Source organism: Copidosoma floridanum, unplaced genomic scaffold (genome assembly GCF_036245765.1).
Source record: "Copidosoma floridanum isolate Cflo_tuat_1 unplaced genomic scaffold, Cflo_Japanese_pri ptg000007l, whole genome shotgun sequence".
NCBI classification, from domain to species: Eukaryota; Metazoa; Arthropoda; class Insecta; order Hymenoptera; family Encyrtidae; genus Copidosoma; species Copidosoma floridanum.
The window spans coordinates 14,422,069-14,493,975 of NW_028321884.1; the positions used below are offsets into that span (position 1 = coordinate 14,422,069).

At 32.8% G+C, this 71,907-nt stretch overlaps 2 protein-coding genes and 2 long non-coding RNA genes across 6 annotated transcripts; 1 reads left to right on the forward strand and 3 right to left on the reverse strand.

Moving 5' to 3' along the window:
* Positions 1–11,681: 11,681 nt before the first annotated feature.
* On the reverse strand, positions 11,682–13,727 carry A4 (apolipophorin-III-like protein). The gene is made up of 2 exons (XM_014358043.2): positions 13,325–13,727; positions 11,682–12,245 (listed from the first exon to the last, which is right to left on the reverse strand). The coding sequence occupies exons 1-2, from the start codon at positions 13,604–13,606 to the stop codon at positions 11,922–11,924; spliced, it is 606 nt and encodes a 201-aa protein (XP_014213529.1). The 5' UTR covers positions 13,607–13,727; the 3' UTR covers positions 11,682–11,921.
* A 4,987-nt stretch (positions 13,728–18,714) lies between these two features.
* LOC149375426 (uncharacterized) lies at positions 18,715–19,332 on the reverse strand. 2 transcript variants are annotated; one of them, XR_016292853.1, is made up of 4 exons: positions 19,247–19,332; positions 19,089–19,166; positions 18,932–19,021; positions 18,715–18,829 (listed from the first exon to the last, which is right to left on the reverse strand). It is a non-coding gene; the product is annotated as an uncharacterized LOC149375426 (long non-coding RNA). The 2 variants fall into 2 exon arrangements; XR_016292852.1 differs by having other exon boundaries at positions 18,715–19,021.
* Positions 19,333–22,699: 3,367 nt separating this feature from the next.
* Positions 22,700–27,243, reverse strand: LOC149375427 (uncharacterized). Of its 2 annotated transcripts, none has more exons than XR_016292832.1 (2): positions 27,048–27,243; positions 22,700–23,356 (listed from the first exon to the last, which is right to left on the reverse strand). It is a non-coding gene; the product is annotated as an uncharacterized LOC149375427 (long non-coding RNA). The 2 variants fall into 2 exon arrangements; XR_016292831.1 differs by having other exon boundaries at positions 22,700–23,359; positions 27,048–27,235.
* Positions 27,244–61,548: 34,305 nt separating this feature from the next.
* On the forward strand, positions 61,549–62,395 carry LOC149375428 (uncharacterized). The gene is made up of 3 exons (XM_089589104.1): positions 61,549–61,635; positions 61,779–62,143; positions 62,230–62,395. The coding sequence occupies exons 1-3, from the start codon at positions 61,549–61,551 to the stop codon at positions 62,393–62,395; spliced, it is 618 nt and encodes a 205-aa protein (XP_089445230.1).
* Positions 62,396–71,907: the final 9,512 nt, after the last annotated feature.

Sequence of the window (71,907 nt, forward strand, 5' to 3'; positions counted from 1 at the left end):
AATAATATATTACAATAAACTTAGAAGATTACAATAATTTAACAATGTAAAATAAATTTGCCATTACACACAATTCAATGCCAATTTGATGTTTTGTTTTATTTTATAACTTTTTTGTATGTAAATATAAATAGTATCGTATTACCCATATGGAATATTAAAAATACACCTTTGGAAGTCCTGTCAGCCAGACCAGTGATTGCAATACCTGTAGTGAAAATATTTCTGAGGAGAAAAAAATTAGTGATACAGTTCCGATGAGCAATATTACAACATCAGAGTGCCGTACGATTAAAGCTGTCGATAGAAATTTTTATTACTTCAGAAATTTTAATTTTTTCTTTTTGTGCAAGACTTCAAGAATAAATAGAACAAACGTCACAGCAGACCCAACCACGAAAAATAACGATAATCTAAATGTAAATAAAACATTGTTATCCTTTGAATACAGTATGTTATTACCGACATGCTTCCCATGTAGATTTGATAAAACGATGTGTTCGAAATTAGTGGAATTTCCGGTCAAGTACTTGAGGACACCGTACTCTTTTTTATTATACTTTTCTCTAAATATTTTGCGATAGTGGTGGAATTGGATGTGCATCTCGCAATAATAATAAATACCGGACTCAAATATTTTACGCAATATTACGTTGAACCGATTGACATAAGGCGATTTCGTGGAAAGCACGTGGGTGTACAATTCATTACTGGCATCAAACTCCTCGGGAATGACGTCCATCCTGGAATTCGAATGGTTTCCGTTGTAAAGGTTTGACATTAATTTTCCATAATACAAATGATCAATGAACAAATTTGTTTTCCAAGTGAACACTAACATATGGTACGGCTCTATAACAGTCCTGTTATGAGTAATAATTTTAGTTTTGATTAAAAGAGGTGCGTATACTTTCGGAAGATGTATCTTGAAACGGGACAATTTCCTACCAGTATCGTAATCCGTTTGAAAATTCATGCTCGAGTTCAAAATATCATTGATGTTCTTGAAATTATGGAATTTCCTGAATTTGTAACTCATGTCGAACATTTGTTGTACAACTTCCAAAGTACATGTCACTGATACGCACACCAACACCACAAACGCAATTCTGTTCAAGTTACCACACGGTGGGGTAATTTCGCTTTGCCCTAGTAAAATGAGCGTTACGTTGTAGAGTCTCCAAAATTCGCTGTCCATATAGCATGAATTTCTTGTAAAACAATATCAAAACAACAAATGAGATGTTCAGCAGAAACAAAAATAGTAACTTCCAAAATCTCGAAGTAAGACTTATGCTTGACAACGAAACACTGCTTTGCGCTCAAAATGTAGAAGTCCATTTCCGCGAAATGAACCGATAACTTGTTATAATGCGTTGGAATCGTGCTGAAATGTATACCAGACGTTGCGAACCGTGGGACTCTTCCGCTTACATTATTGACCGAAAAATTCATTCTTTTTTACCGATTATTGCAAATTTCGCACCGTAAATGCCGAATTCGTAATCTTTGGTCGATGAAGTCATGTTAACGTCTGGCGTCCAAAATTCACCTTTCATGTAATGAATAAGTAGTGCATATCCGTGCAGGTCATGCAATTTTTCAGAAAAAAACTTTATGTTTCTGGTGGCAGGCTGATGAGAGTAAGCACCATTGAAAGGGTTGTACTCGTGCACTGTGACCATAGAGTCATCAATACTAAATTGTCCAATCACCAGTTTACGTTGAATTTGTTGCTCATAAATGAATTCAATAAAAGTCAAGTAGAGAAAATGTTGACCCCATAACCATTTTAACAGGTCAGTTGTCTCGTTGTATGGTTTACTACTTACAGTCACGTAAAAACAATGTGGCCGGGATCGGTCGTTGATGTGTGACGTGGCAAAAGGAATGACTTCGTTAACTTTTTGTACGAAGCTACGATCGTCGCGATGAATGTCTATTAAAATTATCATTAAAATATTTCGCGGTGGTGTTCTTGCCACCTTTTCCCGTTTTTTTGCCAAAGTCTCGTTCGAAAATTGCTTATTTGTATCAGCAAAGGTAACGGGAAATTATCTCTACCGTTACAGGACAATACTCGTCGAGCTTAGAATCAAATAAGATGACACGTTGAACCTGCATTTCGTTCTTCATCTAATGCACCAGGTCTTCTATAACGTTTTTTTTGTGTAAACACGTTAGATGGTGCACAGTTAGAAACAAAAAAATATTATTTATCATGAGTCGTTTCACATCCATGTTATCCAGCATGTATGTTTCATTTGTAGTAATACAAACTGCAAAAAAGAGTGTTTGAGAAAAACTTGAAAGTAGTGCTTGTTAATACTTGATGCTATAGTTATTATTTTCATAGATGAAAAGTAATGTAACGTTCACTAAAAATTCAAATTTTTATGAGTCACCTTGAGTTACTTCACCACAACTCAATATTAACTTGTTCTGATGAGCTATGGAAACTTGCAAGTTGCTGGTTATTGGATAATTGAAATGTAAAATTAAGTTGTATAGATTATTTTAATGGATTGCTCTATCTTGAATTTGTATGGGCTCTGGTAATTATTTCAGCTGTGAGTCGCAATCACTTATAAACATTAATCATTTTCTTTTAAAGCAACATATTTTACTACGTATTAATAATAATATTCATTGAGTAATACAACTTTGTAATTATACGTTGTGGCCTATAATTAATGTGATTTAACAGAATATCACAGTTTCTGCGTATTACACGTATATTGAAGTAGTAGTTGTCCATTTGAAAATAGAAAAGCGGCAAAAGTTTTGAATAAATAATAATCCAATACATATCTGCAACTTCTATTAAGTATTTTTAATAATAGTTTAAAACACGAGCACTCGACTTCAGGTAGGAAATATACGTAAGTTATGACAAACGTCCAAAAAACGTTGAATCCATGATATAATCCGAAAGTGGGGGTATTTTATTGTACTAATTAAATAAAACAGGTAAATAAGTGATAATTTTTTTTCATTAGAAAATGACCTGTTTACTAGAGAAATATTTTATGTTTTTCGGTTAGTACAGGCCACGTGCATGACCGGTGCTGGCCTCATTTTACCCCCGAAGCCCATGGCCCGTGTTATATCTTCTGGAAGAAAAGTAGTTCAAGTGGCCATCACTGGCAAACCGACTCCCAGAGCTCATGATTTTTTGATGTTGAGCACAGCGATAACTATCATCAGCTAAACGAGCTAACGGTAATTTTTGGTCTACAAGATAACAAGCACCAACTACGCTAGTGATGTCACGGACGCGATACGTATAACAATACTTACTAGAAATCAGTTAATTATTCGTCAGTTGTTCCTTAGTCTTTCACCAACTATAACACTTGCGCTGTTATACACACGAATTTTTACTAAAATGTCTTCCAACGACACGTCTGAAGAGTCGAGGCAGTTGTTCATTACATTGAGCGATGATTGTAACCTGTCAAAAGTGAATGCTGAGGTATGGCCATTAGCAATGGCACATAAATATTTTATTTTTTTTAGATTTATTTGAAAATCAATAAAGTGGCGTTTTTCTAGGACGTCGATCGAAGGGAAATAAATTGCGCGAAATTTGACCGAGATACGATCACCGCCACCTTAAGTATATGGGTTCTTTGTATTTGTCTTTTTTGATTTTATTTTCTCAACATTTGATTTTTCTTGTGTTCAATGCTAAAAAAATCCGTGTATACTACATTTCTTGTTTTGTCAACAATTTTTATAATAAAATAGGTGTCGCTTTACAAAAACTGCGATGCTTTCACGCCCTAAATGAAATTTTTTTTAATTGCTTAGAATTTTTTAATTGTTTTTTCCAAGTTATATAAGGTCCAAACTAATTGGAAACTTGTGGGCCTAACTCTATCATCATTTGTTAAAAACCTATGTTAATTTATATGAATTTTTTTAAAAACTCAAAAAGAGCGCTACGGTACTGACACATCTGTAACGGTACTTTTTGGCGATTGTGAAGCTCTAAAATGGAATTTTTACAAAAAATTTCGTTTGCCACATCTGCACCCTATACCCTATTACACACTATAGTTATTTATCGATAATTTTAAATACCTCCGAGATTAGGGGCGTTAGTAAAAAAATTGACAGTGTTTTCGTACAATCTAGAACACAAAACGATGAATTCCAATGGAATTTCCAAGTGTCTGAAAATTAATCACTTGGCCAAATTACATCACTTGTGGCGCGAAATTTAAAAGTGTCAAAAGTAGGCTTCACAAATGACATATCCCTAACTTGAAAACAAAATTTTTTTTTCAGTTCCAAGCTATGAGATAATGTGCTCAACACCTCAAACTTTTCGATAGTACATCATAAAAAAATTAAAAAATCAACGTTTAGGCACCACAACCCGCCAAAAATTAAACTTTTAAATGCCTCGCGTTATGGTAATGACAATTTGGCCTGTTTTTTTCAACCTTACGGCTACGCAAAAAAGTTTTTCGACTCGATATCAAAAATGCATTTAGGGAAAATTGGCTTACACCAATGAAAATTTCTATATGTCAGGTGTCTTGTACTGTCCAATGTGTATAAATAAAGCTTGTTTGATTGAAAAAAAAAAAAAACATGTTAATTAAGTTTAACTTTTAGATCAGTGGTAGATCCATTTTGGTCAAGGGCATGAAGAAAACTGAACGAGATGAGCATGGAAACGGCCCCTTACATACCATCGTGCAATATGACATCCCAGATCAGTGTGATTTGGATAGAATTAAGTCAAGGCTTAACTCTGACAATGTCCTGTACATCCGTTTTCCTCTAAAAATTAAGTCAGTCGTCGATGTAACCAAAATTGAAAATATTGAATGATTCACGGGTGTAGTCGACAAAAAAATGTATCAAGAAAAAATATAGCATGGCGTCATTTCATTATTTAATCTATTTCATTCACAAATAATTAACTAAAATTACAATTTAAACGTTTCATAATGTAAGTTAATTAATTAAGGTCCTCTTTTCTGTCTAAGTGATTGATGTCACAATTAAATCTCAGAAATCGCTGTAAAATATATTTAAAAAAAAGTTAAGTAACACAGTTATACACTTGTCGATTTTTTATCCACTACTGACAAGTATAATGTTTCTTCATTATACTCTCAACACAGATATTTATTTATTGTTTGAGAGTCCACTACAGAAATGCCCATAGAACATACGCACAGAGCGTGAATAAATTTATTCGAGCTATTAAGTTCTGCGATTATTCTTTCCACTTCTACTTCAGCTTTTTGGTGACATTTTATGTTTTGTTAGACTGATAATTTGCTATTCTTAGTGTTTTCTTTTTGTTGCAAGGGCACTGAGTACGTAAAGTAAGTAAGAGGGTGTACAATGTATTTGTAATTAAGGGTCATGTCTGCATTTTATACCTATATTTTTCTGCGTTTGTGAGCTCCCGTTTTTTTAGTGAATTAAAAAAGAATAACGCTAAAATTATAAAGAGACACCCTTGTTAGTCGCATATTACCCTATCAAAATTGACGATGTGCTTACAATTGACAGTAGACAGTACAACAGTACTTTTTTATGGTTTCAAATTGATAAGGCGTAAAAATTTTAACAGATCCATTTCTATTTTCTCATTTCAAATGTGTGCAAAAAAATTTTTTTATTTTAAGTCTTTATTTTTCTTAATCTTGAATAAATTATAAAATTTACTCAACATATTTCAAAATAATGAATAACGTGTGTAGACCTTATACATATAGAAATCCAGAAAAAAATTTTGTTTTCATTGAAACAGAAATTTTTTTCCTAAGACTTATCTTCATAAAATGTAAGTTGAATGGTAAGTCAATGTAAGTTGTGAAAAATACTTTGCCTTAATACATCGTAGGAAGATATTTAAAAAAGACAATCAAAGATTTTAATAAAAGCTTGACTTTTATTATTAGAACTTCGGTAAAAGTGCCTCGTATCAACCGTTACATGCATCCAAAACTCGAGCTTGCGTAAAGTGCTTCATTTACCTTTTTTTAGACATAGACCCCGTACAACTTTCTAGAACATGGATATGATGAAAAAGGTAAAATTACTTTCGACAAACTATTTTCTAATTTTGACTGTTATTTAGCTAGTAATTTTCCTCTAACACGTAGTGGAGACTTACTTGAGTACAGAAAATAGATTACAAAAATGAAACTTCGAAAAGTAACAGGCACCATAGGCTCAAAAATTTATTGAATATTATAAATTTTAGATATTTCGACCACTCAATTATTGTACTTTCGCGTGCTAAGTTTCAAAATATAAATCAAATCATTTCTCAAATTCTTAAGTTTCTCTTTTCAAACAAACCATACGACATTTTATAGTATGTAGTAGTCCATTTTTATGTATCATTCAAATATAATTTGACCAGCATAAGGAAGTGCGCTTGCATGATATATGTACAATATATATATACAGGCAAGTACATATACGCAATGATACATACATAATCCCAAGTGTTTTGACAATCGGATTGCGGAAGGAGAGAAAAATAAAAACGAAAGCAAACATATACTTGCTGTACGAGAACGAAAGTAAAACTTCCGAGATACGATGACAATATTAGCGCGAAAATCGGCGCGGACAATTCGTAACGAGCGCCCGTCGTCATTTCCAGGTACACCTGCTCGTACAATACTTGCCTTCGCCGAACTGCGATCGAGTGAAAGATGCGGCTCGTATGTTTCTGGGGCATCGTTTTTCTGGCTTCCCTGTTCTGCCGATGCGTGAGTAAAACACATATTCTAAGCAACAAACGTGCTCTATACTGTCACTTGGTACGTATTCCCTATGACCTTTATTAACTATCATATATACAGACGTAATTATGGCACAGATACGGTAGCATGACAAGGACGGTCATTAAGTTGTTTCATGGGGTCTGGTTTTATTGTTCGTTGCAAGTGTGTACCTATACATTGACGACGCGAATGATCAAATCGCAGGAAGTAATTAAATTTGTGACGGATCGTTATCTTTTAATTTTTCCTTGTGCTTCACTTTTTTTGTACCTTTGTGTTGGGCCGATTCAAGTGCAGCCATATATCAGTCATGAAATTTTGACTGACCGCAAAATAAGATAGCAGGGCGCTAAGAACAATAGCTTGCATGATAATCGAAAATTGGCAAAAAAAAAAAAAAGTCTATAGAAAACAGCAATGTACTTTTTTGGCACAACTTTCGAACTAAAGGTATAAATATACTAGTGTTTGAAGTTCAGAATCGCGGCATACACACAATGTAATTAGTATATCCTGGCTAATTTATTTTTATCAAACCTATAAAATGTGTGTGGGTTTAAATAAGTGTGAAAAACTACAGGTAGCAACTTTTGGGCTGGTGATTTTTAGTCGGGTACACTTTTTAAACAACAGATGTCTCCAAATATTTTTTAACTATTGTTTTTATTATTATTATCATTATCATCATTATTTTTATTATTATTATTTTTATTATTATTATTATTATTATTATTATTATTATTATTACACTTAATCCATTAGATATGGTTTTTTCGTCAAATAATGAAAATATTAAATTTTTAAAAAATTATACATAATAACATTCACTGATGCACTTAACTACCTTAACTTCCTTTAATTGTATATCAATACGTTTTCATACAAAATTTTATGCTCTTCCAGATTTTCCATTGTAAAATATCCTACAATAACGATTATACACGTACGATTATTTCTGTTATATTTCTTATTATTTATCTCTCACTGGATATAAAAGAAAAATAAGACTTTCAATGCGTTTTTGATAAGAATCAAACTTTTATTGAAAATTTTCAAAAATTTTTTGCGAAGCGGTCGTACAAATTATTTATAAAAAAGACACAATATAAGGTGAATTTTGGTCGCAGAATTTAAGAAAATATCCATACACTACCCAGCACAAACTCTTTTATTTTTATGTAAATTAACAATCTTGAGATTTAAAAAATTTTATAGAAACACACTTATACACCAGCACTTACCAGTATCCAAATTTTTTGTAGAAAACTAAGATCTTTTAAATTTTTAACCATAAAATAAACCAGTGCCAGAAATCAAATTTTTTACAGCAGTGACATTTCAATACAATTTTTTAAGATGGAAAATAAAGAAAAAAGTCTGCATGTGAGAGTACATAATTATGTAGGTGTATAAATGGAATAATTATCATCTCAGGATTGTTTCAATCGATTTTCATCCATCTAGGATTGTTTTTAGTGCATTTAGACATCTGCCATTGCTGAAATCATATTTTTAATTTTATAAATGTGTTTTTTGATAACTTTTTATTATATTGGTATTAAAAATCTACGTTTTATAAAAAAAAGTTTCCTTTACTTATTATTATTTCATAATTTTGTAGTAAAAAAATAAAAAGTATTAAAATTTTTCTATAAAAATAAAAAAATAAAAACGATCATATAAATTGTATTAATCCACTATATAGTATTTCACTATAATGTAAAAGTACATTACTACGAAGTTAACTGCCTTTGGCTGTCTTTGATGTGTGCCAGAAGTATGCTGACGGGAATGAATTCTTTTAACTGGGAGAAGACCTTACCTTTTTTACCAGAGAGTGATTTTACAACTGATTCATAAAATTGAAGGAAGTAAGATAAAAATATAGAAAAGAATGTGGGCGTTTAAACCGTTAAATTTTAATGAGACGTTTCAGATAATAAAAGAAAAAAAAATTTGAAAAGCAACGAATAATTTTTACATCTTCATTGTTAATGTAGTCTCACATGTAATATTTTTTTGGGGGGGGGGGGGTAAAACGGTAAAACAGTGTCCCAACAGGTATCCCAAGTCAGTGTCAAGGATCGGGATATCAATATGCAGGATAGATTTATCTGTCGGAATGATTCGCGAGTATGCGCTAAATGACTTAGCACCACCAAAAAAAGTATATTCATATTTTTAAAACAGCCATGACCAAACTCGTCAGATTGTAAAATGTACTGACAGACGGTTACTTTTAGTGTATTGGTTTTGGTTAATTTCATATTTTGATCAAGCTTTTTCTTTAGCGGCAGTAGTTGACTGACAAATTCTACACTGCGCAGAATCAAGTGTTTGGTAAAAATTTTAGGGTAGAAAATAATTTTAGAAAAAAATTAAGCGAACGTTAAGAAAACTAAATATTGAATCGCACTGGCAGTTACAGTCTTTGTTTTGATTTTAAGTTAGTGCATGATTGCTATTAAAGCAAAATATAAATAAGAGATAATACATCGTATTTAAAATATTGTTTGTGGACATAAATAAAGCAACTATACATAATAACAGGATATACTTTTAGCGTGTAATCGAGAATAATATACCAACATCATTGTACGCCTTTACACGACATAGATGATTCTCTTTTAAATAAGCATTAAGTTAAAAAAAAACAAATTCGATGTTTTACGTTTTATGCTGGATATTCCTTGAATTGTCCAAGTGCTTGACGAGTGTTATATAATATATCAAAGGTTAGCAAGAAGGAAGAGTAGTTTGAAAATTTATAGGAAAAAAGTGCCATCTCGAAAACGTAAATTAATAAATTTTTCAAATTCCAGATAATGATGTCACAACTGCTGTAATGTTTAAGGTATTACAAATATCAAAGACACAATGGATAGTTTTTTAAATTATTATTTTGCTCTTGATACGTACAAAATAACCCAGAAAGTTTTGAGTTTTATTATTTAGTCTTGCCATTTTTAAAGTAGCTGGTGTCCTCAAGTGTTTCCATAATCTGATAAATTTAACTTTTAACTATCAATTTTTTTCTATAATTTTCACAGTTTAGTATTGAAATATCCTAAACAACTTTCAGAATAGATTTTATACTTGTAGTTTTACATTTTATCAGTAAGTGTATATAGAACACCCACCTGATGTTATAAATAACTTTAGTAAAATAATGTGATAAAATTGATGCAATAAAATTGTAAATAATATTAAAATTAGTATTGATTTTATCCATTAACTAGTGTGTCAATGAAATCCTTTTGTAAATAGATTAAACATGTTGCAGTAGCACATTTTTCTACGTGACAGTTTTGCAAAAAATTTTAGTAGCGTGTGTATAACGTAGCGTTGGACAAGTGACTCGATATTCATAACGTTCGTAGAAAAAGTAATTTATCTTTTTTTTTTTCACACCAACTGTTCTTCAAACTGAAACGGCAATATTTTTCATAATCATCCTATTTTTTCTTGACGATGCCGAGATGGCACTTTATTTTCACGCCCCGTTTTTACATAATTTTATCCTCCAGCTCTGGTTCCGCTTCGAAGTGCACAACCATCACGTAACACGTACTTCCAATCCTCGTGTCTGTGCCTAGAAAAAAAAGACACATACTCATCCCATTCGCTAGTGCTGCAAAAGAAAAGACGATTTTACCCGTACGCCTTCAATATTACTGGTTCAATGACCTGCGCTCTACACACACTCCGAAATGTGATTTACAGACGTCAGCCGCTCCGCGGATCCGTTCAAAGGCCCCGAGGCGGTCCACTGACTTCGCCCTGGACCAGCAGCCTTGGCCATCGAAGACACTGGGCTCGCTCGCGAGGATCGCCTCGGTTGTTTATCAGCTGGTCTTACCGTTTCTCCAGGGACTGAGGATCCCCTACGCCGCTCGGAACTACCGAAGTCACGTGCTGTTCGAGTGACCATTTGTTTTTTGTTTTTTTCAACGTCCATGTTGCTGATGCTTTCGATTAAACATTTTTCCTTCGTGTACGTCAAACATTTTCAAAATGAAATTTGAGTGACGTTTTTTTTTTTTTTTTTTTTTTTTGAACTTTGCGTTCTTTCGTTGAACCTTCGAAAATAAATGTGATTCTACGGCCAAAAATAAAAACACGAAAATTATTTATTATACAAAAATATAAAAGCATAAAAAGCAAGGACTCATCATAGTATTGTTACGGCTCGAGAGAGTCTTCCAGAAACCTTGAGTCGTACAAGCGGGAGAGATACCGTTACGCTTTTTGCTGAAAAAAAAGGCACGATTTGCTGAGTAATAATCAATGATTGAGCGCCCGTCGAAAATATGTTACGCATTTTTTTTCACCCCGAAGCCTCGCTCGGCACAAGAGACTTTGTAAACAACGTCGTTACGTCTGGCGAGTCCGGTGTCAATAAGTTATCGCCTCTTGGCGGTTGCGCGGCCAGAGGAGCGATGTTTACGCTTTTCGCGCGTGTCCCGTTTCCATAAGTATAACTTTGAAGTATCGTGATTTAAATTTCCGTTAATTTTTGGAATTTCATTCGAAACACCTAACCGCCTAACCTTCCATTTTTCTGCAACTGGCGCTCCAACTGCGGTAATCGAGAAAAAACACTCTAGGAACGTCTTGACCCCTCCATTGTATTTTTTTATTTTTTTTTTTTATTGGGGTGGTATCTTCCAACCTCTACGCGATTGATAAACACATTCTGCATGGAAAATAATAAATAGATTAAACATTTTTCCCCCATTTTTAGCGAGTGAAACAAAGCAACGGACATGCCGTACCGGTAATTATATTTATGTTCGTGTTGTTTCAAAATGTATATCGATTATGCATTTGTAAAATAACCAAAGAAAAAAAAAAAAAAAAAAAAAAACGACGCGCTCGAGGATGGGTGTGTGCGAGAAAAAACAAGCCAGCAAATGTATCAAAACAAGATCTTGCGATCATTTTTTATTATCGTTATTAATTATTGGTTGGAATGATATTCCGTTGTCTTTGGGTTCTCCTACACTCATGTGAGCGCCAAACAAGGACGCGTGTAAGTATTATTATTATTATTTTCGACCATCAGTTGCGTCATGGATGACCTTCGTAAGTCGTGCATAAATTTTACTTTGTGAAAAAGAAGAAGAAAAAAAGGGAGGTACAGGTGGTGCGCGTCTACGAGCTCTTCTCCGTGGTTGAGCTGGCCAAGTTCTTGAGCTGCTCTTGTAGGCCCTTTGTGGCCTCGACGGCGCTGGTGATGGCTTGTTTGGTGAAGTTGGCTATCTCCTCGCGGACCTGGCCGCTGTTCTCCTTGACCTTGTCCGACAGAGTGCCCGCCTCCTTGATGAACGTCTGGATGCCCTCCTGGAACTGCTTCTGTAGCTGCTCGGCCGATTCCTTGGCGTTTGGCACGTTAGCGTTCACTCCCTCGACCATCACCTTCAGCTTGTTCTGGATCTCCATCAGCTGCTTCTCCACCTCGGGTGCCTTTTCCTTCAGCTGAGATCAGGGGGAGCAGTTTTCATTGTATGGTCATTCGATTTTTATTTTTGTTATTTATTTATTTATTTTTTTTTTTTTAGGGGGGTTTGAAATGATGACGATTTATTGCTTTTTTTAACACCTTCGCTCTTTGAATATTGTACAATAAAAAACCACTGTTTAGAAAATATGAGTACATACAAAGTTTACACCGAGAGACAAAAAAGAAAAAGTATAAAAATTACCAATTCAGCAGATTTTTTTTGCTTTTTATGTTTAGTTGCACATAGTAAAAAATTTCTAAGCTATGGATCGACACCTGGAATTTTCATCATTCGTTTTTCTCTCAATAAGATAAAAAACATTTTACTTTGAACCGGTAAGTGATATGCACATTACCGTTCCAAAACAGTAAAGTTGTAATAAAAATTATCCTCGCGTTTATTACGCGTCGTTTTAATTAAAAAATAATTCACAACGTCTTGGACGCATCCCTAAAACGATGGAGTCGTCCCCAACTTTTGTCCTTGTGGTGAAATTGTTTAAATATATTAATTTCTAGTCAAATCCAAAACGCACAAAAGCACTTTCAAGGTACTTTCGCATTAAGCCAACAATGAGAAAAGTTTGAATACAACAACTACCAGGTAAAAGTTCTTTTTTTTTCCTTATTCAAAAGCTATATATACACCTTACCGTCTCCTATAGGCCTTACTCATAAAAATCCAAAACAACGGGTTCAACAGATTTCAAGCTCCGAGCTTTGTGTACATTTTTACGTCCGACCACGGTAAAATTGGAGATAACAAAGGTTGTTGCTCCCAAATCGAACCCCCCCAACTTACGACTCATTCCCTCGAGATGACTCACAAAAGGCAGTCCGGCCGTTTCCACGTGAAATTGCTTGTTTGAGAAATATACCCACGTCTCGAGAGCCGTAATCTTACACACGTGACCTCCTTCAGCAAGTATCGGCACGATAAAACGGCCGATCGGGAAAAACAACGCGCGAACCGGGCCCATTGTTTCGAACAAAGGCGGCAAAAAGGAAGGCCGAATCATTGAAAAGGAGAAAAAAAAAAGAAAAAGAAACGCACCTTGTTGCTCGTCTGGGTCATGAACTCCTGGACATTGCCGAAGAACGCGGCGGTCTGGTTTTTGACGAGGTTGCTCACGTAGTCGTTGTTGGCCACGTAGTTGTTCTTGATGTTGCTCCAGAGATCGGCGAGGACGCTCTGGGCGTTGGTGAAGAGGTCGGTGATCTGCTGTTGGCTGGGCACCATCTGGCCATCGGCAGCGTGGGGTGCCGGCTCCTCGGGGTTGGGCGCTGCGTAAGCACAGGCCAAGAGGCAGGTCATTAGAACGACGAGGTACTTCATCGCTATACGTTGGATGGATTGTTTGGGTTTTCACTGAGAGGGTGACTCGTGTTTGTAATGGGATGTGGGTGATGTTGGCTCGACGTGTCGTTCGGGGAGACTGACGTACGGGCGCTACTGGTCGGCTCCATTTATATAGGCGTAGCGCGGGGTTGCGGTGGAATATAGTGTATACGCTTTTTATCTCCGCGGGGCAAAGTGCCGGCTTATCTGCGGAGAGAGAGAGAGAGAGGTGGTGTGTCTCTTTTTCCTAGTTTTGTGTGTCTCTCCTTTGGGCTCTTGCCGAGACGGAGTAGAATATATTCCTGGTTTTAACACGAGGGCATTGTAGGAGACGACACGCGATGGATTTTTTTTTCCTTCTCTTCGTAATAGGTTTTTGCTGCGTCGTTAGTAGCCTCGGGAGGTTTTTTTTTTTTTTTTGCTTCTTGTTGTCGCGGCTTCGCTGCTGAATCGGACCGAGGGTTTCCACTGGCAGATATGATTTATCTCTTTTGGCTGAATTTTTTTCTTTTTTCTATTTTTAATTGAGAATAAGTGTAACGCTTATGCGATCTCGACGATGTCTTGGCAACTGTGGATTACGATGAATCAAGGAATTTGGCATTTACGATTTTTTATAACCAAAAAATGTTTAATGGGATACTTTTTTTTTTTTTTTTTTTTTACTGAAGAAAACAAACGAAGTACGTGATGATTATTTCAAAGGGTCGATTCACAACTACTCTTTTGTGCAATTGTTTCAATAATGACTTCAACATTTTGTACGATTTTTATTTCTAATGGTTTCAAAATCATATTAAATAAAACTATATTTGTAACGAAATAAAATACACGCACGCAGTAAATAAATAAATTTTTCTGATTTTTCAACAAAATTATTTTAAAATCTCAAATCGTTTAACGTTGCAAAATTCTCACGTGAAGCTTTAGAATCGCGATTTTAGTAGCAACATGATATCATGACAAATTCGACATTACCGCAACTTTTTAAAATTTGTATTTAAATTAAATTGATTTTTCATGCAAAAGACCTCACATAACTTGGGAATAATATATTATAATGAAAAATTCTCAACGCTCAATTTCGGAAATTCCATTTCTCACATAAACGTTAGGCTTTGGTCATCAAGGAGGCTCTCCCGTGTTTTTCAGTGTGACTCATGGTATAGAAGCGCTTCTATAGTCGAAATGGAATTTTAAGGCATAGCATCCGGTAACGTGCCTTACCAGAAATGCCAATTTTATGACTGGAAGTTGTATACGTCATGCTTTGTCCTTTTCTGCGACAAAATTGCACTGCGTGCAAGTAATGCACTTTATTATGAAGTATCAAAATATATACTTTTTCGACACACGTTCAATAATATTAAATTTTGTTAGTTATTATGGTAAGTTACGCTCTATTTTATACGAAATACTACTGCAAACACGCAAAGTGTGTTGAAGCAGAAAATTATTCGAAAGGACTACGCAGTGACAAATATTTGCCAGCAGAGCGACCGTAAGGTCAGGGGCTTTCAACGTGACAGTCTAAAAATTTCTTATAAAGACAATATGACTGAAAGTATAATAAAATCAATATTAAGTCAAAACTACTTGTACTTTCAAAAATAATCTACTGAAAAAATAGATCTTTCTTAATTCAAATAAACGTTTATACGAATACAAATTAATAAATATTTATTTCAATTTAAAGAACGTTTATTTAAATCCATCAAACATTACGTTACGAAAAAATTAAATACTTGATTTGAATAAGTATTTATTTTATCTAAATGTGTATTTGTTTGTTTGTATTTGAATTGTGCTTTGTGCTTGCTATAATTTTATACTTACAATAATATTTTACTTGAAATTAAATCATTATATATAATTTTCTATCTTGGGAGTTTTTTGTCAATTCAAATGAACGTTTACACGAATAGAAATAAATAAACATTTATTTCAGTACATTTTGTACGATTTTTATTTCTAATGGTTTCAAAATCATATTAAATAAAACTATATTTGTAACGAAATAAAATACACGCACGCAGTAAATAAATAAATTTTTCTGATTTTTCAACAAAATTATTTTAAAATCTCAAATCGTTTAACGTTGCAAAATTCTCACGTGAAGCTTTAGAATCGCGATTTTAGTAGCAACATGATATCATGACAAATTCGACATTACCGCAACTTTTTAAAATTTGTATTTAAATTAAATTGATTTTTCATGCAAAAGACCTCACATAACTTGGGAATAATATATTATAATGAAAAATTCTCAACGCTCAATTTCGGAAATTCCATTTCTCACATAAACGTTAGGCTTTGGTCATCAAGGAGGCTCTCCCGTGTTTTTCAGTGTGACTCATGGTATAGAAGCGCTTCTATAGTCGAAATGGAATTTTAAGGCATAGCATCCGGTAACGTGCCTTACCAGAAATGCCAATTTTATGACTGGAAGTTGTATACGTCATGCTTTGTCCTTTTCTGCGACAAAATTGCACTGCGTGCAAGTAATGCACTTTATTATGAAGTATCAAAATATATACTTTTTCGACACACGTTCAATAATATTAAATTTTGTTAGTTATTATGGTAAGTTACGCTCTATTTTATACGAAATACTACTGCAAACACGCAAAGTGTGTTGAAGCAGAAAATTATTCGAAAGGACTACGCAGTGACAAATATTTGCCAGCAGAGCGACCGTAAGGTCAGGGGCTTTCAACGTGACAGTCTAAAAATTTCTTATAAAGACAATATGACTGAAAGTATAATAAAATCAATATTAAGTCAAAACTACTTGTACTTTCAAAAATAATCTACTGAAAAAATAGATCTTTCTTAATTCAAATAAACGTTTATACGAATACAAATTAATAAATATTTATTTCAATTTAAAGAACGTTTATTTAAATCCATCAAACATTACGTTACGAAAAAATTAAATACTTGATTTGAATAAGTATTTATTTTATCTAAATGTGTATTTGTTTGTTTGTATTTGAATTGTGCTTTGTGCTTGCTATAATTTTATACTTACAATAATATTTTACTTGAAATTAAATCATTATATATAATTTTCTATCTTGGGAGTTTTTTGTCAATTCAAATGAACGTTTACACGAATAGAAATAAATAAACATTTATTTCAGTTTAAAAAACATTTATTATATCTATTAAATATTACGTTACGAAAAAATTAAATACTTGATTTAAGTAAGCATTTATTTTATCTAAATGCATATTTATTTATTTATTTGTGTTTTATTCGACAATTGTTTTTGTTCGGTGCATTTCTTAAAATACGAGTGCCATAAGTAAATTTTTGCTATAATTTTACACTTAGAATAATATTTTACTTTAAATTAAATCATAACGTTTGTTTTTCTACCTTATTTTTTTGTAAGTTTTTTTGTAACATTTGGATGTTTAATGCGCCCTTGGCCATTGAAATCAAAACAGTCCCTTGGGAGTTTCTTCGTAAGCGGCTTCGGGAACGGTGAGTGCCCCGAAAGGGATGAGCACCAGTGACGAAAAATTCAATTTTTCGTGTTATTTTTTTGCAGTAAATTGAAGATAATTTCTTTCACTATTTTATTGGTGTAGGTTTCGTAATTTTTGCAACGAAATTTGCAATCATCACTGAAATCAACAGGAAATGTAACAAACTGTGGCACATAAACGGAAAAGATTTTTTTCTCATTTAACAAAAATTTAAAAAGTAATTTTTTTTTATTTCAAAAGTTGAAAAAGTCGGTTTGAAAGAAATTTTTACGAATCAACTGTAATGCTGATACCTTTACAGAGACCGGAGTCATGACCGGATCAGGGACATTTTTCTTTAAGATAACAACTTGTACGACTTACAACAATATTTCAATGTCCCACTGTACAAGCAACGATATTACTGTAAGCTATTTATTTTTTTACATGTAACGCTGAATAAGCAACGTGCAATTATCGAGACGTAATACAATATATCGACAAAAGCCCATTTATTTTTTATTTACTTTTTCTTAAGAAAAAAAAAGTGTCGTACTTATTATATCCGATATCCTACACTCACTGTTTGCCATTAAGTAAATAGTGAACAGAAATCAGTAAATAAATTTCCACCAATTTTTTTTTTTGTACTACACAGTAAGTAATACATTTCCAAACCCTCATATGCTCCAAAAAAATGGTAGTAACAAATGTAAGTGAAGTACATCTAGGCTCCATGGGAAAAAACGCATACCAGTGACGAGGAGACGATCCCTATCTCGAATCACTTGGAGAAGCTATACGTGGATAATAAAAATATTACTATTTTTATCTTCAATATCCTGGCACGTGAAACTCGCTTGCTTGCTTTTCTGTTTGAAGAATTATTATAATAATAATAATAATTATTATTATTACACTAATATATTAAAAATATTAGTATTTATCTATGAGGGATTAACAATATTGTACCCTGTACGAGTAAATTATTTGTTTTCATAATCATGATTATTTTTTCATTTCAATTAACTTTACGTATTCAATGGAGCATGACGCAAGAATAAATCAATATTAGTGTGGCTTTTGATTTTTTATTTATTCATTGGGATGGTTGAATGTACCGTGATAGAAGCCTTTTATTTTATTTCCTTATTATTTATCATACATTTCATGGTTAAGCATGAAAATTCTTATAAATGACTCTTAATTTATCAACTAGCAATGATCACGTAACGAACGTCCATCATAAGCAACATCAATAATAAGATAGGTACAAATATCACACAAATAACTAATCTTTAAAATCTGCAAAAAATATAAATGTTATAATGATCAAATTAATGTACTCCATCAAAGGCCTTTAAAAATTAAATCAACAATTAAATTTCTCTATCGATTGGAGCTAATGGCAACATGATTTTTGTTAAAATGACTGAGATAATAATTTGGATTAATAATTACAAAAAATTGAAGAGGTGTGTAATAAAATTCAAATACTTTATGTACTTCAAACAGTTTACTTTAATTAATTAAAGACAAAAACATACATAGTTATGAAAATACAAATAATAATATTACAATCACTTAACATTTCAGTATTTTACGTGAAAAAATTGAAATTAGCAGTCGTGCCCAAAGATTTTTGATTAATCATTTGATTATTATCGTAACATGTCACTGCCATAATATTTGTGCTTTCTGGAATTGCAAAAAAACAAACAAATATGTTGCAGTTAAACTTATTATCTGGAAAATGTAAAATAATAATTAATTCGTATGGTAAATAATAACACTTTTTTTAACTGGTTTTGGATGCGATGATTTTTGTACATTTACGAAAATACTTACAGACACAAATAATGATCTTTTGAGTGGAAAAATATTTAAAGCTAGAAATTGAATATCTGTAGTCTTGCAATGGTGCGAAAACAGTAAGAGCTGAAATTTTTTTTTTTCATTAAGTATTATTTTATAATATTTAAGTCATGAGATTATTAACCCTTACTTGATATGTTATGCTATCGAATGTCGTGTCATCGCTATACATAGTGCAGTGGATCAAGGTAGAGTTTATCTTTTTAGTCTGCATTGAACATAAAAGCGTTACAAAATTGCATCAATCAAAAAAAAAAAAATGTTTTTTCAATTGCAGTAATTAATTACCTCTTCAGTTGCTGATCCAGCCGACTCGGTTAATGATAAAATCGTAATTAAAACATCAAAGATCACTAACGCATGTACCGTTATTAACAGTAACTTATCGTCATTTCCTTGAATGGACAGGTATAAAATGTCTTGACAACAACGCATTATCGTTGCGACGTACGCAACGATACACAAAAATATCAATGTAGAGTACAAATCCGATGTATCTTTCAATATTTCAATTAACGGTACAAACATTTTTCGCAACTTCAATGTTGATTGATATTTTTCGTGTTTACTGATAAGGTTGTAATCAATGCTTGACATACTAATATACTTTTCAAAAATGTTTTTCAAGTAGTGACCAATGTTTTTGCATAAAATTTTAATTAATATCGTTAAATATAAGTATTGAAAGAGTATCGAATCAATTATCATACGATGAATTGTTTTTATTGAAATAAATATTGAGATACTTGAATCATCGTAACATAAAAAACTTAAAAGCACTACAATCACGTACAAAACATACTTAAATAGTATATAAAAAATATATTTTTTCATGTCTTGAGATATGAATTTTTCATAATTAACAACATTTTTCAATCCTTCGACTGACTCTCTCACGTAATTCAATTTCTTCAATATAGCTATATACTTTTTTTGTTTGACAATGCAGTGAATCAATATGAAATCGACTGAAAAAAAAATAACTGTTCTATAAATACATGCGTACTTTTTGGATACATGATTGTGAATTATATCAAATACTTCCAGAAAATTTCGTAGATAATAAATTTGAGTTATGATTAAGATTGTGAGTATACAAATATTATAGATCATTCCAGTGTAAGAATAAGTAAACGACCATCGTTTAAAACTATTGTTTGCAATCACAGTCTCTTTAAAATTTATAGTCATGGACCCAAGGATTCGATTGTAAAAATAAAACAATTTTATAAGCGATAGTTTTTTCACGAATGATAACTTTTTTGATTTTTTTCTCGAGATCGATCCGTTTGACATCGTTATGGTGTAACTTTTAAACTGAAATAAAAATAATTCTTTAGTCACGCCCAATTCAGCCGTTTTTTTGTAAAGGTTAGTTACTAAAACACTTATAAATATCTTACTAATAATTAATATGTTTATTCCAACTAAAGTTGGTGGACTACGTAATATTAACTAATGAATTTCAAATATTATGTTTCTTTAAATTTCCCACTGAAGTCTAACTTTCTCAATGTTCCAGAGCTGACTACGGCCAAACATGACTGATCACGAAGAGCATAATTATTCCACAGTGTGGACAGTAGTTCATCGATTATTTTCGATCACTTTTTTTTATTAAATAAAAGTCTAGAAAATTTTTGTAGTGGTGTCATATGTATGTATCATTTGCCACTAAGTTAACAGTACAGAGTAATAAAGAAATGGTCATTCATTTTTGTGACGACATCGAGGCGTAGAAATGTCCAATTTATTTATCCTTTGCTATTAAGTAAATACTCACTGCACAGTTATACATAAACGTCAACTTATATTTTTTGTTGCTTTATATAGCAGTACGTTTCCGTGCGTGTCCAAAAACAGAGTACAAAACCCATTAGATAAAGCACATCTAGTTACTATAGGAAAATGTGGGCCACAAGTTACCAATAGAAGATACTGATCTTGTAATTTCTCGTATTGTCACTTCTGTGAAATTGTACACAAAATTACTTTACGGAATAATTTACTATACTTGGATGATAAAGGAAAGCATTGCTATGTTTACTTTTCATTTAGTATACTTTGCGTACTTAACTGTCTTCACATCATAGTCTCACTGTTTTTTGGCATTTAATATGATAATTATTACCATTATTTTAAAATTTTATATCTTGAAGTAACAGTTTTTATATCATTTGATGTAAATATTTTAATACTATGATAACAAAATAATCTTGATTGCAAGAGTAAATTTTTTTACTTTTAACAGGAGACTAATAATAATCCATATTTGTGTAGCTTAATTTTTAATTTTGGATTATTTGATCGGTATTATTTACAGCTCAATAACATGTAAGTTTGTATGTTCACAACTTTTCTTTTTTTTATGAGCACATAGCTTATGTCTGTCGTTTCAAAATCCAATTAAACATAAAGTTTTTATTATTGTCGATAGTAATATAGTAGTACAGTATACTATAATCTTATCTATGTTCCTTAGTACCTTTTCAATTAGAAGCTTGAATGGTTTACGTTTTTCGTTATATGATTTTAAATTTATTGAATTTATGTTATTCAATTATTATTACTGAGTTATAATTTTTGCTTTGATGTTCTGGTGAACAATATTTCGATAATTTGCATTGTTTGCAGTAAAAAATTTTGACATCAGTCTTTAATGAATATGCAACAATCGAAGCGTTTTTCATTGCGCTTCAGGTGACAGAAGTATGCCATTCGATGCAAGATGTGATGTGTCAATTGAGACAAAGACATTTTTGCACCAGTGGAAATTTCTGTTCACGCAAGTCAGTACTGAGCGAATGAGCATTTTGCGAAATTGTGCACCCAGTAGTGAGTTCCAGTATTTGTGCACTGACATTATCCTCAAAAAGTGCCAAAAATTCGGATGTACATGATATTGATATTGTCATACGATCGACATCATGTCAAAAAATCACGATCTTGTTTAAAATTATTAAAAGTATCAATCTCGTAATTCATAAAAAATATAATCCTTCATTGAGACTAAATAGCATACCTCTTACGTTTGTGTCTGAGTTGCAACTTAGAAAAAAAAATTTCGGCCTACTTACTAAATTTTAAGAGGGTTAATGGAGGAAAGTTTAAAACAACAAAAATGTTAACGAATCAATAGATAAATACGAATTATTCTCTAAGATACAGAATTTTGAGATGAAATTTTTTTAAATGAGTATACTATTACACATTTTGAAATGTTCTTTCAATCACGTAAAAACGAAAGAATGTGCGTTGGTTACATAGTAAGAAAATAATATTTCGTTTCAATAATTAAAAAATTCAGTTTTTGAAATTGGCGATTTTTTTGGTAGTGAAAAAAAAAACCACACGTTCAAATAGTAGAAAAAACTTGAGTAAAAATCACCAGACAGTAATCGCACTTTAAGGCAAATTGACTGTGCAAGACTCAGTTAGATGAACGAATAAGTTTCGTAACGTTTCTTATCATATCTCCAATTAATTTTTTTTGACCCCGACCCCAGCGTCTTTACTAATCCACTAGGTATGTCGCATGTCGTCGTTTTCAAATGTGAATCACCATTTTTTTGGTTCACGTGGTAGCTGGCAACAGAAGAGAAACCAAAAATGTGTGCTCCTGCATTAAACGATTCCACAGTAGGTTCACCCTTGATGTACCCACACGGAACCGTACCTCTGTGAAGGGATATATTGTAAAATGAGGTTTTGTCGCAAAAAAAATTGAAAACAAGAGTAAACTTTTCTCGCAAAGATTTTGTACTGTATATTTTTTATACTCTTACAGATTTTGTACGACAAAAGTATACATAGTTGAATGGCCTCGAAGTACAAAAGTAGAAAAGAAGAAAAACCACTTGGGCACGCTTTCGTTGCATGAGTGTAGACACGAGTGAGCGCGAGACGATTTTATCGACAGGAAGAAGGGACCGTCGTGGCCCGATAGATAGCGGTTGCGAGAGAAAAGATAAGCACCCGGAGGAACGAAGAACTGATAAAGAGATGGAGAAAAAAAAAATAGAGTTAAATGAATTAAAAAAAAAAAAAAAAAACACGAGAGTCATTGGTGATGGGACGCAAGAGGGTTCTGGTCCAATTGCGATGGTGTTTTATTCCTTTCGTCCTCCTCTAATCCACAACGACGACGACAATTGTTTAGGGCTTCTTTTCCTCCTCGGTCTTGGGGATGACGCCGTCGAGGAACTCCTGGGTGTCCTTCTTGAACTTGTCGATCTGGGGCTGGGCGGCCTTCATGGCGTTGTTGAAGGTCTCCGTCAGAGATCCCCAGTTCTCTTTCATGGCTTCCTGTATTTTTCCGGAGTTCAGGAAATCCTGGGCGTTCTTCATGATGTCCTGAAGTGGGTCCGGAGTCGAGGCGTCGGCCGGGACTGAGTGCGCCTGCTTTTTTTGGCGGGAGAAGAGGATTATTAGAAAGAAATGTCATTTTCATTTGTGTAGTGAGGGTACGATTACTAGTATTTGTACAGAGTAACGAAAATTTGCGCAAGTTTTTTTCTTTTCACGGTGTTTTTGTCGAAATTCGAATTTTTTTATGATTTTTGGTGAAAAAAGTGCACAAGTCAAGATTTAACTCTTACACAAAACTATTGGTTTTAATCTTTATTGAATGTTACGTTACAAGGAAATTGTTTATTTGATTTGAATAAATACTTGTTTTATTCAAACAAATATATTTTTTCGTTTGTATTTAAATAAACGTTTCTTAGGATTGATGAGCTTTTTTTTTTACTACAAATGATCAATAAATACAAAATTTACGTTTTCGTGATTCCAAAAAAGAAAATTGTGACTTTTAAATTAAAATATAAAAGTTCTCTTACTTAATTTAAAAGAGATAACAATAATAATCAGTTGAACTATTAGTTTAATTAAAATTTATAAACTGTAAAAATATAAGGAAAAAATTAATTTTCAAATCAAGTTTTGCAAGGGCAAAAATTATTATTTTTATCTGTAGTACTTAATAAAAATTTTTGGTATTTTTGTAGTCAAACGTTGTTTGCAATACTTCTAGATCTCGTAATTTTATCTTCCCATTGTACATTTTTTCCATTGAGACGAATAAATGTTCTAAACAATTAAAATTGTTTTCAAATGTCAAAAATATTCTGATGTAACTTAAATTTGTAGTTTTCTGAAAAAAATTTTTTACAACAGGTTCTTTTCTACATGCTTTTCTACGTAATTAAATTATAATTTTTGTTGTTTTTATAATTACTTTATTGCAGTATTTCAAACTGTCCTTCTGACACAATGACTCAATTTAATGTAATCAAAGATGACACATAAATTTTTAAAATTATCCACTTGGATTTTTTTTTAAATCTTAAACAATATTCTGGCTATAGTATTTTTCTTTCAACTTCAAGTGTTTACTCTCTCGTATGCATTTTGGTAAATAGTTGATAAAATTAATACACTTATGCAGGACTTAAAGTAATAATAACAAATTTCTACACTGGGTCGTGTATTTATTAAATTTTCAGTAAAAATTTCAAATTAATTTATTGTTTGAAAAATTCAATGTAAGTACTTTAATTATTTCGGATTCATATAGGTGAGTCAACCACAAGTTTATTTATGCGTAATATCAACACGTGACCGTGTCATGCAAAGATCGAGCGAATATTGCTTATACGTAACTCTATTTCGAAAGACTTACACAGCCAGCGATAGTCAAGTGCATCGAGGAAATTTTTCGATGGTAAATTAATTTTCTTGTAAATTATCATTATGTAAGTTTCCAAGCGACATAAAAATCGTTTATTAATGATGAGTTTCGTTGCAACTCAAAACTTTTAAAGAGATAATATTTTTTCAATACTTAGCATTTATGAACAGTTTAGTTTATGGATTCCTACTAAAGAGCATGTTCTTTATGAAGTGCTAAATCAAATTAGTGGGGAGCTGGTTATGAAAGCGTAACAATAAAAATTTATTGCTGCAACAAAGTTCTCTCAGATGCAGTTTATTTTTTTTACGTATCTAGATTTTTTTTGTTACTAATTGCAACTCGTAAATACGACCAAAACACACAGCAATAAAAATGAAGGAATAAGAATAAAACAAGTGCGTTAATAACTTCGTACTACAAAATGCAAGAAAATTTTAGTTGTATAGTATAGTGACTTATGGTCTCTTTTACACTTCATACTTTATTTGTCTAAAATGTCTCTGACTACAAGAAATATACTCTTGAATCAGTTGATGATTGCAAAATCGAGTCGCTGTACATAACACCCCTTCCAATTATTCGATAACTTTTTTATACTCAGAAATAAGTGTACTTTGAGATTAAATTTATTCCATCGTACCACGTGCGAGCAATTTGCTTTCGAAGCAGAAATAGTAAAAAGTTTCGAGTTTATACGTAGGATAAGAGAGTTGAACACTCGACGGTATACAATTCGAAGGTCAAACAGATTATGATGATCTTTTTGTGAAAAAATTAACAATTTTTTGAAGTATAAGATTGCGTGAAAAACGTTTGGTTATTTTAGACCCATATTATATTTTATTGTACTTTTTGTAAGACAAACAAAGTTTTGTTAAAGTGTAATGAGCAAAAAAAAAAAAAATTTGTATTTGGCAGTGTTGAGTAATGAAATACTAGTTTCAATACTGAATCCATATAAATCCACTTAAATGTTACACGGGTAAATTTTACATACTCACGAGGAAAAGTTCTTGTAAAATTTTTTTTTCTCCTCTATTAAAAATATATCTTCAAGATGTGTTGCATTACCAAATAAATAATGTAGACATTCATACATAGTTTTTATTGGACCTTTAAATCATTTTCATATTTTCATGTATTTACAATGTTTTTAACGACAACTATTTTTGCAAAGATAAAGAAAAAAAAATGCTAGAAAAATTATCTTTGTTTCCAATTATGTAAAATCACATATCGTAATAGTTACAGTTACACCAAAATTAAAATTGCTGATCTTCAATGCAGTGATATTCTGTGCGTTAAATTGTACTGACATATACATTACACTAAAACATACGGTTGGTTACTGATTTTGAAATCATTGGTATTACCTTGTCTCCAACTATACTACCAAATGATTGAAAATGGCACTTGATTATTTTTTATTTTAATTTTTTTTTGGCTTGATTTATGCTTGGGAGTGCCTCACATTTCTTACAGAACAAAAAGTATAGTTAATTCTAAATCGTTTAATTCCGATGGTTAACAAATTTTGAACCTAGTATCAGTATGATCTGAATTGGTTACGTGGAGCATGTGTGTGTGTATACACGTAATCAAGTATTCCTCATTTAATTAACAATAATCATGGATGAAAAATCATATGCGGTTCGTAATTTTTTTGTACATAAATAAAAAGTATGTCAATTTATAAGGTGTTTAATAAAAAAATATGTTGTTAATAATTTGAATGACGCTAAAATATTTTACCATAAAATAAAGGAGCGTATGTTTGCCGCACGCGTAATCCAGATTCTAACATTATTTTTAAAGCTATATCTCACTTGTTTTACGTCAATGATAAATAGCAGCAAAATCTTTATGGGAAAACCCTTTTAACTCAAACATCAGTATTTTCGTCGAATAACCATAGTGATGTGATAAAAATTCTGGCTCATCAATTAAAAGTGCACGCCTATATAGCTTTTTAGTTTCAAATGTTGGTACGTAAGAATAAATATTAAAAATAATCAGCGATGTGAAAAGTAGTTTGAAAAATGCTTGTAGTCCATAGAAAAAAATTTAGTTGGCTAAGCTAAGAAGTATAATTATTAAAAAGTGATATCATCATATAAATCACCTATTTGGTAAAAAGCATGTGGTTGCAAGTTTTAACTGTTGAATTTTTTAGTATAACGCATCAGTTAATCGGTTGATCTGCATAAAATCATAAAACCTCCAACCCAGAGACTCAACCATAGATAAAACTAGACGAAATGGCCACTGATTTTCTTGTACATTACTTTGGATTGACCAGAAAAAAAAAAAAAAAAAAAAAAAAAAAAAAAAAAAAAAAAAAGTAATAACGGATGAGAATCATTGGAAAAAAAAGAAAAAAAAATCCCAACTGACCTGCATAACGCAAACTAAGGCGACGAGGAGGGTGACCAACAAGTAGCGAGCCATGTCTAGAGCGATACGACGATTATTATTATTATTTTTTTTTAAATCCAAAAGACGACCACTCGGTGCAGTAGCTGCGGAAGGTTGCGCTGGACTGAGAGCTCCAGCGTTGCTGACCAGCGGTAATATTCGCGGTAAACAGACAAAGAGGACGAGATAGCCGGGGAGAAAAAGAGCCCGAACAGGTCGGGAGGTCGAGCCCCGTCCGCTTCGCTCGTACCCACATACACATATGTATATATATGCATGTCAAACGCATAATGCTTTGCTTTACCGGCATATCACAACACACTTGAATATCAAACATGCACTCGTGACGTGGCTAATGTAGGTATCGATTGTTTCTCGTTACGATGCGGATACTTGTACGTTTACTTACGTGCGAGTGTGCCTATTGCAGGTTTGTTTTCACGAGCCCCATTGCTGCCGGTAAGTGTACACTCAGAGATTACTCGCATCGTTGCTAGTTTATGCGTAGCGATTTTGAAATAGCTCATAGCGGTCCAGTCGGAGTATTTTCTCATTTTTTCTTTTTTTTTTTTTTTTTTTTTAATCTTCATCTTAAGGGCAGGTAATCACGGATCTAAATTACGATCATTTTTTAGTGGCTCTTCGAATTTTTGGGTTAAATATAAGTTGATGGTATTTTTAAGCGAGACGTACGGAGATAATAGATATTGGTTCTCAAATTTGGGCATATCTTATCGTAACGATAGGAAGACGGAAGATAGTAACATTCATAATATCTTAACGACGATGTATGTATAAAAAATTGGGTCCACATATTTTAGCAGCTGCAAAATAAAATTTCTATTAATATTTATACGGATGATAAAAAAATTTTGTTTTAATGGAAAATTTTTTGTGGATTTTGCATCAGCCATATTTTACATATAAAAAAAAAAGCATGAAAAAATTGCTTGTACGAAGTTTAAATTTTCGTACCTGCACAGAGAGTGTGAAAAATTCCTGATTCTATAGAATTCACCAATCATGATACTATAGTACAATGCGCGAAGTAGTATTTTTGCGTACTAGTGTGCGAAGCGTAGTCAGTTTGCACTGATGCATGAAAAGTCATTCCAATATGTCATCTTTATGTTATGAGTGTCAAAAAAACCATACTCAACTCTTTTGAACAATTGATCAAACTAATAGTGTAACCAGCAGATTTTTCACCAGAGACTCGACCAATCTACGGGTTGCCAAAGCAAAAAGTTCAGTTTTAACTACAGGATTTTGTTTTAAATATCCACACGTATCCAAACAAATTTTGTATTAATTTTGGCTGAACGTCCAAACACCATCTGCCATTGATTGGGCTTATTGGGTATAGGGTTCGGCGGACGGTGTTCGGAAGTATATCCTTTATTTTTTGTCTGTAAATATTAAAAAAATTAGATTCTACGAAACTATTTTTTGGACCCATTAAAAAGATTTTTGTTATTTACTGTGTTAAGACGATGCTACATACGGAAATGTCAAACCCAATAATACGTACGTACACCAATAAAATCTGTAAGTTTTCAATGAAACATTTTGTCTGCAAGTGAATTTTTCTACATTATTCTTTTACTTTTTTTACCTTCATTAGAAATAATTTCTTAAATACGATTTCTAGGAGCCAAAAACCATTTAATTTTAAACATCTAATTTTTATGTACCATATTTTAATGAATAATTATTTTGTCGTGAGGATAGTGAAAATAATTACATAGTATTATTAGCCATTGAAACAATACAGCTCAAGGGGTAGTGGGTATTCGATTCCCGGTCGGGACACTCAGATTCTTCCTAATGGTTCTTGTTGGGTGTTGAATTCATGAAACCGACTGAGGATGAGAGATTAAGATGAGAAAAATAAAATTAAAACCGACAGAAAAAATTAAAGAATTGTGGAGATAAGTTCTTGATAACCAGCCATACGTGACCAAGGGAGTTATAAAAGACACAATGTAATATGCGAATAAAGAACAAAAATTTAATGATAATGATTGTATGATGATGAATACGATGTAAGTACTATATGTAAAAGCGATATATTTCAATGAATAAAGAGAAGGAGTGTGTACACATACCCACTGTAGTAGATCAGTACACTATAGTATAAAAAAAATATATTAACGGGTCTTTGCCTTTCTGCTCGCTCTGTGCACCGATTCCTAACCATTTATAATAATGAAATGATATGATTATAAAATATAAACAGGCAAATAAAGTGCCATACATACGATTAAATATTTAATAATGATTTGAATCTTTATATTTTTATTACCAAATAAATGTTTGAGCTCCTGAAAAATATATTTAGCAAGTAATTTACAAGAGAGGTGAAAAAAGTAAAACAATATTACAGAAAAAAACAATATTTAAAATATAGCGAAATAATTGACTAAAGTAGTAAGGAATGAAAAAAAGTCGTAATGAAAAAGTAGACCAGTCATCACTGTAGCGTGGCTGATTGCCTTCGTCTCAGCTATAGCAATCAGCCACACAGTCGGTGGTAGTTTACTTTTGGACGCGATAAGTTTGCGCTTTATTGAGATTTATAATTGTAAGGCTATATGTCGTACAAATGCAGAAACCACAAACTTTCAGCAGCGTTAGCAAGAAATTTATTTCACAGATTCTCTGTAAATTTAATTTTTAAGCTCCACGTATTTTTATTGATTCGATAATTGGTTGAAGTTAATAGTATATGAGATACTTTTATAGATAATGATGGAAGTTTATTTATACCAGCTAAAGTATGGAAGTGAAATATAATGTAATAAAATTACAAATAATAATTGATAAAAGTTTAAAACTAGCTCATGTAAATCAGTAGCCAAAGATTTGTATCAAACGATTGGCAGAAGTGTTTTTAATACCACATATTTTTACGAGTAATTCATAAAAAAATGTGTATAGTAGGGTATAAAGGCTTTAATGGCGCTGACGTCAGCATTTTTTTACGTCCAGTTGTCCGCTTCATTGTGGGTAAAAATGTCAGGACTGGTAAAAAAATTGATGATAATTTTGTGCAATTAGCAAGAAGCGATTACCTTTTTTTTAATGATTTTACAAATTTTGCTGACACTGATAGCGTGATTAGTAGTGCTGCTTTAGTTATTTCTCAACCGTTTGACAATTTAAATTTTTTTTCAAATATCTTCGACTTCTTCAAAAAACTTTTTCAATAACGTACTTAATTGTAAACAACTTGTCATATTGTATTTTTACAAGTGCAAAAATTAATTTTCATCAATATCATATTCAATTGAGTGAATGCAAAACAAATTTTGCCAATTTTGTTTTATTCATCACGTAGATTATCGAAAATATTAGATACGTATTTTTTTTTTGCACATGAACGAAACTGATGAAGGGCGCTCAATTCTTAAAACATGTTTTCATGAAATACACGATACACTTGACATGTATGGAAAAAAATAGATTTTGTTTGAAAAAAAATGATGTTGATTAATTTACAAGTCTTGATACTTGCGTATCATTTTGAGTTTAAGCTTAAAAAAAAATCTCTTGCACTCATCAGCGCTTTTGTCAACTCTCTGATTGCAGTGCTTTTCAAGTTCGTGTTTATTATCCTCCTCCTCTGTACCAACAAAGACATCCGTTGATCTTTGAAAACAATTGTCGAATGGAGGGTTTTGGAAAAAAAGAATCCAATCCACAACGAAGTAAAAACAACATTCATCATCCGCTATCAAATAGCGCTCGCCAATGGAGCCCATTGTTTCACACGCACACACATGGCGGATAACTATGCCGACCCCGCTCGTTATAGTCCGATATATCTCGCGTAACAATTGAAGGAAACCTCGTCCGAACTGCTAAACAATATCATATCTCACAGACGCGCGTATATATTATTATATACTTACACATAGCGTTCTGTGCAACTCACTCATGAGAATGTAACGTGTGTGTACATGTACATGAAGAAGCAACCGAGATGTTCACGCCACGTTTACGATCGCCAAGGCAGCCACAAGTTTTTCGAAAATGATTATCCAACCGCGTGTCGGATTAACACGTGCACCGCGAACGGAGATAATTCATCTTTTTTGCGCCGAACTCTATCTCGCGTGGACTGTTTTTATGATTGATCGTATACTTGGCTGCGCTACGTAATTGTGAGTGCGTAATATGCGGAAGGCGTAAATTATGAAGCGATGATTGTGGTCTTAACTGTAGCGCCGAGGATTAGCGGATGGAATAATTTATCCGTTTTCTGTCTGTCAGTTCGCATCTTTGGGAAAGCTTTGCATCGGTCCGAAACGAACCTAATAAGTAAATTGTCTTAAAATTATCAGTGATTTAGTTTTTGAAATTGTAATATATAGTGCTTAGAAAAATTGTCCGTCTGTCCGTGTGAGCGTGTGTGCATAGTAGGTATTCATTTAATAAGCGAATAAAAGTTAGGCTGTTATTAGGTTTCATGTATTGCATCACGCTTTCAACATTTGGAAACGTAAAGTTCACCGAGAGCTGAGAGAAATGAGTAGTCGTTTGTGAGATAATTAAGAAATAAACTAATAAATGGAGCTGAACCTATATTTAAAACCTATTCAGGATGAGAGAGAGGGGGTTGGGGAGGGGCCAAGTTCTTAGCTAAATTACATTTTTTACAGTTCTCGTTTCGGTATGGTGTGTATAACAATATTACCTATAGAAACGAGTAAAAGTCATTAATATTATTATTTACTGTCGTGTTCTCTCAATGTACATGACCACGTTAAATAAATAAACATGTAATTCTTAATTAACCTATCTGTGGTTGCTTTGCAAAATGCAACTAATGTGATATAAAGCTGTGAAGGTGACGGCAAACCCTGAAGAATTTTAACCGATTAGAGGGCGCCACAAAGGAAAGACTCAAGCCAATCATAGCCCGTCCATATTTTATGTATTGAAGTATACATTAATAAAAACTGATCTTTTATCCCTGCAAGCGATGCACGATCCACTTTTTTTCCACCAGCGATAATGAAACGCATCACTCGTTAAAGTGGCAGTGGGAGGATTCTAGTTTGGGCACGATTCCGATTTCTGTGCCACCGAGATCTGAGTGTGGTTTTTTATATATGTTGGTGCCAGGAATACGGGAAAAATAATCAAAAAATTCATACTTACCTACTTTTCGAGATATTGAGTTTAAAAGTCGAAAAAATCGTGTTGTCAAAAAATAAATTTTAAATATATTTGGTTTCAATATAAAAACACTTGATAGAGTCATATTATTTATTGATTTAACAAAATAACCACGTCCGGTCACTTGCTACAACTTTCAGTGTCGTATTTCGTAAGATGCAGTCGTTATAAAAAAATTAATAATTTATAATTATTCACTTTTTGATTTAGCGTGTAAACATTTCAAATATAAAAGCTCAGTATTATCGATGAATCTTGTAGCTTTTACGTCTCCAAGTATTTACTGTTTATTGTTCTGTGGACCGTTCTGTGCGTGTAAACAATGTCAAAACATCCGCAGTTACATCCGAAGTTAGACAACTTTTCATTTTTCTGCTCCTTCAATGACTTGTTGGAGACAGTTGTGAAATGTCTTACTTTTTTTAGAAGAAATTAGTCTTGTTCCCTCAAGATCCTCGATAACTCCATTGTGTTGTGGCTTGACAATGACGGTCGAGGAAATATATGGCAAATGCCTGTGACAGCCTTGTATCAGGTGAGTATTGTAGTATTATAACATTATTGTTTTTTACTAGAAATATGCATGTATTGTAGTATACTGTTTTTCAAATACATAAACTTTGATAAGCATAAATTTTTTCATTTATTTCAGCATTTATTGGCTCAGCGTCACTATAAAAACGAGCTCAAGCTTAGTATAGGCACGGTAATAGTAGATTACTACGGCTGGGTGAGATTGCTGAGGTGATAGCGTCTCATATCGACTATCAACTTGGTGGTGAGGGAAAAACCGTACAAGTCGATGAAACGTTCCTCACGAAGAGGAAGTATCATCGAGGATGCATCACGGAGCAGATGACTATCATTATCTTGGGACTTTATTGCAAGGAGGACAAGACAGGGCTCTTCTTCAGGGTCAACTCCAAGAGCAAGGAAGATATTTGGCCCTATATAAAAAAGTATGTCAAACCAACTACTTACTTGTTTTATTTGCACAGACATCAAAATAGTACGTTGGCGTTGACAAAATTTTCGAGAGGACGCGACACACCAGACGACCAACAATAGTATTGGTAAATAAGTTGACAAGACAGACGCGACGAACACAATCAAAAATCAAAAATCGTTTACCAAAAAATGAGATTGTGTTCTGGAAATTGCCAAAACTTCTCCATCAGTACGCATGGCACTTTTTTTCATCGAAACTGCTTGGAGAGAATTCAAAAACGATTTGGGCACTCAAATCATGCAGTTCCTCGTTGATATTGAAAAAATGTATCCCAGCACTGTCGATAGTGAAGAACGTTTTGATTTAGAGTTACTAGCCATCAACTCTACCACCGTTAAAAGTGAGAATATCGAAGGCATTGTTGCTAAACGTGCTCGTGTGTCCACCATCGACAAAGACATCGACGAGACAGAGGACAACAAGGACGAGGACGAGGACAACGACAGTGACAATGACGTATTTTTTTTAACCAACGATCAAGCTTACGCGCGCTATACATAGACATGCATGTATACTATGTGCATAAGCTCACACAAATAAACATGTACAAATACACACATTGGAGTGCTCGTAGGTCTACCTCTTTGTGGTGCACTTTGGGTAACGCTAGAGATCAACATAATTTTTTCTGTAGGTAGAAATTTTTTTTTTTTTTTTAATAGTTTTTATTATTTTTATCATGTTTTTCATGAAAAAAAAAAAAAAAAAAAAAAAAAACAAACAAACAAACAAACAAAAATATTTTTAAAGCAGAAAATAACTTTTTCGACTTTCAAGTTCGATATCTCGAAAAGTGAGGACGTAGGAATTTTTAAATTATATTTTCTGTAATTATATAAAAATCATGCGTCAAATGCTCGTTGTTTAAATTCTGCATATTTATGATGTTGTTGTGACCAATTAAAATTTCAATTTGTATTGACGCATCCAATTTGAGGAAATTGACCTCGTTTATACATCTGGTTCTCAGACTAGATTCTTCTTTCAGTACATTCTCCGTTAAAAAGATCGTCCTCGAGTTCCTCTGCTTTGGTGCATTTCTTCTTAGTGCAATCTTTTACCGTATATTTCAGTGATTTTATTCAAGCACTTGTGGCCGTACGTTGTGCTAACATTTTGGTCAAACTGATGCAGGTAGACAACGTAAACGCAATATCCTGTGTCCGTCTCCAAATGGTTGATCCTGAATTTGTTAGTATCAACCATTGAAATATCAGTTTCTTGTACGGTTAGCTCGCCATATGCGACAAGTCGTGTATATTTATCGACCACTTTGATTTTGAACCGTAAATCTACGTACAGTCGATATAAGTTGTAGTACACGATGACAACGCCACCGTGACGCAGAGGAAACACCTTGAGCATAAAGTACTGATCATGATCCTCTTCCAGAATGAATCTGCTGTCCATTATTTTTTGGCCTTTGGTGTCGTATTGAAAACAATGCACCCTAGTGTCATCGTAGGAAGCGATGTTGCTGCAAAACGAAAAGTACCCGTGTTCGCTCGATTTCACCATCGAGTGTCGCCTGTATATGTACTCGGAAAAGTGATTTCTCAGCACCTTCGTCTCAAGACCCTCGTGGCTCACGTAGCTGACATTCATCAGGATGCCTACTTTATTCCCTTCGTGAATAAGCTTAATGTTGATGAAAAATCCACCACTACTCGAATTGAATCGATCCACGACCATAGCTGTCTTGAAGTACTTTGAGGGAAAAGCGATGGGCTGGCTTATTTGCTTACCTATACATAGAAATTGTCAAAAACATCAGTGGAAAATGAGAATACTTTCATCCATAACGCTAAGAAGATGTTTATTTACCTTTATGGTTGTATCGGATGGTACACGGGTTGTGTTGCTCACCACATATTTTCTTGCTGTCAATCGAGACGTCATAGCTATCGTTGTGAACAAGGACATGAAAGTTAGGGTTCCTTACTTGTCCCAGTTCATCGAGTGGCGAAACGTCCACAGGAAAATCTGAAGTGACGCTATCACATTTGTCCATATCGAGTATGCTGACCAACTTGTACTGCTCCTTGCCCCTAAAGATCCAATGCAACATGAGTTTGTTTTCCATGAGCATGTTTGTGTATTTCAAAGAGAACCAGATAGGGTTATCTTTGATGGGTGCTCTGATTTTTATGTCACACTGTTTTTTGTGGTCGTTCTCCATCATCAGCTCGATCCTGCAGCTCAATTCGTCCTGATCGTAGATCCTACAGCAGGTCTTACGCATAATGCTCTGGTCAAAACGTTGGTTCTTCCAGGCAGATTTTATGTGTGAATTGCCATTATCATCAGCTTGTAGCTTGACCGTTTGAGCAGTAACGCTTAGCAGATGTACAGCTGCATAGACTATCGTGAAATACGGCATTTTTCCTTGAAATAAATTTTCTTTGATAATTTATTCATTTTTTTTTTTCAGAAAAAATCCTGAATCAGTGTCAAAATTAGCAACTGATGTGGATATTAAGTGGTTTTGAAAATATTATCTAGATAAGCTGTATTTTTTTCTGCTCAGTAGTAGATAAGTGTTATCAACATTAAAATACGTGAAATGTGACTTAGCTGAGGGGAATACTTTCCATGCGTATAATGTAATGTGCTCTCAGAGAAAATAACTACAGTAACTTTTACCGTGAAATTACGGCTATTTTGGGACGTCGTGTACACACAGAAATTTTTATAGTAAAATGACCTTGACAATTACAGTGAAAACTGTAGTGACAGAAAGGCAAAAATTATAGTTGATTAGTGTAAAAATTACACTACATGACGTGCCGTCAGAATTCCACTGTAGATTTATGGTTAAAATTACCTTTTTTACTTTATGTACAATTGGAAGAGAAAAATTTAGCACAAAGTTACAGTTTAAAAACATTTTCTACAATTTTTAGGCTTTGTGCGTAAAGTAAATATTGTGAGAATAAGTTATTACCTTGCATCGACCACTTCATAATTATTGACTACTTCGAATAATACTCGACCAGGTTTTATATCATTATTCAAGGCAAATGTGAGAAGGTGTGGTGAGACCACGTGACGTGCATCAAGCGATTTTCGGGGTATGATTGGCTCATAAAAAATTCTCCCACTAAACTATTTTTCAGTCGGTCTATGACAACTGTGTGGATTTTTAGCAGGCGAAGCCGTTTTTCTTTTAAAACCACGATTATTAGGTCGAATCATAGTTAAAAATAAGATGAATTTACTCACGTTTCAGTGCACATAATCGGAGTAATAGTGCAGATACAAAAATTGTTTTAATAACCCACGAGGTCATTAACCCATAAATGAAATAAATCGTTGAAATGTTCTCGTACCCTATTCTATCGACCTCGTCATCTGATAACATGCTAACTTATGTTTTTAAGTGATATGTATCTAATTTAAAAGACAACAATGCATTAGTGTTCCTAGATACTTATTTGAACATTGTGTAGTAAAGCTCTATTTATTACTGCAGAACTATAAGATACTAATGGGTTTTGACTCACAGTAATACTTGTGTTAAAAAAAGAGCTTATGTCTTATCTGTAACTGCCACCAGATATAAGGTTTAAGGATAGAGTAATAAACTAGAAGTCGTCCTCTTTGTAATGATAGGTCAAAAGTTGTACCATAGGACAAAACTAAAAGATATCGATCGAAACGCAATCATGCATTGCCATTTACTATGTTAGAAGCATAGGCGAGAACCGACCGTTAATTTTTTGAGGTTAATCGGAATTACATAAAATAGTTTTTAGAAACCTTAATGTTGGATATTGTGATCTATAATGTGACATGGATTTTTTATTTCATTTAATGAAGAATATTTAATAACATATTTATGAATATTGACAGCTTCAATAGAAATTATCTTTTCAGTTGCACATTTGACTCGGAAGTCGTGCATGAACCACCTTTAAAGAATCAGCAACTATGTTGTGTATCTTGCGAGATTTCGGGTACAACCTGTACACTGTCATTTTCTTTTACTTGCAAATGTGTAAAATAACCAATGGTTTTGGCCTTCAGTACTGAACGAGCTTTTTGTAAGGAACAAACCTTTGGTATCTAGCTGACTTTGTTTCGTGGACAACGAATGGTCTTCCCCTTCACTTTTTCTAGCATTTCAAATGCAATTACTTGGAGAAAGTTGAAAAAAAAACCAAACAAAAAACGTGCTCAGGGATATTTATTCTGAACTCTAGAAAAAACAGCGAATGACTGTGACAATTGTTTGTCAAAACGGTAATAAAAATCTGTTAGTATACTGAGATACATACAATTAATTGACTGACCAGATTCTAGTAGTATATAACTTGTTGTTACGTACGGTAGCATATATCTATGCGTTCGTGCGCTCCTCCTAGTTTGAGCCCTAAAGGATAGAAGAGCAGGGAAGATAAGGAGATAGGAGCTGAGAGTTGGAGGCAGTCGGAGAATACCAAGCAAGAGAGTTGGTCGATAGTGAGGAGTAGGTCCTTGGCTTCGAACGGTTAAGCTCAACGCGCCTCTTCTCTCGTTTTTGATATTGATAAAGTACTTGATCCTAACTCCTTGTAGTTATTTCTTGAGCACCCTGAGGCCATAGAACCCCACGTAACATTATACAAGTGATTCCACATTTTGTTCTTAATTAGAAAGCTCAATTAAAAAAAAAAAAAAAAAAAAAAAAATTAGAAGCCACAAACTGAACACAACTCTTTTTTTTTCTACACACATCTAGAAATGTAAGAAAATTAGAGAACATGTAAAAAGTGGAGAGGAAAAAAAATGTACCCTTTGGTTTTTTTTAAAATGTTAAGCGAACTTTAAAAATGACGAGATAAACAGCAAAAAGGTGGCATATTCTTTGGCTCATAGCTTCTTTCTCAATAATTTAAGGGGGTTAGAGCGGTACGATCAGCCTCAAAAGTTGATTTAAATTAAAAATGAGTGTTTTTTATCATTATTCTTGATAAATCATGCGAGTTATTCCATATTGTTCAGCAGAAGATTACTAATAGGCGATAAAATAAAAAATTAATACTTTAAAACTGGAGTTAAGTGCAATGCTTTATGTTTCGTGTGCTGTATATAGATTTTACCAATAGCATTTTGTTCAAACATTTAATTGAAGTATTTCTCAAACCGTGATGGCAAGCTTCCTCAAATTTCGATATGTTATTTGAATTGTTATTTACAATAAGATAATAGTTTTTTGGAAGATTTGTAAAAATATTTTTTAAGTTATTGGGGAAAATATAAATTTCGTGACGACATTCTCATAAGAGCCTGTGTATAAGATCCTAACTTTGCTATTTTTTTTTCTCAAAAACTGTGACGCTACGCTTTCTGAAATTTTAATATGTTGTTAACATAATAAAAACAAAAACATTCTAATTTTTTGAAAACTATCCTTAAAAATTATTGGAAAACTCAAGCTAATTTGAATGTTGGAAATTCTTTCCTCAAAAAACAGTGGGATCCATGATAATTACTAAGTGTAGATATTTATTATTATCATCATTATTTATATTACTGTAAGCCTCAATATGTACTGTTGTTTTAGCTTGTAAAGAATATCACTTAGTAATAGCATGTAATTTTGCAACAATAATTTGATCATTTTCATTTTCAAGCTTGGCAAACTATGATTGTGGATTTCTCTCTGTTAAAAGATAATAGGTAAGAAAAAAAAGAATATCATTTTTAAGGCCATGGTTACATTGGACAGGAATAGCCTGCAGAGCGTCACTGGCTTAGCCCTGTACAGTAGGGCACGAATCATTTTTAACGAAAAGTAGTATTTTCGTAAAAACAGGTGCGAACTTTATTTATTTATTTATTTTTTACTGAGAGCACAGTAATTGTCTATAAAAAAAGCCCGAAACAGATAAATCAAATTAGATCTGCTGTTGTTGCCTCCTGAGCTTAGTTTTCTGTCTAGAGTGACGACCGCTCTTTGGCTCACTGTGGGAAGCTGCAGGACTCGAAACGATGTCTTCGTCCTGGTGGCTTCGGCAGGAAGCCCTGCTCCTGCGCAGTTCAGATTGCGTCGACGAGTGGAGGGTGTCGAGAACACCGAGGACGAACTCGACGACCGGTCGGTTCCGTGCATGGTCGACCTGGCTGCTTCGGAAAATTCTGTGAGTGGGGAGCTCCATCGAGCTGGAATCGCTGGATATTGGTGACAGGTCCGACGTTCCACTTGTGTTGCTCGACGGTCGGGCTTGGTTGATCGGCAGTGACACGAGCAGAAGTGCAAGATATGCAAATATGATAAATGGCACTCTTGGCATTTTATTGTTTTTGTGTCGGACGTGCTTTACTGCAAAATAAATAATATCGTCCGTTTTCATTCGCAATGGTTGTGACAGATAGCATTTATTACTGGAGTCTTTGAATCAACATAATGATGATAATAATAATAATGATAATAATAATTAGAATTTAAAGAATAAAAAAAAAAAATTATATTTGTCTCTAGAGGACGTTACTCATCAGGTAATTTGTTTTTTTTAAATAATCATATTGGATATGATCATTATCGTGCGTAGAAACGAGCTTCATTAATTAGCTTCACATCATACTTTAATTCGTCTCCGAAACTGAAAAATTATTTTTTACTTCACAAACAATTCCAAAAAAACGTATAATTGAAACTATGAAAAATAATTAAGAGTTAGTCCGATTTTGTACAACGTTGGCTTTCTAATTCTTTCACGTTTAAAATTCCAAAGAATTTTATTTCCAAGAACTGGTGGAAAGAATATGAAAGAATATGCTGTTCTTTACTTTTTATGGTTAAAAAAAAAATTGGGACATATCCAATAAAAAAAAATTTTAGATCAAGATTTTTTAACGTAAAACATACACTAGTTTTTTGACGAGTCGATACATGTGTATTATTTAATTACAACTATACATTTTATCAATGATCAAAGATAGTTAATTTTTGTAGTTAATAAGCATTAATTGAAGATGATATCAATATCAAAATACGATGGAAGTTTTTCTAGCATCTTAAATGCAATTTTCTTAGAAAAAAATTTTTTGTTTAAATCAAATATAACATGTCAAGCGATATTTACCCCAAACTCCAAAAAAAATAGCAAACGGCTGTTACGATTGTTCGTCGAAGTGGCAATAATAACCTGCAGGTATTCTGAGGATCAATTGGTCAACTGACCGCAGATTTTAGTTTCTTTCCTTCTGCTCTGGGCTTCAAATTTTGAGCGAGCACTTTTTGCCAGAACAGCGCATTCCAGCGATTCTGGGTCACAGTTGTGCAGTAGGTTACGTTACAGTTTCGGCGCGAAACTTCTCTGCTCGATTTCTTTATATTTATAAATTCGTAATATTGATGATGAGTTTTAATTTAGCATCATTTTCAATCATAAAAACATACGGAATGGCTCAAACATTAATAATTCAAAGAGCGTCCATTTGAATACACCCACATATGAATACACTTTCATGAATATGTGACATTGTGAAACCGGATTAGCAGGGCGCGCTTTTATTCTGATGTTATGTTTATGCTGTGCATAAAAATATTATTTTACCTTGAACTATATTCGTCCGTCGTTTAGTGCTTTTTCATATAATTTTTTCAACTAATCGATAGAATCAGTATGGTTTGCTTTGAAAAACTTAATTTTCAATTAAAGGACAGTCAAGTTTGAGTTTAGTAACATAATGATGAACAGTAATGTGATCACGATTGTTTTGACCTGAAACAATATTAAATTTTGAAAAAAAATGAATGTCTTGATTTATTTATATTTTATTCCCACAATTACTATAGAAGAATAATGTACTTACCATTAAAATCAAATATGAGCGCCAGTAAATTCCATGTACTCCTCGTGAGTGGGAAAGAGACGGAACATGAGAGCCGCGCCCAGCAGCGGCCGACCGTAACAATGCATACGCTTGATTGTAAATTAAAAATGAAGGGTTTGCAATAAAATAACATCCGGAAACGCCTTAGGATTTTGTCAAGGGATGTTTGAAGAATATTTGAGAACTTTGGCAACATCAAAATTTTTAATTTTTATTGTTGTTTTTCATACTTGAAAGTGGCGATTTTCACGGTTTTTTAAACTTTGTACAATTAATATCTCGAAAAGTATTGATTTTAGAGAAAATTTGCAAGACATCTTTTTTGTTTAAAATTGTCCAAAAAAGCTAAAAAAAGCTTTTTTCCAGGGCAAAATAAACCATTCTTTTCATTTGTTTAAAAAATTTTGTTTAAAAATTTTTCCTACAACTTTCGAAGCCTGGCAACATGCAAATTCGTTTTTAGGTGATCATTTTGCGTAAGAGCATGCAAAAAAATCCTATCCAAATAATTTCTCCCACGAATTCCAGATTACGACCCGGACTATAAAGGTTTTTACACAAATGATTAATTTCAAAAAATAATATCGATTTACCGACATCAAACCCTTCTACTATAAATAAATGCTGTTAGATCATGTTTTTTTTTTAATTTTCAACTGCCATTCATTTTAGCTTATAAGTCGCAGCGATGGCGTAACAGCCAATATATTCATTAATTTGATATTTCTGTCACTAGAACTTATAAAACTAAATAATTAACTTACAACTGCAATCACCTAAATTATTTACATATTTTATACACAAGGGGGTTCCCCCAGAAACGCTTTTCATGCGTCAACCTCTGAGAATATTCATTGATTAAACATTTTTTCATAATTTTTTTGAGACAAATCAAACGAATAGTTTTAACTTTGACAACTTTTCTTGAAAAAACAATCTTAACCTTGATATATTCTCGAATTCAACTTTTTTTCTTATTTAAAAAACTCCCTTTTAAATTTACTATTGCCAAAAAAAAACATGTGACCACACTCAACCAATAACGCAATACATCAATCACGTAACGTGTAAAATTTTACAAAATATTCTCGAATCACCGTACAGTTTTCAAATTTATAATTTTTTTGCTATTTTATATCATCGATAGCTTCAAAGAAATTCTGTACAACTTTCTTGGTTTAAATATTAGGAAATTATTCCAACAGCTGGATTAATTCATAGGATTGTACAAAAATGAATATTGTCCTGCAGGTGTGTATGTATATGGGTTGATGTACAGTGGTACCATACTGTACTGTAAGAACGAGCGTCCGCTGCCTGCCGTAACAGGTGATAAGCCTCCGGCATTGGTAACTGTAGTGAGCGTGGAACTGTGAAGAGTTGCACTATCTTCAATAGGACAAATATTGCAATTTGGTAATAAACTATTTGGTACGGTTGGAGCAGCTATCTCAATAGGATTTTCAGCAATGTTTGAAGTTGAAGGAATCATATACGCTTGATCATTAGCTGAATTAACAAAGGGGGTGACACTTTGAGGTGACGATTCTGAAATTGGTTTTTTCATGTCTTCTGATGCTTCCACTGGTACCAATTTCTTCAAAGATCTTAGAATGGCTGAAGCAGCATTTTTGAAAGTTGCAACTGGACATTGGCTGTCGTTGCGTGGATTCGTAAAAGTTTCAGATAGAGCTTCGATAAGGCCGTCAGATATGCTGGAAATCACACCCGACAAAGATTCCTCTTCCGCAATATCCAAAGTTGTCTTATTCAAATGGCTACAAATAACGGCTTTCACGGCACTTTTTAGTTTTCCTAAAGGTATGGCTTCTTCGCGCAATTCTTTATCCGACCGAAGCGTTTCGGGATGCTCGGCATTGTTAATTGTTCCTTGGTTCTGTAATAAATGACCTTCAGTTGGATGTGTTACTGATGATGGAGCTTCCAAATTTTGGATTAAACCAGAAGCTGTCGGCGTCAAAGATCCTTGAGAATCATAGTTATGAATTGGACTACTGTTAGCAACTTTGGTTTTTTTACTGCAACCATAACTGTTCATTGGAGGAATGTTAGAAGTACCTGCACCGTTTGAAGATGGACTAATAAACGACGGATTTGGTGCATTGTTAAAAACTGGGGGTTGATTTGGCAAGAAACTCGTGGGAGCAGTATTTAAAGGTACTGGTCCACTTAAATTATCAGATGTCCTTAAAGAGCGTTCAAGACTTTGCCGTAAAAGATCAGAAGAATCAATCTTATAATTTGGTACATTATTAGTGGAAGCGGATTTCAAAGATTCTGTCTGTCCCATATTGATTAAGCTACTTGAAAAGCTTTGAGAACTTGACGGCAAAGGAGCAGAGGGACGAAATGGAAAATTGAATGAGCTTGTAGCGACAGTTTTACCTGCGTTGTTGGAAGTATGGACATTTGATACAGAAATGTTGGATTGTGCTGCTCCACTCAAACGATTGGAAGATAATTTTAATGAATTTGGTGGTAAGATAGTCACAGTAACATTAGAGTCTTGTGAAGAGTTTACTGATTGGTTAAGTGAAGTGTCGTGAGTCACAGTCGATTCTTCCCTACCTATTTTTGAAAAATATACTCCCTGCACTTGTCTCCGAGATCTGTTAAATTTATTAAAGTAAGAGGGTGGAGTTCTTCCCGAAGATCCGTATGAACTTTCCGAGATTTGATGAAAAACGAAAGGCTTCCTTTTCTCATTCAACGATTCCAAATTCTTGTATGATTCTTTGTCTAATGATTCTGGTTTAGCAGTTTCTTGATTTGATGCAGAAGATGGTGGTATTTGATGGAAAGGGACTCTCAGTGGCGTTGAAGGAGCACTGGTTTTCGTTGACATCACTTTTATTTCATTAACCTGAGGTGACGTTGGAGATGATGAAGTTGCGGCTGATACATCTGATGATGAAAAAATCAAAGCTGGCAATTCCGATGTAGAGCCATGAGATACTGTGCTTGAGAAAGATTGTTTTTCTCCGAAGGTATCAAATTGTGGTTTGGTAGAACGTCCTGGAAAAAGGAGGTTTCAGAGTAAGAAGATACACTTTAATAAGATATCTAAAACAATCTGATGGAACAAACTAGTTTGACAAAATAATTTATGTTTTTGCTGATATTTAAAATAAAACAAAAACTGTGACAATTTCTTTTTTAATAAACACTATACGTTTATAGAAAGAAAAAAAAAGTTAATACGGAAGGAGTGTTTTGGAGTACATTTTTGAGATTTTTCAAATACGGATAAAAACTGAGGAAATACTTTTGATATTCCAAGACAAAAATCTTAAAAGATTTCGTTGTACATCAAAATGATAAAAAATTAAAAAAAATTTTTTTCAAGTAAATGCAGCATTTTGCTATACTCGAATGTCTATTCATATAAGCCTGTGCAGTTACTTTCAGTTAAAAAAAAAAAAAAAAAAAAAAAATGAACAGTTGACAGTTACTATTGACTGTCATATTATTTTTTCTTACTAGTCATGCTCTGCGTTTTTCCATTTTCTAATCGACAATCAACTTTTTCTTTAACATCTCGTTTTCCGTGACCAAATTTTGATGACTTTATGCATCGAAGAGTAATATAATAATAAAAATAAAAATAATAGTAACAATAATAATCAGGCACTACTTTCTTTCTCCTTACCTTTCGTTCTTGATTCCTCAGAATCATCATGGTTCCTTCTTTCAAGTTTCTGCAGTAATTTTAAAATGTTCCTCAACGAATCCTGAATTTTTTCAACTGACTCAGTCCTTCGATCTAGTATGAAGTCTTTGAACTTCTTTGACAGCAGTTCGAGTTGTCCCGGATTTTCCATTACATTTTGAATCAATGCATGCGCACATTGGTACAATTCAGAGTTCTCGCACAGAACTGGTCGCTGATTCTTTGAATTAAAAGTATCGCAGACAGTTTTCACTTGCTCGAGGATATTTTGCAACTCAATTACGACATCGTTTAGGTACCCACGTATTTCTTGTTTTTGCACATGGTTTGCAGTTTTTGGTATAAATTGCTCAATTATTTGGTGGGTGGCAGTTTTCAAGACCGATGGCATTACTGGAGTAACAACCTGTATATGTGTTGTGTCCATGTGTTTGCCAACCTGTAATGTATCGTTCTTAGAACTCTTTTTTTAAGTATATTTTTGTAAAAAAGTATGACCCTAAACATGTTGAGCAATGAAGTTATCAAAATAAATTATAACAAATGAATCTATCTAAGTAATGTGAAAAAAAGAAGAATTACATATTTAAAGTAAATCCACAAAAAATATTCCAAATTCGTCCCCTTTTAAAAAAATTTTTTTTTTTTTGAAACACACCCTCGAGACGAGCTCAAATTGTTCGTAGTGGCAGGTACTATGTAGTTATTAAAAATAAATTTGGGGTATTTTTTGTGGATTTATTAATATATATTACCACTTGTTTTGCATGCTATAATTTTTTGTGCAACTCAAAACATAATAAACAACTTTAGAATGTTAAGTAAAATTAAATACAGTAAATAAATGGAATACATGTAGGGTATTATTTAACACACCGTTGATGTTTTTCAAAAATTATTTTGTTATTTAAATTGATTCAGTAATTACTTTAATTCATAATAAGTAAGAGCTTAATGATGGTACCTAATGTTTCATGATTTTTTGTTTCATATAAGGTCAGTTACATAAAAAAAAAGAATTTTTTTAAATATCTCTTTTTATTATCTGTAGGAAAGCTAGTTGTAACAACTTTTAGAAAAAACAGCATAATTATTTTTCTATTATACGGAAGGAAAAAAGTATTCAAATTATCTTCAATAGCTTTTTATAAAGTCAAATTTTTACGTAATCTAACAAAAATTAACCATATAAATATATATTTCATCACCGCACTGTCAGGCAGATCGTTTCGCTTTCATGCAGGTCGATCAGCTTACGAGAGGTATGATATAGATATTAAATTAAGCAAAAATAATCATCAAAAAATATGTTCTTTCAGCAAAACCTACGTAATGCTACTTAAAACTCTATTAAGATAAGAGAACTTCAAAAAAGGTAGCTATAAATGAGGAAACGTGAGTCAACTATAAGGTCAATGTTTAAAGGGATATAACTATAGTATTCAAAAGTAAGTTTAAATCATTAAATGGCATTTTTATTTTTCAAAGGTTGTTATTATGTAAAATAATGATAAAACTAAAGCTCAAATGTATTTTAAAATTGGAATTATTTTTACTTTTACTGTCTGCTTTGTGGTACTTTTGCAATGAGTCCCAAGGACGGGGTAAGTTGTGACAACTTTTAAAAAAAATACTTTTTGTAAAAAAAATTTTCTTTTTGGTTCAATGCAGTAATAGTTAGATTGTCAACAATTACTTTTTTAATACTAAAAGAGCAAAGAGATGACGAGTCATTTTTTAAAAATTATTTCAATATTAGCCCCTAGCTTCCCTAATAAAAATTAAGTTTTTGTTACTTGATTACTTTACAAAAATTTACTATGAGCCAATTTCCAGCCTTTTCGTACTTAGTCTGCCCATGACGCAAATTTTTTAAAGTTACTGACACCATCTTATTTAAAGTTATATCCTTATTTATTATTTTAAAAGTTTTATGGCCTCATAGTAAAGCCTCAATAACATTGGCTACTGACAACTGGTCATTGGCTTAAAAGAGCACTAATTTTGAATTTACGTTTCCATCTTACAATTTCTCATTTGATGGCTTAAAGTAAAAGCTTTACTGTTTTTGAATTTTTAATTCTTAAAAAAAAAAAGGATGTCTCATGACTAAAGCATTTTACTCGCGATGTGATTGGCTGAGACAAATCGTGAAGTTTTTAAAGTGAATAAATTAAAAAACAAAATTTTGTAGAAAACAAAGTTGAGAAAGAAACTAAATGATCAGGTTACATATTTGCATAGAGATAAGAAAATTTACAAAAAGAAGAAATTAATCTATTTAATATAAAATGTTAAGATTTGATTAAAGTTTCGGGGGTGGTGCGCGAGGTGCACATGGGGCTGAGCCCCCCTTAGTAGAGATACAAAAAAAATCCTTAAGCAATGCTTGAAAACATGCTTACCTCTCTTTTAACGAGATGCCGACTCCTGTAGACAGCCGGTCCCTGCTCGATCGGGTGAACCGCTTGGTAGAACGCCGACAGGTCTCCACGCGAGTAGGCGTGACAAAGAAAGCAGCAGGCCCAGAGCACGAGGACATGCCTACCGATTTTGAATGCTGGAGAATGAGAGGTCCTCATCGTCGAGCCAGGGGTAAGGATTTGGGCTCGGTGGTGGTTATGGTTTCTTCTTTTATGCCGGGTACTCGATTAAACGAGAAGTACATGTACATCACGCGGAACGTGCTCTCGATCCAAAACATCGCTGCATCATAATAACGCGAGTGCACATGTTATGCGGTGATAAGACTTTTGTTTTAACGATATTCATATCCGTTAGCGAGTAAAAACGATTGTTTGGTGAATTCGTTATTTGCAAGAGTTTCAATAATATTGTTACAAACTTCCGCGGGGAAATTACTGGGAAAACGTATTTGCATGTTTGTTTACCAATAATACTTATGTCGATAGTAATAACAATAATCCGGTAGCAGTATCTCTAGAAAGCACGAGTCAAGAAAAATTTGTTTGATGTTATTTTACAGGGTAAATTCATGTAAAATTTTTGTTCCATGAGGGTAAGTACTGTGAATTTCATTCATTCGAAAAGTGCCGATTTTAAGACCATAAATTACAGATTTCTGAAGTTTATAGTTTCCTACAGGTGAATAAGGTTTTATTTTCACCATTAAACATTTCTCAAAATTATTCTCTCTCAATACATTATCTTTTAAAATGCCATGTGCCGTTCAAAAAACATACTCATTAAAAAACGATATGCTTGACTTTAAAATAGGTGATAAAGTTGTTTTCGACTCTTTGTATTATGTTAAAATTATCTGGTATTTTTGTTCGTTTTGTGATGTAAAGTTTCTTAATATACTTGGGTATTTTAACAAGCAATAATTAACAATTATTTTTAGAGAAGTATGCAACCACTTGTTGAATTATTCAAGTTTCGAAAAACTGTAGGTGATACCGTGTGTTACGTGCAGGGAAAGAGATTGGTAAGGAAATGCGTTGAAAGAACGATTATATATTATTATTTAGTAATATTATTAGGTTACGGATCTTCATTTAAAATATCAGTTTCATAAGACAAAGTCGCGCATGTTATCCCTTTCTAGGCTCGTTTTGCACTCCCCCGAAAGCCTCTTCCCTTGCTCTCTCTTCCCTACTCCTGGTCCTAAGGCCCCTTGATACGAGATGCAATGAGAGGTCAGAGGGAGCCTACAGTCTCACCTATACTTACGTACGTTACAACTATCTTAATTTGAGTTGCATGAATTTTGCCGCAGATAGTATTTTTTGATATAACAAATTTATTTAGGAATAATTAATAACTTTGTTTTTTATGTTTTAGGTTCAAAGTTAGTCCATTGTAAAAATTAAAAAATTCAACATATTGGAGTACCTTTATATTTATTTATTTTTTAAAATTATTTTTCGAGTTCAAATTTTGATGTTGAATGTGTACCCAAACTTCTTTTTCTCAAGCACTTGATGCTCTAAATTTTTTACAAAATAAGTTGAATTTTTATCTCGATATTAGATAATATTCTTACCAAAATATTCCAACGAATAGAAGTAGAGCAAAGAGTCATCCTATTCTGTAGTTGTAACTGACGTAAAAAAGTAAATTAAGTCACGTAGGCAAGGATTTCATAATGTGACTCATTATTCTCATAGTGATAGTGCTAGTTATACTTCTTTTTTGTGTTTGCGAGGTAAGTTAAACGGTTTTCTTAACGCTGATTTGGCAACGTCAGAAACCACTTCCACAAAGTAATATAAATACCTGTCTTGAAAAGCCATTAAAATAATTAAGTGCCGAGACACCGTAAAATAAAATGTACGTTTTTACATGAACGTCTCTAAAAAAACAAAAGCTCATTGTGATCGAAAAAATTATTAATTTTTCTTATCTGTTTTATAGATACGTACAATACACACATCGAAGATTTAAGTACAACAATAAATTATCTATAAATTACTGATTCTTGGATTTGGACAAATATAGATTGATAACAAGTTGTAAATAATTAGATTATTTATATCTTCAATCTGATGTAACATATTTTTATACTTATAACTGTATGACGGCAATGTATCATTAGATTTATTTAAAAATTGTTTTTACCATAACTTTAGTGTTGGATTTTAGTTTTATTTAAATTAACAATCTGTATTTTCAGATATATTTAAAAGATTCTTTAACCAGTTTTAAATTTGTATCCAAACAACTAGACCAACTGATGTTTTCAACTCTTCGTGAGACTAATATTTTGTTATAAAATTTTTTTAAAGTGTCAATAATGAAGGCCCAAAGGATGCATTCGAAGCTAAATAAATGCCAACACTGTTATTAAGAACTGAATTACATTTAAATTTTAAATTTTATCCATTGGTAACAATTGTTGGTGGAAAATTTTTCTCTTTTGTCAATTTTCAACTTTTTTTTATTCAATGGGTCAAAAATCAAGAAATGCGAAGAAATACGTACAACCATATCATACGCGTTTGTAAATTTTACAAAAACAGTGTTAAGATATTCATTCTCTGAGAGCGTACATGTACACAGATGTGTGCGTTAAAAGTATTGTTAGTTAAAAACAAAACAAAATAAAAATCATAGAGTAGTGATAACGAGATGCAAAGAGCATTGGTTGGTAAGGGAAAAATAATGACTCAGACACGATTGACATTTATTTCAAACGAAACATTTATTTGAAGCTAGTCCATTGCTGGAAAAAATTACAGAATTAAGTAGTCTACAACAAATCGACATGACAAAAATGACCAAAACCACTATATTACCAATTAACTATTTTCGTTTCTCTACATGTGTGTATTCATATAATATACAATTATTTATACGTAACGAGTGCGAACAAAACGATCTTCTGCACGAGTAGCGATGGACTCGCGCGAGAGTCATCATTTGCAGATGATGAGAACAAATCACCTCAGAGAGAGAGTAAGTTTCTTTACTTTTTACAGATACACGTTCCCACCGGGTGGTCACTGTATCTTGACGGTTGATTTTCAGTGACCGAAGAGTACGAGATCCGATTGAGGTTCGGATAAAACTGCACTTGTGCAAGTGCAGTGGACACCATAGGTGGCTCGGACACAATAGTCTTGCTTTCAACTGTTTTATGTTTAACGCACGAAGACAATCGAGCTGGTTGACTGTACGCTGGTGCAGCCGAATGAAACACCGCTGCTGGTGGCGGAGGGGGTTGACTGTACTGCGATGCAGTTGAATGAGATACTGTTGCTGGTTGACTCGACATTGAAACTGAACGTAACATCGTTGGTGGTGGCGAAAGGGGTTGACTGTACTGCGGTGCAGCTGAATAAAATGTCGTTGCTGGTTGACTCGGCATTGAAACTGAATATGATACCGCTGCTGGTGGCGGAGGGGGTTGACTGTACTGCGATGCAGTTGAATGAGATACTGTTGCTGGTTGACTCGACATTGAAACTGAACGTAACATCGTTGTTGGTGGCGAAAGGGGTTGACTGTACTGCGGTGCAGCTGAATAAAATGTCGTTGCTGGTTGGACAATCGACCGTGCAATTGAATATGATACCGCTGCTGGTGGCGGAGGGGGTTGACTATTGGATACCCCTCTCACTGGCTGGTTGACCCGAATGACCTGTTGTCCTTGTGGCTGCAGAATCTGCTCATGGTTTTTGTAGACAACTAACCTTTGTGGTACCGCATGTTGTATCGCCATCACGTCTGTGCTCGTCAATGAACCGACAGCGTGAGTCGAAGGAGCTTGTGTCTGTGTCTCTTGTCTCACGATTTCACTCACTACGGGTGCCTGTAAGAAAGCCATTCGGTTTACATGTACCATACAACGTGGGGATCTAAATTATGAGAAACCCTTTTTGCCTCGCTCACCATTCTCGGGTCATGCTCTTGGCACGGTTCGATGTAGCTGCAGTGCCCATGGTGCGGTAGGAGCAGGGCCACCGTCAGCGCCAGACAAGGGTATTTGATGAGCATCGGGAGCCACATGATTCCGTGTACCTCGGCGTCGTGGTCACTTGTAGTACGGGTGTCGAGTTGGATGGCCCCTTTTATACATGCACGCACGCATTTTTTCTTTTGATCGTCTATCCGCGTTTACCGTGGGATCGAGAGCCAAACGTGGCATTTTCGTGTACACCAAAGTGTCAATGTGTACACGCGTTTTTTTTTGTTTTTTTTTTTGTTTTCACAATATTTGATTATACGTTTCGTACGTTTTCAGTTGCGTTGTTTGCGCTGTTTACTGTTTTTTTTCTTTTCCTTTGTCGTTTCGCGGAATTCGAACGCGGAACGATCGCTCATCGGTATCTCGAACAAGACTTTTATCGTTGCGCTGTGCGCGAAGTACGTGACCGGCCGATTTTGTGTACGCGGATCCGAAGTTTTTGTGTCTTCTCTGCGTTTACGTTGGGGTTGGCGAACTTGATTCGTGACTAATGCGTTTCTTTGAAGGTAAATCTGTGTTTTTGTAACGGCCCGCAATAAAAATACATCATTTTTTGAGCCTAAAGTTGAATAAAAGTAAGCTCTACTCGAAACTTTATGTGTAACATAAAGCAATTTTTAGAAAATAAAATTTCAAACATTCGTAACGATTACCATTTCTGCAGAAAATTCAAGTTTGTTTAAATTCACGTTTAAAGCGTGTGGTTCAAGTTTTTCTCTTACATGTAGAATTTATTACGATGGTTTTTATGAGCGTTTTGAAAGCGATTGAGCCGATATTTCATCGGCTATTTCATTTGGTAAGAATTTTTTTCATCAACGATCAACATGAGACATTAATTGACATGTTTCTCAAAAATATACTTTGAAAATGTATGATTATAAAAACGTATTATCTTAAAACTTTTCTATGAATGTTTCATTTGGACATATTTTTAACAAAGATGTATCATCTTGAATAATAATTGTAATAACGTATATTTTCCTAATTTACTTTGGGATTACATGTTTTAATTACTTCAAGAAAAAAAAACAAACATCCTGAATCCTACCTATTTCGCAGACCTCAAAAAAAAAACTAGTTTTTATGCCGTAACTATAAGAAATTACGAACAATTGCAAGAAAAAAGGTATAATTTCGTTGAAATATAATTTTTTTATGTTTTTTTACCTTAATGTGTTGAACAAACTCTTGAAATTATAAAACTTGCTGTATTTTTTTTTGCCAATTAAAATGAAAATTTGAATTTCATGGTGCAATGTATTAAAAATGCTACATAATGATTTTAAAACATGGTAAAATATTTTGTCTTGAACTATTTTTAATTTTATTTTATTACGAAATCGTATGAAACTTAAAACTTACAAAAAATTCTTCTTAATAACATAAAATTAATTAAGAAAACTAAAATGTTTTTACCTAAAAAATTATAAATATTACAACTGTAAAAAAATAACCTTCAAATAAAATCACAATTTAACAATGATGTACTTTGAAGATCAGCCGCAGTAACAGACAAACAATTTCACTCTTGCTACAAATGAAAGGGAACCTATGGAAGGGAATTAGTGATATGGTACCTGCAGAAATTATTTTTTTTAATAGTTGATGACAAAACGCAGCACAAAATTTTTTTTTTTTTTTTGAATCTTCGAATTGAACGTTAATTATTGATACATTTCAAGCTATATTATACAAGAAAACTACTCCAAAAGAAGTAATACAAGGTATTGTAGTATAAAATGTGGATAATTTTCCGTAAAGGAATATTGGAATTTTGAAAAACAAGTCATTAGATGGAATCACTTTGTTCCACTATAATGAATTTTTTCCATAGTTAAGCTTTATACTAACCAAAAGTGACTTAACAGAATTAACTTTGTAATACAACAAAATTTTTTTGAATTTTTATCCTGCTTACAATATGGTTTTTCTGTAGATTTTGATGCACGTGAGATCCCAACAGTATAGTTTGTCCACCTTTTTTTTCTTGAGTTATTTTTGGTATTTAAATGACAAAAACACTGCATATTTCCAAGTTAGAATGTCACGTGCAACGTGAAAAATAGAATACATTTAATATGCTTCAACAGCGCTTATAAGATAAACATCAAAAGTCATCATTATTATCTAATTAGGATATATATATATATATATATATATATATATATATATATATATATACAGTAAGTAGCTCATGTTGCGCAGTTTGTCTAGACATTTTTTTTTCTTGAGTTATTTCTAATATTAAAGTGACAAACACCCGTTGTGGAATGCTTTCAAGTTGGAATATGTCACGTGTCACGTAAAAAATAGAATAAAACATTTAATATGCTTCGATAGTGCTACAAGCTAAACAGAAAAAAAAGTCATTATCATCTAATCAGTAAAAATATATATAGTAAGTAGTTAATGTTGGATATTTAACGTATTGATTTTTTCTTTTATTAGTAATATTGTACCAGGGTAGATGACCCTATTATCGAGCCTGTTCCAATTATCGAGGTTCTGAGCTATCATTACAGAAATATTAATAAGAGGTTGATGTACACGCATAAACTGTTTTTTGTACGAATTTATTGAATAATGTAACCTACGAAACTCTGAAAGTTTAACTCACTGATACTTTGACGTTTTAACACGTAAAAAGTGAGGTTGCGTCATCAAACTACAGTGTTCTTGTGATCTCTTAACCGAAAGCTTAAGGAGATGCGTATTTCACTATCGTCTAAAAAATTTACTGTCTTGATTACATACTCAATATAACGGCAATATCAAAATACTTTGTAATTATCTATGACTTTGAAGAAAACTCATCAATTTTCATAAATATGCACGTAAATTCATGTATAAACAGTTAAGAAGTCAAATAAAAATTTTTTTATTTAATCGATAAAAAATACTAATTATTGACTTTTCAATGCAGAAAAATGTACAATTACAGTAAATTAGGTAAACTATTGATATTGATTCAAGCCACAATAAAGTAATTTAGTATGATTTTAATATTACACGAGTTTCCTGAAAGTTTTCCTTGGACTGTCAATAATAGAGCCATTTACCTCTATGTGGTTCTCAACGTATTATTGTATTATTTACCTTTAATATTGCCTATAATTAACATTGCCCATTAAAATATTAGATGTTTTTAAAATTATATAACAAGATGATAAAAAAAAGTTATGTTTCGGATGGAATTTGTTAACAAAGTCCATTTTTATTGACGAATTTTTTACGCTTCATCAAAACATGAAATTTGTGTTGAAAACTTTTTACTGATGATAGAAGATTATAAATCAGTTTATGTATAAAAAGTCAGGTGGGTTAATTTAAAGATTTTCAACTTGAACCTGGACGTCGCGATTATTAACTTACTTGAACGGACCATCATGATGAACGTGATATTGCGATCTTCGAGGAAGTATTTGAAATACTTACATAATCATGCTTCATACCTGGTAGTAAGCTCTCGAATATAGGCGCTGTAGTTGCGTTGGGCATCACCGAACTTTAAAGAAAAGAACCCAAGAGCCGCCGATGAGCTGTTCCATATTGTACAAAAATGGTCAAAAATGGTCCATTCGCTTTTTGTAGAGCTTTTGTGAATATAAGCACATAGAGCTTGGATACCAGCCGCATGGAGCATACAGTAGAACGTGCCCAAAAGTAAGACGGTGTGACAGTGTGATGCGTGAGTGAGATCAGATTTAATCGGATTGGAACACAAGCCTTACACTTCCATACTCTACTAGCGGCTAGAAAAATTATCTGGCAACGCGGGGCCACACATCAGCGACGAGCGATGGAACGTAGAGGGGAGAGCTGCTGACGTCACGTAGATTCCCCCGAGCTCTTGAGTACTGAGATCGAGAAACCCCAGTAGTACATTGGTTAAGGCTGCAGTTCTTGTAGTTCGAGGACACGTTATTCAAAGATGGATTGTCCCTGGATGAAAATAGATTGAAAGTGGAATACGCCAGGGATGAAGAAGATACGCTTAAGTCCCGGACTAATTTCACAATATAAGTAATACGAGAAAGAGGGGAAATTACGAAAAACAGACGATTACAACCAGCCCAGAACACAAGGGCCTCGAAGCTTCTAGAAGTTCAAAGATAAATGCGCGGTAAAACACATATTATCACTACAACTATTACTACTAGCAAATAAAAAATATTAAGTTATTTAGAGGGAAGCTATAGTCATGTATCTGATCGATGAAACCAAGAGCAGTTAAAAATACGAAAAGAAATGCCACGCCTTATCAGGGATTGTAAAATTCACAAAAATTTGAAATTAATAGTAATGTATCAACACGTGTTAAGGAGGTAGTAGAACTAGTTTTATGATAAGTCAACTAATAGACACGTTAAATTCACCTTTCCAGTTAATTGTTAGGAATAATAAGAATATCATAAAAGACGATAAAAAATAAAAAATAAAATAAAAACAAGCTTGCACATTTTACATAGCGTATAACTAATTCCAATTGAGCATTTTCCTTAACATAATTTTTACCAAAAAATGTTTAAAAATTATACGATACAATTTGTTTATTGGTTATTTATATTTTTAATATTATATACATTCATTTTAGAATAAATAACCTCAAAATCATAATTAAAATTACTATAGTAGAATATAAAAGATAACTTTCCCATAAGTGGATTAAGTGTTTATATGATTTAAGGTACTAGTAAATGGAATGAAGAGACGACAAAATGTCTTGAAATTTAAAACATATATTCCTTTATCTATTATAGATCGGCTGTTAAAATTGTAGAGAACCCAGCGCTGCTGAAACGAAAATGTGAACGTTTCATTCGATTAGAAAATAATCATACAATAAACTTTTTTCAAAAACTAATAATATATTACACATAGCAAGAAAAATGTTATATTGAAAATTACAAAAAGTTTCCCGTGCCATTGAGAAAATATTGCAATTTTAATATATTTTTCCATGTTTTTAGTCTAGTTTCTATCTATATAGTAGCCAAAACAAATACTTTTTTAATTTTTTTATAGTTTCATACGATCGTTGTCGTTGTATTTACAGATAATGTTTCAAACATTGTTATTGGAAATATTTTAATTACACATAATTATATTAAATCGTTGTTACTGTAAAATCAATCGATATAGGTGGGCTTAGGGTGAACGACTACCTTAATGAAAAATCGGATGAGGGTTACGGTAGCAGTACCATGTTTATTAAAGGTAATATTAATTTTTGACAGGCTAGATTGGCACGTTCAACTCGACAGTCGGAGATTGGAACGGTCTAACACGGAAGCTGCGTGCATAGCGGCCTGTTACAGATCTCCCACTTAGGACAACGGTCTCACTGCGAATGAACTGAATATTCTGACGAATAGAGCAACTACCCCGGCTGTATCATGTTTGTACTTTTTACTGAACTCTAACGATTCTACAAATTTCTATGTAGACTCAAATGGTCCGTTCAAACTTAAGTATTCTAATATTGATTCATCTTTTGTTGCCATGCAGGTTGCCATCGTTTCTAAATGACAGGTCCTGGATGGTCCTTGAGGCAGCGATCACTTTTCAATCGAAATTGGAAATAATTTTCAAATAGATAAGATTATTATAAAAACCTACAAATCCAAGTAAATCAATCGAGATCGCGCTGAAGATAAAGCTTATAAGGAAGTTGGAGTCTTTCCCAAACTTGGAGTTCGTTAACTTGGTTTCGGGGTCTTTGTTTCAGGAATAGTATCCAGTAGAAGTTTTATTGAACCTTAATTCAAATAGATCAATAAAGGAAGAGTAAAGCTAGCGTTGTTGAAGAAGGCCTACGCCAACTCTCATTCAGTATCTATATTGGAAGATTTTGAACCCTCGTCTGAGGGATTATCACGCCAGACGACGTACTCCGTGAATACATCGCACCATTCCCATAGCTTTCTCAACAGCCTATACAAATTTAGGTGTCCGTCCCTTCCTCCCACCTTCTTGATGTGCGAAAAGATAGTGATGCCGTCTAATATGAGAACCTAGTAATTACGGAAGTCTTCGCTAGATCGGAATCCATGGGCCTTCTATAACTCGTAGCTTACTTCCCATCTGGTTAGAGAGGCGTCCTAGAAGATTTTGTTGAACACGATAACGATTTGAGAGGACCACCACCATAAGAAATGGACCAGTAGCTTGCAGTTCTATACGTACATTTCTTAAGGGACCTAACAAACGCCAAGAAATTGTCCAAGTATACAAGTACTGTAACGCCGCGAATGCTTAGTCGCTTCGATAGTTAGAAGGTAATCGATGGTCTTTGTATGTTCCCGAATTCCAGCTTACTAAAAACACTGGGGGCTGATATAGCGAAACCTGAAACTGGACATTTAAAAACAATAGGTTGGTTAGGATCTACGCCTGAATTTCGATGAGTAAGAGTTACGATGGACTCGATGGTACAGTCTCTTTGGATCATCTCGAAAGAGTAGAGATATTGATTCAACCGTCTTTAGAGTATTCTAAACCCTTTCATCATATTTTCCAGGTAAATAAATCTTTCTAGTTTGATTTAATACGAAGAAAGGATTCGCCTAGGTTTTTGCGGTGGCAGAAAGGTTAGATAAAAGTAGCGCTCTATCTACTTCCTCAAGGTCAGCCAGTAGTTGGTCTAGGTATCTGCTATATTTTCTGGAAGAGCCGTGAGTCCTTCGTAATCCTTGAAGTGATTGTCTCTAAGGAGTATCCTTAATTGGCGCTTAGCCACTATGTTCGCGTTAAGTGTATTTCAAGTTAAGATTCCATTTTACCAGGATCATCTTCACAAGGTCCACATTGATGTCCTTATTTTCTAAGCCAGATTTAATTTAACAGTCAATTTTTACTGCTGATACTTTTCTGAGATTATAAAATATAAGAAATCTGCTCCCTTTTTGCAGATTTGAAATTTCGTTGATGAAAAGAGGAAAATCTAGCTTCTCTTATTTTCTTCAAAACCTAATACATAGTAAATCTGAAGCGGTGATATTGAAGATTTCATTTTGCATATATTATGCTGGAGCCATTTATTCCCACCGCACTGCAACCGTTTATCCAAGTCTATTGTATTTAAAGGTAATTATTACAACAAAGAAATTTAGTTTTAATTGATTTTCATATATATTTATTTATTCCGAAGAAGTACGTTACAGCTGTTTCGGTACACTATAGCTTTTTCAGATGAATAGCGCACAGCTGTGAAATAGAAACAGCTGTAACGTATTTCTTCGGAATAAATAAGTATAAATGAAAATTAATCCAAACTAAATTCCTTTGTTTTAATTATTACCTTTCGTTATAGATCTTCATCAACTAAACACCAATGCAATCGATTTCTATTATATTTGATTATATCTTCAGCTTGTGCATTTAAAAACCATAAAAAATTATAAATTTGATTATTTCCATGGTCTGATAGAAGTAGTCGTAGAAAACCAAATACTTTAAAAGTACTTTATATGTTTTTTAGGGTTGTGCGATGTCCCATCAAGAGTTGTTTTGTTGCATCAGATAATACCTGAAAAATGTTGACTTTTTTGTGATTTTTAAGGGCTTTAGCCTTTTTCGATGTGGAATGAGCTTAGAGAATAATGTTTTATTACTTGGGTTATTCAAATTACAAAATTCAGTATTAGCCCACATGGACTGTGAGACTTGATTGAGGATCATTTGCAAAGATAAAATGTTTGGCTTGATAATTACTGCAATATCTAGGAAACTAATGGAATCATTATCCTAAAGAAAAAAAAAAAATACCTTTAAAAAAAATTAAACTATAAGATGTCAGTTTGAGTATAATAGTAGTAGTTTCCGTACCATGTGCACAAAGTAAAAAAAATCTCGCCTAAAGGACGGGGTTTTTGTATGTTTGTGTCCAAGGTGCGAACGTCGTTTTTTCTTTCCGAAGACGCCAAGTAATACTTTGTTTAAAGTCATACTTTGTTCCCATGGACACACTTCGCGCCTGCTAATCATTTTGCGTACTAAGGTGGAAAAGTGATTAAAGGGCGCAAAGTGTAGGGTGAAATGATTCTGCACTTATTATAATAAAACTAACATCTTATTCCTTCACTTTTTTAAAAGATGGTTTCAATAAAGGATTTTACTTTACTTTGGTTACTTTTTTAAATTTTAATTTGCCGCCATTTTTTTCTGATCACTACTACATACTATATCGATCGATTCAGCAAACATCTATCGATATCTCGCGATCAATTTACTATTAAACGTATTCATTAACTTCATACTTAGATTAACTATATCGACTCGCGGTCCAATGAGGAATCTGGAAAATTCGATCGACAAAAAAACTAGATAATCCTGAAATAAGCGTATATATTAACAGCATACTTATAATTCAAAAGTATTTCTTGTAAAAACTCTTCATGGAAAGTAAAGTTCAACGGTATAAATTTCGAATAATGTTAAATTCTCACGGTTTTAGGAACACAAATTTTTGAAATTAAAAAATAAGTAAGTTAAAATTATACGTACGTAAGGGCATACGGTTTGCACTTGCCTTCTGCTACTCAAACTGATACGTGTCGTTGTCGATCCACTTGATCTTGTTCTTCATAAGTAAACTGAAGTTTTTTGTGGTAATTAATAAATACTATTTAGATAATGTCTGTTAAATTTTTTGGTACACATCAAACTATGTGATTCACATATGCACAGTGAAGTAATTTAACGTAATTACATTGTGTTTTAAGTTTCTAGCACTAAGTTATCAAATACCGGTAAGATGATGAGCCCATAGAAGTACCAAAATAATGTTAAAGTACTTTTTTTACATTAGACAATAAGTTTTTTTAACAGTAAAAAATTGATGATGTGTATGGTATCGCTAAGCTTGAGTCTTGCATGTAAAACGGCTTCTTTGCCATCACCTTAAGCCTTCATAAAGTTATCTCTAATGCCATCTAATTTATTATAATTTGAATTACAAAATGAAATAACAATAAGTGAATCACAAAGATTTGGTAGTACCAAAACTTCTAAATCGTATCATACTTTCAGTTATACATGACACCAGTGTATTATAATTTATGTTATATTGGATAACTTTATTGGTACCAGCAACAAGTTTTATAAGTACAGGATTAATGGAGTACCATTATATAGTTTAAGTATTACATCTCTTTATAATTAAATTAGTCTAATGACAGCAATGCAATAAGTACAAAAAGTAGGATTATTCAGCTGATAGCTGTTCTGTCAATCACTTTTATTTTTAGTACATCTCTTGGCTATCTAGTAATGACCCTCTTCATGTATTCTGTACTATGTATAACAAGAAATAGGTAAGTGTAATTTAATTGTAATTAATTTTTTAATCAATTAAACATAGACTAAATGTTAACTTAAAAAATAACTATGTAGTTGTACTGTTCACTACGATTTGAAAAAAAATTTTGAATAAATACAATACCAACGTAATCTTAAAATCGTGTTATAAACTAAAAATTCATTAATAATAATTGTAAAGATCCCATCAATAAAACACGAGAATGTAACATTAAAATGATTTTTAAAAAGGTAAAAATTGTCCACATGACTATTGTCAAAATTGTAAATGTGAAAAAAAAACCAAACAAGCTTGGTTCGAACATTACTTACAAACAGGCCACCATTTTCAATTTTTAAAGAAACATTAAAACTTAGGATAAAATAATCACTTTAAACGCTACTATTCCAAATGGTTTCTATAAAAAAATTTATAACAATAAACAAAAGAATCAATACGCAAAATCTTAATGACTTTACAAAAGTACACGTGTAAATAGTTGCATTGCTTTTTAATTGGCTTTCCGTTCTATTTATTTGGTATCGCACATCTAGTCAGTCACACTTTGCTTTCTCATGACCATACTGCGTTCTCCATCCTATAGTATTGAACACTCCACAGTCAAATATACGTACTCAATAATATTTCACACATTCGTGTGTACGTACATTTGATAATGTTTAGATCAACGGCCTATACCATTTATTTGTGAATCGTTTTGCATAATGTACTTTTTTTTATTCATTTATTTATTGTTACACACATATACATCAGTTTACTTAAAGAGGACCTTATACAGATAGCCGAAACGTGATAAAAATAAGGTTATTGACAGAATAGCTATCAACTGAGTAATCCTGCGTTTAGGTTTACGTGTCTTTGTTACGGTATTTTCTAATGGCTTCTATTTATGGGTAGTCATTAGAAATTTCGGAGTGTCTTAATGCTCTTCTAACGTTTTAGCTTGAATTTCGTTAAACGCAACAGTTATTACTTATTTAAATCAGTGATAATTGTGCGCTGACGGCCAACGGCTCTGAATAAATGGAACTCCCGAAAGCTTATCAGACTGAAGAATCTCATCCGCGCACCAGTGACGGATCCACGATGAACTCGTGTCAAACGGAATCAGTAATTTTAATTTATAAAATATTTTACATTAATTTTGTTAAACTAGTTATAGAAATCAGTAAAAATGACTTTGGACGATAAATGAAGTTTTTTTTGTTTACGGTTTTTAATGTAATTCTTCTAGTATGAACGTTTGTTTGCAGATGCCTGACACACATACACTGAATCAAGAGGACACGTGTAACATCTGTCTAGAAGTTATACTGACAAAACCCGAACCCCACAGATACGGCATTTTGAGCAACTGTGACCACAAGTTCTGCTGGGATTGTTTAAAAACGTGGCGTACTCCTACCAACCTGAACGAGCCATTGGAACCCCATCGATCGGTAAAAATGAAATGTCCAGTTTGTCGAACACCGTCGCTGTTCATGGCTCCCAGTGCAACATGGCTAAGTTCCGAAAATGGGAAAGATAATTGCTCGTGGATTCGTTTTGGTCAAACGGAGCCGAACATTGCCGCTCATTCGAATTCGTTGGTTCAACCAAATGTTTTGCATGATCTAAGGCAATTGGGATTTACATTTGTTATTACACACAAAAACTGTATACTTAAAGTCAATAATATTCATTTTGAACTTTTTTTGTCCACAGTTTTATAGATTGCAGACACTTTCGATTCGGACATGGCCATTGCCCATCTGGTACGAATTGCTTGTACCGGCACCAAAGACTGGGCGAATTTCCAAATGAAGTTATTGGTTACGTAGTCACGCAGAGAGCAACGTACGCACGTTTTGTACTCATTAATAACTTATGAGATATATAATTCTGCTGATTATGTGAAGATCTTTTAGTTTTAGACATTTTGTATGCACAATTTAAATAATCATTTTGATACGGTATGCTATATTTAAAATACTAAAATGTAATGTCCTACATAATCGTTTCTGTTCATCTTATATTTATCCTTTTACGAATCTAACAAAAGTTTCCAATGATAGTTAGCTACATACATACTAACTCAGTTAAAAATTTATAGCTATAATTATACCTATAAATTATAGCTATAATTATAGCTATAACTACCTATAAAACAGCTATAATAATGTATAAAATTCAGCTATAAATATAGCTATAAATTACAGCTGTAATCAAAATACTGCAGACCCCCGGTTTTACTGTTATCATGCGGATGATACCATCTGTACTGATCGATATATGTTGAAAAAATCTGATTTTAAACTAATTTTTATTTATTATTTGTGAAAAATTTACAGCTGTAGTTTATAGCTATATTTATAGCTGAATTTTATACATTATTATAGCTGTTTTATAGGTAGTTATAGCTATAATTATAGCTATAAATTATAGGCATATCGACGGTTGGGTAAAAGACAGAGCCAACTCAGATACTTGGTGAAAAAGGAGCCAACTCGAAATTTGGGTTGAAAAAGGAGCCAACTCAGGTTCGGGTTGAAGAAGCAGCCAACTCGGGAGTAATTTTTTTTCATCAAGTTTTGTCGTGGTAGCACTGAAATTCACAATATAGGTATACCTATATAAACGAACAAAGATTTTTCATTAATCCAATGGTTTAGAAAAATAATTTATGTTATTGCAATAGAGTGTACTACACTTATTAAATTATGTGCTTTTTATACGTTATTTTTTTTATCTGTTCTTATGTTTGCCTCTCCAATCTGATTTAATAATACCATGGTCATCCTTTATTTTATTTTCAAAATTGTTCAAATCATATCGTGCTAAACTCCTAAAACAAACATAAAAAATGTAAAGCAAAAGTATTGCAAGTAAGAGAAATTAAAATTACTCCAGATTCTACAATTTACTTTACATACGATTTTGATGAACGATTCCAAACTACGTCTCTGAATTCACACACACTTGTAAATCATGCACTAAACAAAGCATACAATACAAAAATTCAATTAAATAATGAAAAAAAAGATCTTAGAGATATGTGCCAGAGTGATGTCATCCCACAAGAATATCACAGTTTTTATGAAAATATTATGAAGTAGCGCGCCGCATTGACATACATTTAGTGTATTAATAGTAGAGAAAAATTAAAGATTACAATAACTGTTCATGAACTGTTCATGCTACAGTTCACAAAAAAAAACATTTGTATAGTTAACACAAGTTTTTTTTATTTAACACGACGTTTGAAAATAAAAAAGTATTTAAAAATTTTTTGAAGAACATTTAAAATGATTTACGTCCATAGTCTGATCATAGAATTACGTCTAATCGCAGCAGACTTGTAAAGTACATAATTTATTAAGTGTAGTACACTCTATTGCAATAACATAAATTATTTTTCTGAACCATTGGATTAATGAAAAATCTTTGTTCGTTTATATAGGTATACCTATATTGTGAATTTCAGTGCTAGCACGACAAAACTTGATGAAAAAAAATTACTCCCGAGTTGGCTGCTTCTTCAACCCGAACCTGAGTTGGCTCCTTTTTCAACCCAAATTTCGAGTTGGCTCCTTTTTCACCAAGTATCTGAGTTGGCTCTGTCTTTTACCCAACCGTCGATATTAATAGCTATACATTTTTGACTGAGAAATGCCTTACTCCCTGAAATGTAACAAAAATTAAAAAAAAAAAATTAAATTGATCATGAAAAAAGTTATGTTTTTCATACAAAGGTTATTTGAGGTAGCTCTTTACCACTACAACATATTACACAATTCGTATAAAAATTTATAAAATTGCCTGATTTAATATAATAATAAAGAGATAGTATAATACGAGAAAGGAATACTTGATACGATAGAAAAATTTAGTCATGCAAAAGTTATTATATTGCATTTGAATACAATCCTTGGTTTTAGAATCACGCTTATAAAAAGAGAAATTGTTTAGGTTTTTATCCCATTTCAATTTTTGTTTTTTTTTTAAACTTGTTTTACTCTTTGAACAATCAACATAAGGATACCATTGAAATTAAAAAAAAAAAATATTCAATCTGTAATAAGTTAGATGGAATAGTTTTTAAAAAAAATAATGATTTCTCCCGATGTCAAGATTCCTTGCAGTAAACAATTACAGCGATGTCATTAGGCATTAAATATTTTTAAAACATTTTTATGGTGACAATATATTAAGTTGTCCATTGAGTACAACAAGCTTTTGCAAACTTAAATTGGATAAAAAATTACAAAAACCCCAATATTTTTCAAGTCTGATAGTAAAATTTAGAATTATACACAAATGCAAAATAGTAAATGTCTTAAAAAATTTTCTTTTGCCTTATAAAGTATCCCTTTTTCATACTATACTATTATTTTGTTATTGTATTACCTGCGTTTTTTCATTTAAGGTACGAGGGAGTATGCTACTGTTGTTACCACACTGTGTAAAATTCGATACTTTTCTGTGCAGAGGGTTACTAAAAAATTTGTACACCCCACGAGATAGAAAGAAAAAATCTCAGGATACAACGATTATAACCTTTGGTTTAGCTTCGCTTCGAGCTAAGAAAAAACTATAGTTTTGCGATATTTCAGCAATTACAATTTTGCCTTTCACAGCAAACCTCCAAAATATCACGTTACAAAGTTATAGCCGAAAAACTATTTTTTTATTACCAAAAGTACCATTTCGAGTCATAAAATCATCGCCATTTTTTTCTAAAACAGGAAACCTTGGCGATTTCAAACAATCACGTTCAACATAAAAGACGAAGCTCTCTGTCAAATTTCAGCCCAATCCGACAAAAAGCTACATGAGTTAGGCATAAAAATAAATTACGCCCATCCACGCATACATACACCCATGACGCCAAGGTCCATGATCGCAATTTTTTTTACCGAAATTTCTTTTACTCAAAAAATAATAACTTACACTTTTTTGCTCTGGTAAAATTATAAGGTACTCTTGAGTATCAGTCATGCCTTGAAGAGGCAGCAACACGATGCAAAATATGGCACTATCGGTGAGGTGATTATTTTTTGCTCCGTTCTTTTATAACTATACGGACCAATTGGACTCAAGCGCAATTTTGAAGCAGCGCCCTCGGACGGTGAACATCAGAAGCTCTAGGCCTCGCATAATATCAGTATATCTATATATCCGATTACAGACAAGTTGGCCTGACACATAGATATACTTACCGATATGCTAAGCAACTATTACGTTTACAAATTCCTTGTTGACGTCATTGTTATATCTATGTCACTTGACGCTTCTTGAGTGTTATTAACATCCCAACAGAATACCAGCTCCGTGATCGAGTGGGCTAAAGCTTGCTTTGAACATTTCGACGGCGGATGACTGGAGGAGGCGTGGGTTCGATTCTCGCGGCGAGTGCATCGGGAAGGTGACGATTTTCTCGGTGTTTTAGCTCGGCTAGAATATAAAACGCGCCTCCGACGGGGGTGGTGGGTAGAAATAAGTTTGTGTACTAACTCCTAGTCAGTAAGTACGTGGACTAACTTGAAGAAAAAAAAAGTTAACAGCGAACTTAACGTTAAACAATGATAAGTAGTACTACATTGAGGGTCAGTAGGAGATACAGCTATAGGATAGGGAAAATGAGCCGGGTGTCGCTTAGGGTGTATTAGAGGACAAAGGTAGTTCTTCTAGGGACTTGGTGATGGTTACCATAGGGATATAGGTCAGTTAAAAGCCTGGCTCAAGTGCGAGTTGCACACCAAAATTTTTTTTTTTTCCTTTTATTTTACTTTATGCTCATATTGTGTTACTACTTTTGCCATCGCAGATCAACCAGTTTATATAATTATTTTTGAATATTTATATGCTCTATAATTAAAATAAAATTTGCATACACTATGTTATACTTACAATGCTGATAGTCTAAAAGGCAAGTATAGAGTACAAAACATGTAGATCTTGAGAAAAAAAAATTTCTATATTTTTTAAGACTTGCCGCAAACACTGAAAATTTAAAAAAATCTTAAAACAGAAAAAAGTAAGTTTTTTTTGTTATAAATTTTTTTTCAGGTTTATGGTTAGGTAAGAAAACTGTGTAGATTTTCTATATTTTTGTATGTAACACACGCTTATAACTGAAATATAACTATCATGGTACAAATAGCAATACTTATCCAAAACATCCAAAAACTAATAAAAATGTGCTAACATTGATGAATCAAAAAAAGTTTTAAGCTTATACGAATATGGTTATTATACTTCTTGCTCTAGCAAAAAATCTAGCAGTCGTGAATTGGATACACAATCGTTATTGCTTGTTTCAGAGTAGTTATTTTCTATCCTCAATCAAGCATAAACAGTACTTATTTTTACTTAGTTGTAATGCATTGTATTGTGCTTAGAAAAAATCTTGTTACAATTACAATATTTAACATAGTGCTTCACAAAATTTTTCTCGCAAAAATAATGCATTACAATTTGGGAGGTAAAAAAAGTCGAAGTAAGTAAGAATAAAAAATAAAAAATAATGTTAGAATCAAACAAACTCGTTACATGGGAACAGAAAAATTTATAAAGGGTCATTTCAAAATATACAGCAGCTTAAATAACAAAAAAAAACCCTTAACACAGAAATTCGCATTTAATTCACGTTAGTGAAATAATACTTGTCTCAATTGCTTTATTACTTCTCAAAATCACTGATATTGAATTTATCGTTGTATTCTGAAAATTCAATAGGTCTGGCAGAAAATGGTGACAAAAAAAAGGTTTTTATGTCTGATCTATGTACCAGGAATATTTTTAAGACTGCTCATAACACATCTTCTGTCATTCTTGAAAACTTAAAAACGGCTGACCTAAAATGACATAGGCATCTGAAATTCATAAAATTGTCCTTTTTATCATAAGAAGATTTTTTGAGATTGGTCACTTACAAATACTTATCAGATTCTAAAAATAATGAAGGTAGTGCGAAATAAAAGTGTAAAAAAATGTTAAGTTCTTGTTATTTATAATTGTTTTGTTTTCTTATAACTAAATTGTAGTTTTAGTCTGTATTTTAAATTACTATTTATACATTTCCACATGTTTCACATTCAGTTAATTTTTGTTATAAAAAAATGATTTTTCTAACAGTGAGAATGTTTTAGACAGAGTAATAAATATTTTACTTTCCGATTTGTTTATATTAAATTACTTAACCTAACAAATAATCTGTTTACAATTTTACAGTAATAATGTCATAACGAAAAACGTAAATTATCTAATATCATGATTCTTAACCTAATTTTTTTGTAGCTACGCTATTGGGTGATTTAACTCATGTATCAACGCAAACAAATATATTCATACAGTACAACGTAAAATGCAACAAAATATAGTATAAAATATTTTTCTTGCTTTTGGCGTTTTTTTTTAACTTTGGACGTTTACTGCTTCAACAGTAGAAGAAATAGGGTTCACACCTAGTGCCACAATCAGGGTAGGGGCACAAAAAGTCTTTAGTGTACTTGTTCGAGTGACATCCATCGCTAAGTAAAAAAAACAACTATTCTCTATGCAGCAAAAAAATATTAAGAACTGATTTTAGTGATGACATTATTTAAAAGCTATTTGTCAAGTGCAAAGGCTTTTTTCATCGTGGCTAAGTCTAAAATTTGCTAATTTAGTTCATACGTTAACATAACATCTATTATAAGTAGAGCTCATAAGAGGCTTATCATGTACTGATCTTTTCGTTAGCTAATGTAAAAAGTCTGTTATGAAGTTTAGATTTATTTTCGAGATAAAACGTGTATTTGAGAATTTAAAAGCAGCCTTTAGTGCTAATAACCATACTACTTCGCCAATACCTGAACAAATACAAGAAAATCATTCACGATTACACTATAAGTCACTTGAATTGTTATGCATAAGTAAACGTACTTACTTAAAAGGATGGATCTAGTTGTGGCATAAGAAGTAATTTGGATTTAAAAAACTACACTGGTAGAATTTTTTAAAAGATCCTGTTTGTGCTTTAAAAAAATATATTTCAATAAAAAATAACCTCATATTTCTCCTAATATTACTGCGAAACAGTTAACAAGTATGCAAAATTTTTGTATTACAAATATTATTCGGAGCATTTTACAGTCTACCAAAAAATGTGTTATTTTTATTAAGATTACTTTCTAATTTTACAATTTTTTAGCTTGTAAAAAACTGAATGACTTTTTCATCATCATGCAAATTCAACGACTAACAATATATCATTTATGTATCATTTTTACCACACATTGTGTTAAGAGTATGGAAAAAGATACTACCTTATAAAAATATCAAAAGAATAATATTTCTAGTCTTGGTTTGTATGTCGGGGATATTTACCACAGAAATTATTAATCAGATTTTCAATGTGAGTTACAGCATAGAAAAACTATGTAGCTTCAAGTATTTTAATGATAATGTTAACTAAAAAATGACGTTTTATGTTGATTATATAACAAAAAGCTATATAGCCCATCTTAAAAAAACGAATCCTGAAATTTATAAACCTATATTAAAAAAAAATCAACGTTATTCCTTATAAGGAAACAGAAATTGATTATGGTATGATATTTTTTACGAAAGTAAATTTGTTTGTCATTCAAAATTTTCCTGGAAAAATAATTGCAGCAGCTTATAACGCAAACAATACCCATTCAATGGTCACTGTTGTTCCCGAAGTTATTACTCCTGAAGAAAAACTGTACGTCTCGATTTTTCCACGAAATTCACCATATATAATTCGACTTAATGAAATTCTTCGAAGAATATATGAGTCAGATATCATGAGTTATTGTAAAAAACTAAGTTATTTTGTACCTTTTTTATTTATGTTAACGGCGAAAGTTGGCAGTTCTCTTTACTTTGATTTAATGTCTCTAACTAATAATTCGAGTGATCCTGCCAGAATATTATTTTCCGGTTTAAACGAAAAATGTACAAACAAAACTTTAATTTTTACAGAGGAGACTGATACTTATATGTATGTTAGATTAATGTGTTTTTTTACCATTGGATCTGTTGTTGCTGTATGTACTTTTCTGATCGAGATTTTGTATTTTAAGAAAAAATGCGTAGCTAGTAAGATTTCGGCTCACAAGTTGTTTGTCAAGTTTGTGATGAGAAAAAGATTACAAAAGTGTGTAAACAAAATATCACGTGGGACAACAAATCCAGCAAATCAATTAGGTGTTATCAGCTTTGCAGCAAGATCGAAAATCAGAAAGCCAATGTTTAGGAGGAATAAAGCTACAGTTCGGCCACTCTACAGACTCTACAGTCACGACTGATAGTGTCAGATTAGTAGCAATAGTGTTTTTTCGTCAGTTGGTCAGGTTTTTCGTGTTTTGTATACCTATGTATGTTATATGCAGGTTTTCTTACCAGCGCAGCATTTCGGCAAATTGTACGGCATATGATATAGAGGTACATAACATTTGCATATAGATATACTCAACACGTAAAGGAATCCAACCGATCGGCTGTCAAATGCACTAGCTACTAACTAACAACACAGATTTTTTGTTATCTACTACTTGAAGATTAAGGCTTGATTTTCTTCAATAGTTTAACACAAAATAACTACTCAATTAATCGTGACTCGCATTAATAAAACACTTTCTATTCACTATTCAGCTGTGGTAGATAATGTTGATCACGATACGAGCCCAGTTTTTATATTTTTTCTACACGAAAGGGGGTAGCAAGTTGATTTTGTCATCCCTAAAATGTCAATTATAGCATAGAGTTTGCTTTATGATGCTACTTTTCTTTCAACATGCTTCAAGATGGTATAGGCAGCAACATGATGCAAAATATGGCACTATCGGTGAGGTGATTATTTTTTGCTCCGTTCTTTTATAACTATACGGCCCAATTGGACTCAAGCGCAATTTTGAAGCAGCGCCCTCGGACGGTGAACATCAGAAGCTCTAGGCCTCGCATAATATCAATATATCTATATATCCGATTACAGACAAGTTGGCCTGACACATAGATATACTTACCGATATGCTAAGCAACTATTACGTTTACAAATTCCTTGTTGACGTCATTGTTATATCTACGTCACTTGACGCTTCTTGAGTGTTATTAACATCCCAACCGAATACCAGCTCCGTGGTCGAGTGGGCTTGCTTTGAACATTTCGACGGCGGATGACTGGAGGAGGCGTGGGTTCGATTCTCGCGGCGAGTGCATCGGGAAGGTGACGATTTTCTCGGTGTTTTAGCTCGGCTAGAATATAAAACGCGCCTCCGACGGGGGTGGTGGGTAGAAATAAGTTTGTGTACTAACTCCTAGTCAGTAAGTACGTGGACTAACTTGAAGAAAAAAAAAGTTAACAGCGAACTTAACGTTAAACAATGATAAGTAGTACTACATTGAGGGTCAGTAGGAGATTCAGCTATAGGATAGGGAAAATGAGCCGGGTGTCGCTTAGGGTGTATTAGAGGACAAAGGTAGTTCTTCTAGGGACTTGGTGATGGTTACCATAGGGATATAGGTCAGTTAAAAGCCTGGCTCAAGTGCGAGTTGCACACCAAAATTTTTTTTTTTTCCTTTTATTTTACTTTATGCTCATATTGTGTTACTACTTTTGCCATCGCAGATCAACCAGTTTATATAATTATTTTTGAATATTTATATGCTCTATAATTGAAATAAAATTTGCATACACTATGTTATACTAACAATACTGATGGTCTAAAAGGCGAGTATAGAGTACAAAACTTGCAATTCTTGACAAAAAAAAATTTCCAGATTTTTTTAGATCTAGTTTTTTAAAACTTGTTTCAAACGCTAAAAATTGAACAAAATCTTTTAAACATAAAAAGATACGTTTTTTTGCTATAACTTATTTTCCAGATTCATGTATGGTCAAGGAAACTTTGTAGATCTTCAATATTTTTGTAATACACGTTTATAACTAATATATAACTTTTATGGTACAAATAGCAGTACTAAAAAAAAATAGCTAAAAACTAATAAAATAGTGCTAATATTGATGAATCAAAAAAAGTTTTAAACTCATACGAATATAGTTATACTTTTTGCACTGGCTGAAAGTCTAACATCTGCAATATCTTGTCGTGCATTGGATGCACAAATATAACAGCTTGTGTAATTTTTTGCTAAAAGTGCAATGTTTTGTTAGAGCTTATATAATTTCGTTTAAATTACTACTCTAAAAATAGTGTTTAACAATATTATTTTTCGGCAAAAATAAGCATGACAATTTGGAAAACAAAAACAGTCAAAGTATTTGATAAAATATTGTTAACGTTATTATCAAAAACGTATTTTGCTCATCTGTTCAATAAATAAAATTACCGTACGGTCAGTAGTGAGAGACAAAAATGCTTTGTTACCTGAAAA

Coding starts and splice junctions, on each gene's coding strand:
- A4 (XM_014358043.2), bottom strand. CDS start 13,606: ATGAAGTACCTCGTCGTTCTAATGACCTGCCTCTTGGCCTGTGCTTAC. Junction 12,246..13,324: donor TGACCCAGACGAGCAACAAG/GTGCGTTTCTTT, acceptor CCCTGATCTCAG/CTGAAGGAAAAGGCACCCGA.
- LOC149375428 (XM_089589104.1), top strand. CDS start 61,549: ATGGAACTCCCGAAAGCTTATCAGACTGAAGAATCTCATCCGCGCACC. Junction 61,636..61,778: donor ACTCGTGTCAAACGGAATCA/GTAATTTTAATT, acceptor GTTTGTTTGCAG/ATGCCTGACACACATACACT. Junction 62,144..62,229: donor AATGTTTTGCATGATCTAAG/GCAATTGGGATT, acceptor TTTTGTCCACAG/TTTTATAGATTGCAGACACT.